Genomic DNA, 72089 nt, shown 5'->3' on the forward strand with positions numbered 1-72089 from the left:
CTCTGGCAAATGTCTGCATGCCAGTCTAAATGAAGTAGTCCATAGCCTTATAGTGTGTATACACTGAGCAGTATAATACGAGGCTGGTGGCAGCACTTGTGATGTGTGTAGTGTGTGTATATACAGGTAAAAGTCAGTAAATTAGAATATTTTGAAAAACTTGATTTATTTCAGTAATTGCATTCAAAAGGTGTAACTTGTACATTATATTTATTCATTGCACACAGACTGATGCATTCAAATGTTTATTTCATTTAATTTTGATGATTTGAAGTGGCAACAAATGAAAATCCAAAATTCCGTGTGTCACAAAATTAGAATATTACTTAAGGCTAATACAAAAAAGGGATTTTTTAGAAATGTTGGCCAACTGAAAAGTATGAAAATGAAAAATATGAGCATGTACAATACTCAATACTTGGTTGGAGCTCCTTTTGCCTCAATTACTGCATTAATGCGGCGTGGCATGGAGTCGATGAGTTTCTGGCACTGCTCAGGTGTTATGAGCCCAGGTTGCTCTGATAGTGGCCTTCAACTCTTCTGCGTTGTTGGGTCTGGCATTCTGCATCTTCCTTTTCACAATACCCCACAGATTTTCTATGGGGCTAAGGTCAGGGAGTTGGCTGGCCAATTTAGAACAGAAATACCATGGTCCGTAAACCAGGCACGGGTAGATTTTGCGCTGCTGTGCAGGCGCCAAGTCCTGTTGGAACCTGAAATCTCCATCTCCATAGAGCAGGTCAGCAGCAGGAAGCATGAAGCGCTCTAAAACTTGCTGGTAGACGGCTGCGTTGACCCTGGATCTCAGGAAACAGAGTGGACCGACACCAGCAGATGACATCGGCACCCCAAACCATCACTGATGGTGGAAACTTTACACTAGACTTCAGGCAACGTGGATCCTGTGCCTCTCTGTCTTCCTCCAGACTCTGGGACCTCGATTTCCAAAGGAAATGCAAAATTTGCTTTCGTCAGAAAACATGACTTTAGACCACTCAGCAGCAGTCCAGCTCTTTTTTTCCTTAGCCCAGGTGAGACGCTCCGCTGTTTCTTGGTCAACAGTGGCTTGACACGAGGTATGCGGCAGTTGAAACCCATGTCTTTCAAGCGTCTCTTGGTGGTGGATCTTGAAGCCCTGACTCCAGCAGCTGTCCACTCCTTGTGAATCTCCCCCACATTTTTGAATGGGTTTTTTTCACAATCTTGACTAGGGCGCGGTGATCCCTATCGCTTGTACACTTTTTCTGACCACAGTTTTTCCTTCCCTTTGCCTCTCTATTAATGTGTTTGGACACAGAGCTCTGAGAACAGCCAGCCTCTTCTGCAATAACCTTTTGTGTCTTTCCCTCCTTGTGCAATGTGTCGATGGTCGCCTTTTGGACAGCTGTCAAATCTGAAGTCTTCCCCATGTTTGTGTAGGCTTCAGAACTGGACTGAGAGACCATTTAAAGCCCTTTGCAGGTGTTTTGAGTTAATCAGCTGATTAGTTTGTGGCACCAGGTGTCTTCAAAATGTAACCCTTACACAATATTCTAATTTTGTGACACACAGAATTTTGGATTTTCATTTGTTGCCACTTCAAATCATCAAAATTAAATGAAATAAACATTTGAATGCATCAGTCTGTGTGCAATGAATAAATATAATGTACAAGTTACACCTTTTGAATGCAATTACTGAAATTAATCAAGTTTTTCAAAATATTCTAATTTACTGACTTTTACCTGTATATGTCTGTGGAGGTGTATGGGTGAGTGCATGTGTGCTAAGGTGCAGAGAATCAGAGCAGGTGGTCAGTCTGAAGCTGGAGACTCTTATCTCCCTCACTAACTTTAAGCGTCAGTTGTCAGAGCAGCTTACCGATCACTGCACCTGTACACAGCCCATCTGAAATTAGCCCACCCAACTACCTCATCCCCATATTGTTATTTACATTATTAATTTTTCTCATTTGCACCCCAGTATCTCTATTTGCACATCATCTTTTGCACATCTATCACGCCAGTGTTAATACTAAATTGTAATTATTTTGCACTATGGCCTATTTACTGCCTTACCTCAATAATTTACTACATTTGCACACACTGTATATAGATTTTCTATTGTGTTATTGACTGTACGTTTTGTTTATTCCATATGTAGCTGTGTTGTTGCTTTTAATCGCACTGCTTTGCTTTATCTTGGCCAGGTCGCAGTTGTAAATGAGAACTTGTTCTCAACTGGCTTACCTGGTTAAATAAAGGTGAAATAAATAAAAGTCCTGTTCAAGTTTATTTAATGAAAACCTTGACATACATTGTATAAATACAAATAATACAGTTGTCTGAATTATCTAAAATATACATTGTACAAATTATAAAACAGAACTAGTGATGTGTGAAAACTTGCAAGAAATGACTGGATTTGGGGTTGATTACATTTCACCGATACCAAACCGCATGCTTCAGTTTTCGAAATTAAAATGGAACATACTCCAACCCAGTTTTTTTTTTGTAACTCAACATTTTGATTTGCTCTTCCCGAACTGACTTGCATAACAGCCAATATTGAATGTTGGCCAATGTATGACACACAGATGGCACCCACATGGCTTTGTTTGTCTATGTATTGCAGTGTGTAACCGTAGGCTAGGTTGTTAGTTGGGAAAGTTGGTGTGTCTGCGTGTGCAGTCCTGATTCTCACTGGCCTCCCCTGATAGGTACTCAAGCTCATCACTCTCTTCTGGTCCTCGGCATTGTGGGTTCATCTCAGCATCTGAAAGATCAATATATATATATATTAAATAATAAATAATATTAAAGATATTTTATTGTCACATACACCGGATAGAAAAACAACAGCTATTGCGCATACTGACAATAATGTATAGTTTGACTTGTAGTCAAATAAAGTACTTGCATCATTACAAAACACCGTTAGGGAGTTGAATGTGGGGAAAGGTCAGATCATGGAATGAAAGAGCAGCTTACAAAGAGCCGAGGAAAAAAGCTCGCCGGTCTGTATTCTGCCGTCGTCATAGAGCGCCATCTTGTGGAGGAAACGCTCTTTGCATGCATTAACAACTACTCCATGGCAGGGCAAGCCTGGCAGAGAGAGAGACGTGTGTTTCCTGACAGGTAATACGTTAAATGGACAGTGTTGGGTAAGAGCAGAGGTCCACAACTCCAGGCCGTGAGGGATGCAGTCAGTGTTGTTTTTAGTTGCTGCCATTTAACCGGTACCCCATGTATATAGCCTCGCTATTGTTATTTTTACTGCTGCTCTTTAATTATTTGTAACTTTTATTTCGTATTATTTGATCTTGTATTTTTTTGTGCATTCTTTCTTAAAACTGCATTGTTGGTTAAGGGCTTGTAAGTAAGCATTTCACTGTAAGGTCTACACCTGTTGTATTCGGCGCATGTGACAAATAACATTTGATTTGAAGTCAGTGACTAGTTTAGACCTGGGAAACCAGGCATGTGTTACTTCAGAAGGGCACATCGTTTTGCAAAAGAAAACAAGATGTGAATGGACTAGTCTAGGTAGTCTCTCCCTGTTTCACTCCATTTTCTTCAATTTTGTGCCTAATAACCAATTACAAATACAATTACACCTTACCGTTACTGAGTAGCTTTCTGAGCACTTTTAGTATTTTTCAAACTGAGTAATTTTACTTGAGTAAAATGTCATTAAAGTAACAGTACTGCTACTTGAATAAAATGTCATTAAAGTAACAGTACTTCTACTTGAGTAGGATATTTGACTACACTTTCTCTCCCTGCTATTTGATTTGATGATGCTAATGAACATGACCCAGAGGTGTGTTTCTACGGGCAGTGATGGAGTGAAACTAAAATCCCCATGGCTGCAGCCCTCATGGAATTGAGCTGTACACCCTGACCCTGGACTCTGAGACGACTAATCCTCTTACCTGACGCTGAGCACGGTGAACTGGAGCGTAACCGTCCGGCTGGTGAAAACCAACCACAACTGTCCCCCTGCACTGTCCCAGAGGCCCCACCACACGGCAAGGAGGTCTGGGGGTCTGATCTGGTGTCACTATGGGGGAGCTGGGAGGGAGGAGCACAGTACTGAGAGTAACCTTGGCTCTCATCCGATTCACATGGACCAAGGAAGGAGGAGGGGTGAGGCAGGGTGGAGGAGGGGTGAGGCAGGGTGGAGGAGGGGTGAGGGGGGCAGTGGTACGTGTCTTCCAGTGGACCCATCTTTGACAGAACGTCTGTTAGGCAGTCTATACACGAGTCTATGGCTGATTGAGGAGGTTTGGGGAAGGGCTGGTGAGAAGGAGAGGAGGAGGATACGTTGAGAGTGGATGAGGCTCTGTCTGAGGCCTTCAGACGGGTGTGGATGTCTAGAAGCACCTGGAACACCTAGGAGTCATGGCACAATGGGACATGTCACAACACAGTTAAGGTCACAATTAGGGTTGGGGTCAAGTCCATTTCAATTCAGGAATTACAGAAATTCCAATTCTCTTCAATGCTTTTCAATAAGGGAATTGGAATTTGGTTTACTTTCTGAATTGACTGGAATTTAAATGTAATAGACCCTGGTCACAATACGTTCCACACTTGTTGGAATCACACGTTGACGAGTGCTACCTCAGTCATGGGGGGCCTTCTCTTCCGCTTGGCCTCCAGACAGCGACAGGCCAGAGCAGCCAGGTCCAGGGAGCCGTGTGGGGCCAGAGGAGGGGAGCCTCCCGTCCCTGTCGCCAGCAGTCTGGGGTCCAGGTGCTTCTGCCAGATGTGTGTAGCAGCTGGGTGAATACTAGGCTGTTCCTCGGTTACTCTCTCTGAACCCCTCTTTGACCTCCCTCTGGCCTGATGACCTCTGTCGTCTTCAACCTCCGTCACCAGGTCTTTCTGAAGTGGAAAATTATACAAGATGTTAGGTTTTGAAGTACCAGACATTACAGGTGCAGAACATCTGATGAGCGTGTCAGTGTGACTAGTGTCAGTGTGGCTAGTGACTAGTGTCAGTGTGGCTAGTGTCAGTGTGGCTAGTGTCATTGTGGCTAGTGTCAGTGTGGCTAGTGTCAGTGTGGCTAGTGTCATTGTCAGTGTGGCTAGTGTCATTGTCAGTGTGGCTAGTGTCAGTGTCAGTGTGGCTAGTGTCAGTGTGGCTAGTGTCAGTGTGGCTAGTGTACAGTGTGGCTAGTAACAGTGTGGCTAGTGTCAGTGTGGCTAGTGTCAGTGTGGCTAGTGTCAGTGTGGCTAGTGTCAGTGTGGCTAGTGTCAGTGTGGCTAGTGTCAGTGTGGCTAGTGTCAGTGTGGCTAGTGTCAGTGTGGCTAGTAACAGTGTGGCTAGCGTCAGTGTGGCTAGCGTCAGTGTCAGTGTGGCTAGCGTCAGTGTGGCTAGTGTCAGTGTGGCTAGTGTCAGTGTGGCTAGTGTCAGTGTCAGTGTGGCTAGTGTCAGTGTGGCTAGTGTCAGTGTGGCTAGTGTCAGTGTGGCTAGTGTCAGTGTGGCTAGTGTCAGTGTCAGTGTGGCTAGTGTCAGTGTGGCTAGTGTCAGTGTGGCTAGTGTCAGTGTCAGGGCTAGTGTCAGTGTCAGTGTGGCTAGTGTCAGTGTGGCTAGTGTCAGTGTGGCTAGTGTCAGTGTGGCTAGTGTCAGTGTGGCTAGTGTCAGTGTGGCTAGTGTCAGTGTGGCTAGCGTCAGTGTGGCTAGTGTCAGTGTGGCTAGTGTCAGTGTGGCTAGCGTCAGTGTGGCTAGCGTCAGTGTGGCTAGTGTCAGTGTGGCTAGCGTCAGTGTGGCTAGTGTCAGTGTGGCTAGCGTCAGTGTCAGTGTGGCTAGCGTCAGTGTGGCTAGCGTCAGTGTCAGTGTGGCTAGCGTCAGTGTGGCTAGCGTCAGTGTGGCTAGCGTCACATTTAAAAAAAAAATTTTGTGTATGGGTGGTCCCGGGGATCGAACCCACTACCTTGGCGTTACAAGCGCCGTGCTCTACCAGCTGAGCTACAGAGGAGCTATATAGCATCGCTATTGTTATTTTTACTGCTGCTCTTTAATTATTAGTAACTTTTATTTCGTATTATTTTATCTTGTATTTTTTTGTGTATTCTTTCTTAAAACTGCATTGTTGGTTAAGGGCTTGTAAGTAAGAATTTCACTGTAAGGTCTACACCGGTTGTATTCGGCGCATGTGACAAATAACATTTGATTTGATTTAAGTCAGTGACTAGTTTAGACCTGGGAAACCAGGCATGTGTTACTTCAGAAGGGCACATCGTTTTGCAAAAGAAAACAAGATGTGAATGGACTAGTCTAGGTAGTCTCTCCCTGTTTCACTCCATTTTCTTCCATTTTGTGCCTAATAACCAATTACAAATACAATTACACCTTACCGTTACTGAGTAGCTTTCTGAGCACTTTTAGTATTTTTCAAACTGAGTAATTTTACTTGAGTAAAATGTCATTAAAGTAACAGTACTGCTATTTGAGTAAAATGTCATTAAAGTAACAGTACTGCTACTTGAGTAAAATGTCATTAAAGTAACAGTACTGCTACTTGAGTAAAATGTCCTTAAAGTAACAGTACTGCTACTTGAGTAAAATGGTGGCTAGCGTCAGTGTGGCTAGTGGCTAGCGTCAGTGTGGCTAGTGTCAGTGTGGCTAGCCTCAGTGTGGCTAGTGTCAGTGTCAGTGTGGCTAGTGTCAGTGTGGCTAGTGTCAGTGTCAGTGTGGCTAGTGTCAGTGTGGCTAGTGTCAGTGTCAGTGTGGCTAGTGTCAGTGTGGCTAGTGTCAGTGTGGCTAGCGTCAGTGTGGCTAGCGTCAGTGTCAGTGTGGCTAGTGTCAGTGTGGCTAGTGTCAGTGTGGCTAGTGTCAGTGTGGCTAGCGTCAGTGTGGCTAGCGTCAGTGTCAGTGTGGCTAGTGTCAGTGTGGCTAGTGTCAGTGTGGCTAGTGTCAGTGTCAGTGTGGCTAGTGTCAGTGTGGCTAGTGTCAGTGTCAGTGTGGCTAGTGTCAGTGTGGCTAGTGTCAGTGTGGCTAGCGTCAGCGTGGCTAGTGTCAGTGTGGCTAGTGTCAGTGTGGCTAGTGTCAGTGTGGCTAGTGTCAGTGTGGCTAGTGTCAGTGTGGCTAGTGTCAGTGTGGCTAGTGTCAGTGTGGCTAGCGTCAGCGTGGCTAGCGTCAGCGTGGCTAGCGTCAGTGTGGCTAGTGTCAGTGTGGCTAGTGTCAGTGTGGCTAGTGTCAGTGTGGCTAGTGTCAGTGTGGCTAGTGTCAGTGTGGCTAGTGTCAGTGTGGCTAGCGGTTCATCAGTATTTATTTCTCTCTTCAGGACAGAGACTAGAATACCAACTGCATCACCCTCACCAAGTAGACAGCTTTGGATTGGCTGTCGTCAACTTCTAAAGCTCTACGGCCAGTCAGCACCTCCAACAGCACCTGAGGAAGAGAGGACAAGATGATTGTGTAACATCTACCCAGTCATCGGAACAGTTGTCTTGGTGTATAGTAGTCTATATACTATACTACAGTAGACTATATACTATACTACAGTAGTCTCCAGTAGTACAGTAGTACAGTAGTATAGTGTAGTACAGTAGTAGTATAGTACAGTAGTATAGTATAGTACTATACTACACTATTGTAGTACAGTAGTATATTAGTACAGTAGTATAGTATAATACAGTACAATAGTATAGTGTTGTACAGTAGTATATTATAGTAGTACAGTAGTATAGTATAGTACAGTAGTATAGTACAGTAGTGTAGTATAGTACATTAGTTTAGTACAGTAGTATAGTATATAGTATAGTAGTACATTAGTATACTATAGTAGTACAGTATAACAGTAGTATATTATAGTAGTACAGTAGTATAGTACAGTAGTATAGTATAGTAGTACAGTATAGTAGTACAGTAGTATAGTGTAGTAGTACAGTAGTGTAGTATAGTACAGTAGTTTAGTACAGTAGTATAGTATATAGTATAGTAGTACAGTAGTATACTATAGTAGTACAGTAGTATAGTATAACAGTAGTATAGTAGTATATTATAGTATAGTATAGTAGTACAGTATAGTAGTATAGTAGTACAGTAGTATATTATAGTAGTATAGTATAGTAGTACAGTAGTATAGTATAGTAGTACAGTAGTATAGTATAGTAGTACAGTAGTATACTATAGTAGTACAGTAGTATAGTATAACAGTAGTATAGTAGTATATTATAGTAGTACACAGTAGTACAGTAGTATAGTACAGTAGTACAGTAGTATATTATAGTAGTACAGTAGTATATTATATTAGTACAGTAGTATAGTATAACAGTAGTATAGTAGTATATTATAGTAGTACACAGTAGTACAGTAGTATAGTACAGTAGTATAGTAGTACAGTAGTATAGTAGTATAGTACAGTAGTACAGTAGTATATTATAGTAGTACACAGTAGTACAGTAGTATAGTACAGTAGTATAGTATAGTAGTACAGTATAGTAGTATAGTAGTACAGTAGTATATTATAGTAGTATAGTAGTACAGTAGTATATTATAGTAGTACAGTAGTATAGTATAGTAGTACAGTAGTATACTATATTAGTACAGTAGTATAGTATAACAGTAGTATAGTAGTATATTATAGTAGTACACAGTAGTACAGTAGTATAGTATAGTAGTATAGTGTGTGCTCTCCTCCTACCACTCCAAAGCTGAAGGTGTCAATGGCTACTCCCAACTCTCCTGTTTTGAGGTATTCGTCAGGTAAGTACGCCTGCGTTCCCCTCACTGTCCTGGTATAGGCTACCGTAGTGGTTCTACCAGCTGACCTGCTGCTGCTGGAGCAGAACCGGGCCAGGCCAAAGTCACCCAGCTTAGGCTCCAGGTGCTCGTCCAATAGGATGTTGGAGCTGGAGGAAGAAGACGACGGATGGTTTGAGTGGGATTTATCAAAAGAAAAAAACTGCCTCCTCACTTAGGATCAATGCAAAACCTATTTATTGTGCCTAGTTTTCGTACTAAAGTCAGCATCAGCTGTAGATCTGCCAGTTGTTCTTCTAGAGGCTAATTTCTCATTTCAAAGATGAGATGGAGGCTTAATATGGTCATCAAGTATCCTTGATCGTAAGAAATTAGTGTCGTTAAAAACACTATTCTTGAAATAAAGGAGTAATTGATCAGATTCAGTGAGTGAGCATCATACCTCTGGAAGATGGAGGGCTTAATATGGTCCTCAAGCATCCTTGATAGTAAGAAATGATGGGGACAAAATAATGATTCAGTGAACAGAGCAGCCTACCTCTTGCCTGGTGGCTCAGCCTGAATTTAACAGAGCAGCCTACCTCTTGCCTGGTGGCTCAGCCTGAATTTAATTCCACTCCTCTATCGATCGCTACATACATTCAGTCTGAAACTGCCATTCTAGAAGGGGGAGGCTATACGGACACGCATGGGGCCCAAATTTATGACGAATTTTGTACGTTTCTTTTACAAAAATGTAGACGTTAATGCTATAGTTGTACATGTTTTAGTGGAAATCACTATAATGTGCTTTAGCGGTCACCTTTGCCTGATATTGGCTACTATCTAGCTACTACCCTCTCCTTACTGTCCTGATATTGGCTACTATCTAGCTACTACCCTCTCCTTACTGTCCTGATATTGGCTACTATCTAGCTACTACCCTCTCCTTACTGTCCTGATATTGGCTACTATCTAGCTACTACCCTCTCCTTACTGTCCTGATATTGGCTACTATCTAGCTACTACCCTATCCTTACTGTCCTGATATTGGCTACTATCTAGCTACTACCCTCTCCTTACTGTCCTGATATTGGCTACTATCTAGCTACTACCCTATCCTTACTGTCCTGATATTGGCTACTATCTAGCTACTACCCTCTCCTTACTGTCCTGATATTGGCTACTATCTAGCTACTACCCTCTCCTTACTGTCCTGATATTGGCTACTATCTAGCTACTACCCTATCCTTACTGTCCTGATATTGGCTACTATCTAGCTACTACCCTATCCTTACTGTCCTGATATTGGCTACTATCTAGCTACTACCCTCTCCTTACTGTCCTGATATTGGCTACTATCTAGCTACTACCCTCTCCTTACTGTCCTGATATTGGCTACTATCTAGCTACTACCCTATCCTTACTGTCCTGATATTGGCTACTATCTAGCTACTACCCTCTCCTTACTGTCCTGATATTGGCTACTATCTAGCTACTACCCTCTCCTTACTGTCCTGATATTGGCTACTATCTAGCTACTACCCTCTCCTTACTGTCCTGATATTGGCTACTATCTAGCTACTACCCTATCCTTACTGTGGCAAGTGGGAGTGAAGGACACTTTGCCCCATGTTGTTGTGTGGTCGGCTACCAGTGCAAACTCTCCCCGACTATCACGGCGACATCCAGATGGCTACTAGTTCCAAATACTAATATTACAAGTTATTTCTCGTGTAGGCAACTATCCTCCTCTATCTAGTGGGATGGGGAAAAAAAAAACTGGCCACGTTAGCTTACGCCAGCAACGTAACACAGCTGCCTGGTGGGAAGCAACTCACGTCTGCAAGCACATGCCTCTTCGCCCAACCATATCGCTTCGCTCCGGCAGACCTGTCGCCCACAGCGAAAAGGCTAGCAAGCACCTTAGATACAAAACCGTCGCATTGGGGTCATTCACACCAGCTTGTCATTACGTTAGCTGATTGACATGTCACGGTGACATCCAGATGGTGACCAATACTACAAGTTGTGTCTCCCTCGCCCATCACAAAATAAAACACAACTTTATTTTACAAGTTTTAACTAGCTCCATGCTGCTGTTGTTGCCAGCTAGCCAGCACAAACTAGGTAGCTGGAAGGGCTCATCAGGACGACTGACTGAACCAAATCCATTCTTCTCCACTCGACTCTCAGCTGCACGACAAACAGTGCATTCGTAAAGTATTCAGACCCCTTGACTTTTTCCATATTTTGTTAAGTTACAGCCTTATTAAAAAACAGATCAAAGAAAAGAACAAAAATCCTCAATCTACACACAATACCCCATAATGAAAGCCAAAACAGATGTAGACATTTTTTGCAAATGTATTCAAAATAAATACCTTCTTTACATAAGTATTCAGACCCTTTGCTATGAGACTCGATATGGAGCTCAGGTGCATCCTGTTTCCATTGATCATCCTTGAGATGTTTCTACAACTTGATTTGAGTCCAACTGTGGTAAATTCAATTGATTAGACATGATTTCGTAAGGCACACACCTGTCTATATAAAGTCCCACAGTTGGCAGTGCACGTCAGAGCAAAAACCAAGCCCTGAGGTCGAAGGAATTGTCCGTAGAGCTCCGAGACAGGATTATGACGAGTCACAGATCTGGGGAAGGGTACCAAACAATTTGCTGCAGCATTGAAGGTCCCCAAGAACACAGTGGCCTCCATCATTCTTAAATGGAAGAAGTTTGGAACCACCAAGACTCTTCCTAGAGCTGGCCGCCCAGCCAAACTGAGCAATCGGGGGAGAAGGGCCTTGGTCAGGGAGGTGACCAAGAACCCGATGGTCACGCTGACAGAGCTCTAGAGTTCCTCTGTGGAGATGGGAGAACCTTCCAGAAGGACAACCATCTCTGCAGCACTCCACCGAATCAGGCCTTCATGGTAGTGGCCAGACAGAAGCCACTCCTCAGTAAAAGGCACATGACATCCCACTTGGAGTTTGCCAAAAGGCACCTAAAGGACTCTCAGACCATGAGAAACAAGATTCTCTGGTCTGATGAAACCAAGATTTAACTCTTTGGCTTGAATGCCAAGCGTCACATCTGGAGGAAACCTGGCACCATCCCTACGGTGAAGCATGGTGGTGGCAGCATCATGCTGTGGGGATGTTATTCAGCAAAGTACTGAGAGATCCTTGATGAGCGCACTCAGGACCTCAGACTGGGGTCAAGGTTCACCTTCCAACAGGACAACGACCCTAAGCACACAGCCAAGACAACGCAGGAGTGGCTTTGGAACAAGTCTCTGAATTTCCTTGAGTGGCCCAGCCAGAGCCCGGACTTGAAAACGATCGTACATCTCTGGAGAGACCTGAAAATTGCTGCGCAGTGACGCTCCCCAGCCAACCTGACAGAGCTTGAGAGGATCTGCAGAGAAGAATGGGAGAAACTCCCCAAATACAGGTGTGCCATGCTTGTAGCGTCACACCCAAGAAGACTCGAGGCTGTAATCGCTGCCAAAGGTGCTTCAACAAAGTACTGAGTAAAGGGTCTGAATACTTATGTAAATGTGACATTACAGTATTTTTGCAAAAATTTGCAAAAACCTGTTTTTGCTTTGTCATTATGGGGTATTGTGTGTAGATTGATGAGGGGAAAAAACCAATTTAAATCAATTTTAGAATAAGGCTGTAAGGTAACAAAATGTGGAAAAAGTCAAGGGGTCTGAATACTTTCCGACTGCGCTGTACGTCATCAATTTGGGCACCAGGCGTTTCCGTATAGCCTCTCCCTCCTAGAAGTTGTTTGTGCGACTTCAAAATGAGGGGAGTTGTACAAAAATTCATCAGCAACTGGATCGTCTCTTACAAATCTAACTTATCAGAATATCAAAGTTGATAAGACCATGTAGGCTGGCTCTGGCCCAACCCATCGGTTTCTAGGAACAATAAGAACATTCTAGAAATCATCGGGGAGGGAGGCAAATCCAGAAGAATGGTGGAAGAGAAACGTCAGTTGGCGGAGCGATGTGGATGGGTAGCCAGGAAAACCTACCTCTTGACGTCTCCGTGTATGAGCTGGGGAGAGGAAGAGTGGAGGAACTGGATGGCTCTGGCTGTGCCCAGCAACACACTGACACACTGTGGCCAGAAGAGGGCAGCACTAGCCTGAGGGAGGGACACACACGTAGACGGACAGTCAACACATTATATTCCAGGTTCAAACCTCGTGTCATGTCCTCCTTTCCCATTGTCTCAATAACAGTCCCCGTCCCCCCATATAGCTGTCCCCGTCTCCCCATATAGCTGTCCCCGTCTCCCCATATAGCTGTCCCCGTCTCCCCATATAGCTGTCCCCGTCTCCCCATATAGCTGTCCCCGTCTCCCCATATAGCTGTCCCCGTCTCCCCATATAGCTGTCCCCGTCTCCCCATATAGCTGTCCCCGTCTCCCCCTATAGCTGTCCCCGTTCTCCCCATATAGCTGTCCCCGTCCCCCCATATAGCTGTCCCCGTCTCCCCATATAGCTGTCCCCGTCTCCCCCATATAGCTGTCCCCCGTCTCCCCATATAGCTGTCCCCGTCTCTCCCCATATAGCTGTCCCCGTCTCCCCATATAGCTGTCCCCGTCTCCCCCATATAGCTGTCCCCGTCTCCCCATATAGCTGTCCCCGTCTCCCCATATAGCTGTCCCCGTCCCCCCATATAGCTGTCCCCGTCTCCCCATAGCTGTCCCCGTCTCTCCCCATATAGCTGTCCCCGTCCCCCCATATAGCTGTCCCCGTCTCCCCCATATAGCTGTCCCCGTCTCCCCATATAGCTGTCCCTGTCTCTCCCCATATAGCTGTCCCCGTCTCCCCCATATAGCTGTCCCCGTCCCCCCATATAGCTGTCCACGTTCCCCGTCTCCCCCATATAGCTGTCCCCGCTCTCCCCATATAGCTGTCCCCGTCTCCCCCATATAGCTGTCCCCGTCTCCCCCCATATAGCTGTCCCCGTCTCCCCATATAGCTGTCCCCGTCTCTCCCCATATAGCTGTCCCCGTCTCCCCATATAGCTGTCCCCGCTCTCCCCATATAGCTGTCCCCGTCTCCCCATATAGCTGTCCCCGCTCTCCCCATATAGCTGTCCCCGTCTCCCCCCATATAGCTGTCCCCGTCTCCCCATATAGCTGTCCCCGTCTCCCCATATAGCTGTCCCCGTCTCTCCCCATATAGCTGTCCCCGTCTCTCCCCATATAGCTGTCCCCGTCTCCCCATATAGCTGTCCCCGTCTCTCCCCATATAGCTGTCCCCGTCTCCCCCATATAGCTGTCCCCGTCTCCCCCATATAGCTGTCCCCGTCTCCCCATATAGCTGTCCCCGTCTCCCCCCATATAGCTGTCCCCGTCTCCCCCCATATAGCTGTCCCCGTCTCCCCCATATAGCTGTCCCCGTCTCCCCCTATAGCTGTCCCCGTCTCCCCCATATAGCTGTCCCCGTCTCTCCCCATATAGCTGTCCCCGTCTCCCCCATATAGCTGTCCCCGTCTCCCCCATATAGCTGTCCCCGTCTCCCCATATAGCTGTCCCCGTCTCTCCCCATATAGCTGTCCCCGTCTCCCCATATAGCTGTCCCCGTCTCCCCCATATAGCTGTCCCCGTCTCCCCATATAGCTGTCCCCGTCTCCCCATAGCTGTCCCCGTCTCCCCCATATAGCTGTCCCCGTCTCCCCATATAGCTGTCCCCGTCTCCCCCATATAGCTGTCCCCGTCTCCCCATATAGCTGTCCCCGTCTCCCCATATAGCTGTCCCCGTCTCCCCCATATAGCTGTCCCCGTCTCCCCATATAGCTGTCCCCGTCTCTCCCCATATAGCTGTCCCCGTCTCTCCATATAGCTGTCCCCGTCTCCCCATATAGCTGTCCCCGTCTCCCCCATATAGCTGTCCCCGTCTCCCCATATAGCTGTCCCCGTCTCCCCATATAGCTGTCCCCGTCTCCCCATATAGCTGTCCCCGTCTCCCCCATATAGCTGTCCCCGTCTCCCCCATATAGCTGTCCCCGTCTCCCCCATATAGCTGTCCCCGTCTCCCCATATAGCTGTCCCCGTCTCTCCCCATATAGCTGTCCCCGTCTCCCCATATAGCTGTCCCCGTCTCCCCATATAGCTGTCCCCGTCTCCCCATATAGCTGTCCCCGTCTCCCCATATAGCTGTCCCCGTCTCCCCCCATAGCTGTCCCCGTCTCCCCATATAGCTGTCCCCGTCTCCCCCATATAGCTGTCCCCGTCTCCCCATATAGCTGTCCCCGTCTCTCCCCATAGCTGTCCCCGTCTCTCCCCAATAGCTGTCCCCGTCTCTCCATATAGCTGTCCCCCGTCTCCCCCAATAGCTGTCCCCGTCTCCCCCATAGCTGTCCCCGTCTCCCCCATAGCTGTCCCCGTCTCCCCCTATAGCTGTCCCCGTCTCCCCCATATAGCTGTCCCCGTCTCCCCATATAGCTGTCCCCGTCTCCCCATAGCTGTCCCCGTCTCCCCATAGCTGTCCCCGTCTCCCCATAGCTGTCCCCGTCAACCCATATAGCTGTCCCCGTCCCCCCATATAGCTGTCCCCGTCCCCCATATAGCTGTCCCCGTCTCCCCATATAGCTGTCCCCGTCTCCCCATATAGCTGTCCCCGTCTCTCCCCATATAGCTGTCCCCGTCTCCCCATATAGCTGTCCCCGTCTCCCCATATAGCTGTCCCCGTCTCCCCCCATAACTGTCCCCGTCTCCCCATATAGCGGTTCCCGTCTCTCCCCATATAGCTGTCCCCGTCTCCCCATAGCTGTCCCCGTCTCCCCATATAGCTGTCCCCGTCTCCCCATAGCTGTCCCCGTCTCCCCCATATAGCTGTCCCCGTCTCCCCCCATATAGCTGTCCCCGTCTCCCCCATATAGCTGTCCCCGTCTCCCCCATAGCTGTCCCCGTCTCCCCCATATAGCTGTCCCCATCTCCCCATATAGCTGTCCCCGTCTCCCCATATAGCTGTCCCCGTCTCCCCCATATAGCTGTCCCCGTCTCCCCCATATAGCTGTCCCCGTCTCCCCATATAGCTGTCCCCGTCTCCCCATATAGCTGTCCCCGTCTCTCCCCATAGCTGTCCCCGTCTCTCCATATAGCTGTCCCCGTCCCCCCATATAGCTGTCCCCGTCTCCCCCATATAGCTGTCCCCGTCTCCCCATATAGCTGTCCCCGTCTCCCCATATAGCTGTCCCCGTCTCTCCCCATATAGCTGTCCCCGTCTCCCCATATAGCTGTCCCCGTCTCTCCCCATATAGCTGTCCCCGTCTCCCTCCCATATAGCTGTCCCCGTCTCCCCATATAGCTGTCCCCGTCTCCCCATATAGCTGTCCCCGTCTCTCCCCATATAGCTGTCCCCGTCTCCCCATATAGCTGTCCCCGTCTCTCCCCATATAGCTGTCCCCGCTCTCCCCATATAGCTGTCCCCGTCTCTCCCCATATAGCTGTCCCCGTCTCTCCATATAGCTGTCCCCGTCTCCCCATATAGCTGTCCCCGTCTCTCCCCATATAGCTGTCCCCGTCTCCCCCATATAGCTGTCCCCGTCTCCCCATATAGCTGTCCCCGTCTCTCCCCATATAGCTGTCCCCGTCTTCCCCATATAGCTGTCCCCGTCTCTCCCCATATAGCTGTCCCCGTCTCCCCATATAGCTGTCCCCGTCTCTCCCCATATAGCTGTCCCCGTCTCCCCATATAGCTGTCCCCGTCTCCCCATATAGCTGTCCCCGTCTCTCCCCATATAGCTGTCCCCGTCTCTCCCCATATAGCTGTCCCCGTCTCTCCCCATATAGCTGTCCCCGTCTCTCCCCATATAGCTGTCCCCGTCTCTCCCCATATAGCTGTCCCCGTCTCCCCCATATAGCTGTCCCCGTCTCCCCATATAGCTGTCCCCGTCTCCCCATATAGCTGTCCCCGTCTCTCCATATAGCTGTCCCCGTCTCCCCATATAGCTGTCCCCGTCTCTCCCCGTCTAGCTGTCCCCGTCTCCCCATAGCTGTCCCCGTCTCCCCATAGCTGTCCCCGTCTCCCCATATAGCTGTCCCCGTCTCCCCATATAGCTGTCCCCGTCTCCCCCATAGCTGTCCCCGTCTCCCCATATAGCTGTCCCCGTCTCCCCATATAGCTGTCCCCGTCTAGCTGTCCCCGTCTCCCCCATAGCTGTCCCCGTCTCCCCCATAGCTGTCCCCGTCTCCCCATAGCTGTCCCCGTCTCCCCCATATAGCTGTCCCCGTCTCCCCATATAGCTATCCCCCGTCTCCCCCATAGCTGTCCCCGTCTCCCCCATATAGCTGTCCCCGTCTCTCCATATAGCTGTCCCCGTCTCCCCCATATAGCTGTCCCCGTCTCCCCATAGCTGTCCCCGTCTCCCCATATAGCTGTCCCCGTCTCTCCATATAGCTGTCCCCGTCTCCCCCATATAGCTGTCCCCGTCTCCCCTATAGCTGTCCCCGTCTCCCCATATAGCTGTCCCCGTCTCTCCATATAGCTGTCCCCGTCTCCCCATATAGCTGTCCCCGTCTCTCCATATAGCTGTCCCCGTCTCCCCATATAGCTGTCCCCGTCTCTCCATATAGCTGTCCCCGTCTCCCCATATAGCTGTCCCCGTCTCCCCATATACAGTTGAAGTCAGAAGTTTACATACACCTTTTTACAAACACCTAAAAACTCAGTTTAACAATTCCTGACATTTAATCCTAGTAAAAATTCCCTGTCTTAGGTCAGTTAGGATCACCACTTTATTTTAAGAAGTGTAATGTGTAATGTCAGAATAATAGTAGAGAGAATTATTTATTTCAGCTTTTATTTCTGTCATCACATTCCCAGTGGGTCAGAAGTTTACATACACTCAATTAGTATTTGGTAGCATTGCCTTTAAATTGTTTAACTTGGGTCAAACGTTTCAGGTAGCCTTCCACAAGCTTCCCACAATAAGTTGGGTGAATTTTGGCCCATTCCTCCTGACAGAGCTGGTGTAACTGAGTCAGGTTTGTAGGCCTCCTTGCTCGCACAAGCTTTTTCAGTTCTGCCCACAAATGTTCTATAAGATTGAGGTCAGGGCTTTGTGATGGCGACTCCAATACCTTGACTTTGTTGTCCTTAAGCCATTTTGCCACAACTTTGGAAGTACACTTGGGGTCATTGTCCATTTGGAAGACCCATTTGCGACCAAGCTTTAACTTCCTGACTGATGTCTTGAGATGTTGCTTAAATATATCCACATAATTTTCCTTCCTCATGATGCTATCTATTTTGTGAAGTACACCAGTCCCTCCTGCAGCAAAGCACCCCCACAGCGTGATGCTGCCACCCCCGTGCTTCACGGTTGGGATGGTGTTCTTGGGCTTGCAAGCGACCCCCTTTTTCCTCCAAACATAACAATGGTCATTATGGCCAAACAGTTCTATTTTTGTTTCATCAGACCAGAGGACATTTCTCCAAAAAGTACAATCTTTGTCCCCATGTGCAGTTGCAAACCATAGTCTGGCTTTTTTATGGCGGTTTTGGAGCAGTGGCTTCTTCCTTGCTGAGCGGCCTTTCAGGTTATGTCGATATAGGACTCGTTTTACTGTGGATATAGATACTTTTGTACCCGTTTCCTCCAGCATCTTCACAAGGTCCTTTGCTGTTGTTCTGGGATTGATTTGCACTTTTCGCACCAAAGTACGTTCATCTCTAAGAGACAGAACTCGTCTCCTTCCTGAGCGGTATGACGGCTGCATGGTCCCATGGTGTTTATACTTGCGTACTATTGTTTGTACAGATGAACGTGGTGCCTTCAGGCGTTTGGAAATTGCTCCCAAGGATGAACCAGACTTGTGGAGGTCTACAATTTTTTTTCTGAGGTCTTGGCTGATTTCTTTTGATTTTCCCATGATGTCAAGCAAAGAGGCACTGAGTTTGAAGGTAGGCCTTGAAATACATCCGCAGGTACACCTTCAATTGACTAAAATTATGTCAAATTAGCCTATCAGAAGCTTCTAAAGCCCTGACATCATTTTCTGGAATTTTCCAAGCTGTTTAAAAGCACAGTCAACTTAGTGTATGTAAACTTCTGACCCACTGGAATTGTGATACAGTGAATTATAAGTTAAATAATCTGTCTGTAAACAATTGTTGGAAAAATGACTTGTGTCATGCACAAAAGTAGATGTCCTAACCGACTTGCCAAAACTATAGTTTGTTAACAAGAAATTTGTAGAGTGGTTGAAAAACAAGTTTTAATGACTCCAACCGAAGTGTATGTAAACTTCCCACTGTAGCTGTCCCCATCAATGTTCTTTAGTTTTAAAAGATAAAAATAGAGACTGACCTGGTTGTGCAGCTGGTCTTCCAGAGAGCCGTTGGGCATGAAGACATAGAGCAGACAGTGGGTTCCTCGTCCGATACTGTAGCCCACAAGGTCCACTATATTGGGATGTCTGTATCTGGGAGTGGAAAGGCACAGTTATTTTTCTGCCTATTGTCCGTGTCTTACAATGAAGAAGACACTTTTGACATGTAATTTCTTGGGGGGGTGGGGGGGTCGTACAGTCTCCTGAGTGGCGCAGTGGTCTAAGGCACTGCAACTGCATCGCAGTGCTAGCTGTGCCACTAGAGATCCTGGTTCGAATCCAGGCTCTGTCGTAGCCGGCCGTGACTGGGAGACCCATGGGGCGGCGCGCAATTGGCCCAGCGTCGTCCAGGGTAGGGGAGGGAATGGCCGGCAGGGATGTAGTTCAGTTGATAGAGCATGGTGTTTGCAACGCCAGGGTTGTGGGTTCGATTCCCACAGGGGGTATGAAAAAAATTAAATAATGTAAGTCGCTCTGGATAAGAGCGTCTGCTAAATGACGTAAAATGTAAAATGTCAAATGTACAGATGGAGCAGCGCTTTATTCAACAATAGGAGGAAGATGACCTTCTTGGCCGAAGAGACACTCACCACAGCAGACCAGCAGAAGAGAGAGAGAGACTCACCACAGCAGACCAGCAGAAGAGAGAGAGAGACTCACCACAGCAGACCAGCAGAAGAGAGAGAGACTCACCACAGCAGACCAGCAGAAGAGAGAGAGAGACTCACCACAGCAGACCAGCAGAAGAGAGAGAGAGACTCACCACAGCAGACCAGCAGAAGAGAGAGAGACTCACCACAGCAGACCAGCAGAAGAGAGAGAGAGAGAGAGAGACTCACCACAGCAGACCAGCAGAAGAGAGAGAGAGACTCACCACAGCAGACCAGCAGAAGAGAGAGACTCCCCACAGCAGACCAGCAGAAGAGAGAGAGACTCACCACAGCAGACCAGCAGAAGAGAGAGACTCCCCACAGCAGACCAGCAGGAGAGAGAGAGACTCACCACAGCAGACCAGCAGAAGAGAGAGAGACTCCCCACAGCAGAAGAGAGAGAGACTCCCCACAGCAGACCAGCAGAAGAGAGACTCCCCACAGCAGACCAGCAGAAGAGAGAGAGACTCCCCACAGCAGACCAGCAGAAGAGAGAGAGAGACTCACCACAGCAGACCAGCAGAAGAGAGAGAGACTCACCACAGCAGACCAGCAGAAGAGAGAGAGACTCACCACAGCAGACCAGCAGAAGAGAGAGAGACTCCCCACAGCAGACCAGCAGAAAAGAGAGAGACTCCCCACAGCAGACCAGCAGAAGAGAGAGACTCCCCACAGCAGACCAGCAGAAGAGAGAGACTCACCACAGCAGACCAGCAGAAGAGAGAGAGACTCACCACAGCAGACCAGCAGAAGAGAGAGACTCACCACAGCAGACCAGCAGAAGAGAGAGACTCACCACAGCAGACCAGCAGAAGAGAGAGACTCCCCACAGCAGACCAGCAGAAGAGAGAGACTCACCACAGCAGACCAGCAGAAGAGAGAGAGACTCGCCACAGCAGACCAGCAGAAGAGAGAGACTCCCCACAGCAGACCAGCAGAAGAGAGAGAGAGAGACTCACCACAGCAGACCAGCAGAAGAGAGAGACTCCCCACAGCAGACCAGCAGAAGAGAGACTCACCACAGCAGACCAGCAGAAGAGAGAGAGACTCACCACAGCAGACCAGCAGAAGCAACAGAAGGCTGAAGAGGACAGTATATAGGGAACTTCTGATTCTCCACCTGGGCTTTTCTTGGTCAGGCTTCTGTATGATGGTATGGCACACAATATGATGTATGTGGAGTAGGGCAGACCGGTACTTTCCTACTAGAGCTGACCCCATTTAGTCGACCGGTACTTTCCTACTAGAGCTGACCCCATTTAGTCGACTGGTCGATTGTTTGGTCGATAGGCTGTTGGTCGACCGAGAATGTTTTAGTCGAGCAGTTAAAAAAAAAAAGGTTTTATGGCACGTCTTGATTGACGCACGTCTGAGTGGACTAATCCACTGCGGAGGCTCACCAGTACCACCTGTAGTATATTTACCATTAATTACCATAATTTATCATCTACAATGTTCGTTTGGTTACCGTAATTTCTGTTAATGCATTCAATATATTATTATTATTCCAGTCTTTTACAACTCTCGTTGTCGGAGTGGACACGTTGTTTGCAGAGCGCACAACCTAGGCTACAGAACCTCGGCTACAGAACCTCGGCTACACTTGTGAGAAACAAGTTTTGGTTTATTTAATTCCATTTACGAGTTCTGTCAATTTAGTCGTTGTCTTTTGTTTGTAGCGCTCCTGTCAACGTTGAGTAAGGACGCGCACCTGATTACGCATAGAACTAGACCACTAAATGACCTGTGGAGCTTCTCAAAGTAATTTTTTCTTCGCCTCAAAACAGCAAGTAAACAAAAGTCTGTTTTTACATCCATTGAAAAATGACAATAGTTCCTCAATTTAGCCTATTTGCAAAATCTTTCTAGCCATCTCCCTTTCGATAGCCATTCAGCGTGAAAGGAGAAAAAAAATATGTCGTCACGCTCTGATCCGGTGGAAACCTGGTTTACTTCATCTCTTGCACAAATACAGCTGTGTCTGTCCGGGGCTCACTGGCACAGGAAACTGAGGGTCCAGAATATTTTATACAACGTTGCAAGTTCGTTAGCCCTTGGGCTGGACCAGGTTGATAGTTGATACAATGTTTCAAGTTCATTGCAGACAGGCCATGCGTAGCCAATGTGATTTATTTTTTATCACCAATATTTTCTACCTGCAGGTGCAATGTTATTATTGGTTCGCTTTATTTAGTTTATTATTTTATAGTTTTTATATACTTTTAGATTTCTACAATCTTCGTTTAGATAGAATTTACATTAAATCACATGACAATCATTTTAAGATACAAAGACTTTTTATAAAATAAATTTAACTGTTCCACGAAAATGTGCATATGAAAATTATAACAGATCGGTAGAATTGGTAAGATAAATTGGCAAAATGGAAAAGGTGGCCGGTCCCAGGTGTATTCTATTACAGGCAACTTCGGAAAAGTAATGGCAGAATCTGCAAAGGCCAGCAGCAAAGGGAGGGTGGTGGTTCGGGAACAGCTTTTTTTTCTTCTGGTTATGCCATCTTGATCTCTCGCTCCCTCTTGAGTCATTTGTGTCTTCATTATTTAAAAAATCGCAGTGCTTAAAGCATCAAACAAGCTCAGTAGCCTACATATAGTTGATTTTACTAAAACACATAGGGTGTGTCTATATAAAGGAAAAAAATCTATGTTAAAAAATTTCGACCAGTCGATTGGTCGAAAGAACACACGACTCTTGGTTGACCAAGATTTTTTATTTTTTTGTAGGGGCCAGGCCTATTTCCTACACAGATAACTTCTTAGAAAAGAGAGACAACCAAGAAGAATTGAAAGCAGAACGATGTTACAGTGAGATGTCAGAGATAAAGAAGGAGAGGTTCTAAGACAAGAGTTTAAGAATGGACTGTCAGCTTACTGTGATAGTTTCTCCACTTCGGTCTTGAAGCTCTCCTTCACCACGCTCCAGTCTAGCAGAGAGTTCTACAAAGAGACACGAACAAGATCCCATTTAACAAACAGCATTTTACTGGCTTTCTTTTATTTAAAAATCATTCAAAATGACATTTACTGACCAGTTTAAAAACAGAAATAATAAAAGTAAATCATCAGTCGACATTTATACCGAGCAGTGTCTGAGGAAGGCCCGGAAAAATTGCCAAAAGACTTCAGCCGCAGACTATTCTCTCCATTACCGTCTGGCAAGCGGTACCGGTGCATCAGGTCTTGGACCAACATGCGCAGAGACAGCTTCTATCTCCACGGACTACCCGCACTGACTCATACTCTCAGGTCTCTATTCACAAGCACAATGTCACTCTCACGCTGCTGTTCCTGTTATTATTTATCCTGCTAACCAGTCACTTTTACCCCTGCCTACGTATACATACACTATACAGTGCATTGGGAAAGTATTCAGACCCCTTCCCCTTTTCCCACATTGTTACGTTACAGCCTTATTTTTAAAAAAATGGATTTTAAAAAGGTTTCCTCAAATCTACACACAATACCCCATACTGACGAAGTGAAAACAGATAAAGAAATGTTGGCATAAAAATAAAATGTGGGGATGTTTTTCCAGCGACAGGGACTGGGAGACTAGTCAGGATCGAGGGAAAGATGAACGGAGCAAAGTACTGAGAGATTCTTGATGAAAACCTGCTCCAGAGCGCTCAGGACCTCAGACTGGGGCGAAGGTTCACCTTCCAACAGGACAACGACCCTAAGCACACAGCCAAGACAAAGCAGGAGTGGCTTCAGGACAAGTCTCTGAATGTCCTTGAGTGGCACAGCCAGAGCACGGACTTGAACCCGATCGTAAATCTCTGGAGAGACCTGAAAATAGCTGTATACTTTCTGAATGCACTGTATATACAAAAATATGTGGACACCCCTTCAAATTAGTGAATTCGGCTATTTCAGCCACACCCGTTGCTGACAGGTGTATAAAATCGAGCACACTGCCATGCAATCTCCATAGACAAACATTGGCAGTAGAATGGCCCGTACTAAAGAGCTCAGTGACTTTCAACGTGGCACCGTCATAGGATGCCACCTTTCCAACAAGTCAGTTCGTCACATTTCTGCCCTGCTAGAGCTGCCCCGGTCAACTGTAAGTGCTGTTATTGTGAAGTGGAAACGTCTAGGAGCAACACCGGCTCAGCCGTGAAGTGGTAGGCCACACAAGCTCATAGAACGGGACCGTCGAGTGCTGAAGCGCGTAAAAATCGTCTGTCTTCAGTTGCAACACTCACTACCGAGTTCCAAACTGCCTTTGGAAGCAACGTCAACACAATAACTGTTTGAAGGGAGCTTCATGAAATGGGTTTCCATGGCCGAGCAGCTGCACACAAGCCTAAGATCACCATGCGCAATGCCAAGCGTCGGCAGGAGTGGTGTAAAGCTTGCCGCCATTGGACTCTGGAGCAGTGGAAACGCGTTCTCTGGAGTGATGAATCATGCTTCACCATCTGGCAGTCCGACGGACAAATCTGGGTTTGGCGGATGCCAGGAGAACGCTACCTGCCCGAATTCATAGTGCCAACTGTAATGTTTGGTGGAGGAGGAATAATGGTCTGGGGCAGTTTTTCATGGTTTGGGATAGGCCCCTTAGTTCCAGTGAAGGGAAATCTTAATGCTACAGCATACAATTAATTACATTCTAGATAATTCTGTGCTTCCAACTTTGTGGCAACAGTTTGGGGAAGGCCCTTTCCTGTTTCAGCATGACAATGCCCCCGTGCACAAAGCGAGGTCCATACAGAAATGGTTTGTCAAGATCGGTGTGGAAGAACTTGACTGGCCTGCACAAAGCCCTGGCCTCAACCACATCGAACACCTTTGGGATGAATTGGAACGCCAGGCCTAAATCGCCCGACATCAGTGCCCAACCTCACTAATGCTTGTGACTGAATGGCAGCGATGTTCCAACATCTAGTGGAAAGCCTTCCCAGAAGAATGGAGGCTATTATAGCAGCAAAGGTGGGACCAACTCCATATTAATGTCCATGATTTTGGAATGGGATGTTCGACAAGCAGGTGTCCACATACACTACATTAACAAAAGTATCTAACCCCTACTACCATTGTATCCCTGCACATTGATAACATACTATAAAAGGTACTGACCTTGTATAGTGTACATTCTCCTGTGTTTTACTTTGTGTTTTTATTCTTAGATGTTGTACATTTTTAGATATCTGACCTAGTATTGATTCAGTGCTCTTTAACCCTTTACACTGGTTCTCGTATACGGGTTGTGACTGACAGTCATTCTGAACCTGAGCAGCACACGCAACAAGAAGTTGCCCACATCCCTGCCGCTAATTGGGCAACTTCTGTAAATGTTTTGTTGTCTTGAGTGATTTAGAAATTAAAATATATACACAGGTTAAAAGTAATGACTAAAATGTTCCACCCTTAAATATAGTTGTGAAATGTTCTTGTTTTAAGTATGATTAGTACTTTCTTAGTAGTGACTAATTATTACACTCCGAAACCGTGCGAGATGTGTTAGAATCAACTACCTGGAAATGTGTGAGTGTAGGGCAAGTTGAGATTACATTGTGTTACTATTTAGCAATGTGAGTAGGAGTTAGGCCAGACAACAAAGGACAAGGAGAGCTGGCTACAGACAACTGAGAAACCAAGATAACTGAGGAATTTAGGGAGGAGAGACTGTTAGGCTTGGAAGAGTGCATGTATGTATGTATGTGTGTATGTATGTGTGTGTGTGTGTGTGTGTGTGTGAACTGATGGTCAGGGGAGCAGTTTTAAAGTGGAAAACTACAGCCCGCCTACAGAGGGGAGGGATTTTTTGTATGACGTGTGAGTATATAAAAGATGGACTCTGAAAATTGTGATGGCAGAATTCTCAATGAATAAACATCCCTGACTACGCAGACCGGGACTCTGTCCGTTTCTTTAAACATCCCTGACTACGCAGACCGGGACTCTGTCCGTTTCTTTAAACATCTCTGACTACGCAGACCGGGACTCTGTCCGTTTCTTTAAACATCTCTGACTACGCAGACCGGGACTCTGTCCGTTTCTTTAAACATCTCTGACTACGCAGACCGGGACTCTGTCCGTTTCTTTAAACATCTCTGACTACGCAGACCGGGACTCTGTCCGTTTCTTTAAACATCTCTGACTACGCAGACCGGGACTCTGTCCGTTTCTTTAAACATCTCTGACTACGCAGACCGGGACTCTGTCCGTTTCTTTAAACATCTCTGACTACGCAGACCGGGACTCTGTCCGTTTCTTTAAACATCTCTGACTACGCAGACCGGGACTCTGTCCGTTTCTTTAAACATCTCTGACTACGCAGACCGGGACTCTGTCCGTTTCTTTAAACATCTCTGACTACGCAGACCGGGACTCTGTCCGTTTCTTTAAACATCTCTGACTACGCAGACCCGGGACTCTGTCCGTTTCTTTAAACATCTCTGACTACGCAGACCGGGACTCTGTCCGTTTCTTTAAACATCTCTGACTACGCGGGACCGGGACTCTGTCCGTTTCTTTAAACATCTCTGACTACGCAGACCGGGACTCTGTCCGTTTCTTTAAACATCTCTGACTACGCAGACCGGGACTCTGTCCGTTTCTTTAAACATCTCTGACTACGCGGACCGGGACTCTGTCCGTTTCTTTAAACATCTCTGACTACGCAGACCGGGACTCTGTCCGTTTCTTTAAACATCTCTGACTACGCAGACCGGGACTCTGTCCGTTTCTTTAAACATCTCTGACTACGCAGACCGGGACTCTGTCCGTTTCTTTAAACATCTCTGACTACGCAGACCGGGACTCTGTCCGTTTCTTTAAACATCTCTGACTACGCAGACCGGGACTCTGTCCGTTTCTTTAAACATCTCTGACTACGCAGACCGGGACTCTGTCCGTTTCTTTAAACATCTCTGACTACGCAGACCGGGACTCTGTCCGTTTCTTTAAACATCTCTGACTACGCAGACCGGGACTCTGTCCGTTTCTTTAAACATCTCTGACTACGCAGACCGGGACTCTGTCCGTTTCTTTAAACATCTCTGACTACGCAGACCCGGGACTCTGTCCGTTTCTTTAAACATCTCTGACTACGCAGACCGGGACTCTGTCCGTTTCTTTAAACATCTCTGACTACGCAGACCGGGACTCTGTCCGTTTCTTTAAACATCTCTGACTACGCAGACCGGGACTCTGTCCGTTTCTTTAAACATCTCTGACTACGCAGACCGGGACTCTGTCCGTTTCTTTAAACATCTCTGACTACGCAGACCGGGACTCTGTCCGTTTCTTTAAACATCTCTGACTACGCAGACCGGGACTCTGTCCGTTTCTTTAAACATCTCTGACTACGCAGACCGGGACTCTGTCCGTTTCTTTAAACATCTCTGACTACGCAGACCGGGACTCTGTCCGTTTCTTTAAACATCTCTGACTACGCAGACCGGGACTCTGTCCGTTTCTTTAAACATCTCTGACTACGCAGACCGGGACTCTGTCCGTTTCTTTAAACATCTCTGACTACGCAGACCGGGACTCTGTCCGTTTCTTTAAACATCTCTGACTACGCAGACCGGGACTCTGTCCGTTTCTTTAAACATCTCTGACTACGCAGACCGGGACTCTGTCCGTTTCTTTAAACATCTCTGACTACGCAGACCCGGGACTCTGTCCGTTTCTTTAAACATCTCTGACTACGCAGACCCGGGACTCTGTCCGTTTCTTTAAACATCTCTGACTACGCAGACCGGGACTCTGTCCGTTTCTTTAAACATCTCTGACTACGCAGACCGGGACTCTGTCCGTTTCTTTAAACATCTCTGACTACGCAGACCGGGACTCTGTCCGTTTCTTTAAACATCTCTGACTACGCAGACCGGGACTCTGTCCGTTTCTTTAAACATCTCTGACTACGCAGACCGGGACTCTGTCCGTTTCTTTAAACATCTCTGACTACGCAGACCGGGACTCTGTCCGTTTCTTTAAACATCTCTGACTACGCAGACCGGGACTCTGTCCGTTTCTTTAAACATCTCTGACTACGCAGACCGGGACTCTGTCCGTTTCTTTAAACATCTCTGACTACGCAGACCGGGACTCTGTCCGTTTCTTTAAACATCTCTGACTACGCAGACCGGGACTCTGTCCGTTTCTTTAAACATCTCTGACTACGCAGACCGGGACTCTGTCCGTTTCTTTAAACATCTCTGACTACGCAGACCGGGACTCTGTCCGTTTCTTTAAACATCTCTGACTACGCAGACCGGGACTCTGTCCGTTTCTTTAAACATCTCTGACTACGCAGACCGGGACTCTGTCCGTTTCTTGATCCTTTTGGGAGACGCACAGAGACACTGAAATAGTTTGTTGAATAATTCACATAACACTGAGTGAGGGAAATGCTGTCCATTAATGAGTACTTGATGTATTCTGAAAGATGAGAAATTGAGGATTAGACTAAATACCACTTTGATGTCATACAAGCAACAAATGTGCACTTCACATTTCCATATCATAATACTCATATCATATACAGTGTCAACGTTTATGATCACCAGGTCTGATTTACAGTTACAAGGTGACATGGCGTCATACCCTGGGTTGTTCTGAACAGAATGAGCCCATGTTTGTCTATTGTGAAGGAAATATACCGCAGCACCTGAATGCACTCATGTCTCCTTTCTATGACAACAAAATCTGTTTCTCTTAAAAATATATATATTTTTTTTATGAGCATGCTTTGTAAATGTTTCTAAAACAATAAATGTATTACTAGTAAGAAGTAAAATGTGGTATATTGCTTAATATTTTTTTTGTGACCTGAGTCTTTTAACCAAAATATCACAGATGAGACAAACATTTTCACCTGCCCCAGTAAGGGCGTTACTATGGTAACGTGACTCAAGTCAAGTGAGATCGAGTCTGACTAGTAGAAGTATTGTCTTCTTTCCTCTAACAATTGAAACTCAAACACTGGAAAAACAACCTGGCTTGTGAACAAAAACTATGTAAATAGCCAAGAAACATGAGGACAAAGTCTCACTTCAGACCTTCGTTTGAAGTAAAGTAGACCATATTTTAATAATAATAATAATATATATTTAATTGTAATTTTATGAGAAGCTCTTCTAAAAATGCATCTTTCACTCAGCCCTTCATGTGCACAAAGCCCCCCGGCAGCGTTGAAGAGCGAGGTGGGATGTACAGGATTCATAAAATCGTACTTTGCGCGCCATTATTTGACCAGCTATGAAACAAAAACGACAGAAATACTTTGCAAACAGCTACTACTGCAGCATATCACTTATAAATGTGATCAAACTTGACTATTTTATTCACAAACGCGAATGAAATGCTCGCACCGTGGAGCCCTGACCACCCCCCGCCAACGTGGACAGTGAAATAGACCTCTTACCCGCCCAATGCCAAAATCTACCCGCATTTGTCAGGTGGCGGGTGTTAATTTTAGGCCCGGATCACGTAAACAAACAAACAAAACGTATTAAAAAAAAAAAAACGTATATACACTGAACAAAAATATAAACGCGACATGTAAAAGTGTTGGTCCCATGTTTCATGAGATGAAATAGAAGATCCCAGAAATTTTCCATACGCACAAAAAGCTCATTTATGTCAAATTGAGGACAAACTTGTTTACAGCCCCGTTTGTGAGCATTTTCTCCTTTGCCAAGATAATCCATCCACCTGACAGGTGTGGCACATCAAGAAGCTGATTAAAAACAGCATGATCATTACACAGGTGCACCTTGTGCTGGGGACAACAAAAGGCCACTCTAAAATGTGCAGTTTTGTCACACAACGCAATGCCACAGATGTCTGAAGTTGAGGGAGCGTGTAATTGGCATGATGACTGCAGGAATGTCCACCAGAGCTGTTGCTGGAGAATTTAATGTTCATTTCTCTACCATAAGCCGCCTCCAATGTCATTTTAGAGAATTCTGCAGGACGTCCAACCAGCCTCACAACCGCAGACCACGTGTATGGCGTCGTGTGGGTGAGTGGTGGCGGTGGGGTTACGGTATGGGCAGGCATAAGCTACGGACAACGAACACAATCGTATTTTATTGATGAAACGGCCGGCCTCCTGGGCTTTTCACGCACTACAGTGTCTACGGTTTTACGAGAACGGTGCGACAAAAAAAAAAAATACATCCAGTCAGCAGCAGTCCTGTGGGCGAAAACAGCTCGTTGTTGAGAGGTCAAAGGAGAATGGCAAGAATGGTGCAAGCTAACAGGCGGGCCACAAACAGGCAAATAACGGCGCAGTACAACAGTGGTGTGCAGAACGGCATCTCAGAACACACAACCCGTTGGTCCTTGTCACGGATGGGTTACTGCAGCAGACGACGACCACACCGGGTTCCACACCAATCAGCTAAAAACAAGAAGAAGCGGCTCCAACGGTCACGTGATCACCAACACTGGACAATTGAGTAGAAAAAAACGTCACCCGGAACCTGACAGCAAGTTCAGTTTCCTTGAGTGGCCTGCACAGTCCCCAGACCTCACCCCAATAGAGCATCTTTGGGATGAGATGAAACGGGACGCTCGCAGCGTGAATGTACAGCCGTCCAATCTGCAGCAACTGCGTAATGCGATAGCGTCAGCATTGACCAAAATCCCTATGGAACGTTTCCCGACACCTTGTAGGACGCCCAGAAGAATCCAGGCTGTACCACATGGGGTGTAACTAATCAACTGTTCGGTGAGTGTAAAATGCACATAAAAATCACCAGTGTAATGTTTGGATTCAGTCTTTTGGCAGGTGAACGTTTGTGTCCTCACCCTGGGTCTATTACATTTTCCCATCATCTACAAACTGTTCAAAATGTCAATTAATACATGGTTATGCTTTTCATATTTCAGTAAGAAACATTTGAATGTAGCCCCATCCATATAAGCCAATTCCCACGATTGTAAAAAGGGTTAAGATCCATTCTGTTTTTTTCTACTTTCTTACCTTTGATATTGAACACTGCATTGTTGAGAAAGAGCTCGTAAGTAAGTATTTCGCTGGACAGTTTTACACCTGTTGTATCCTGTTTACACAACACATACTTTGATTTGATTGAAACGGTTACATCACAAGATATCTTCACATCAACCATCTTCCTCCATGATACCACTGAAGAGGACTGAGCAGTCCCATGTCGCATACCTCTTTCAGCCTCTTGACAGCGTAGTCAGTACTCCTCATGGTAGCCCGGTACACATGTCCAAAACCCCCCTCTCCTATCTGCCTGGTCTGGGAGAAGTCCTCTGTTCCCCTCTGGACTTCCTCAAACGGCCAACACATAGCACTGGACAGCAGGGGGCCTCTGGAGTCAGACCACTAATGAAGAAGAACAAGACTTTATTGATAAATTTTCCTCTGCTTTGATCCCAACCCTCCAAAAAGACACAACCACCCACAGACTAATGAGAAAGACCCAACCACCCACAAACTAATGAGAAAGACCCAACCACCCACAGACTAATGAGAAAGACCCAACCACCCACAGACTAATGAGAAAGACCCAACCACCCACAAACTAATGAGAAAGACCCAACCACCCACAGACTAATGAGAAAGACCCAACCACCCACAGACTAATGAGAAAGACCCAACCACCCACAGACTAATGAGAAAGACCCAACCACCCACAGACTAATGAGAAAGACCCAACCACCCACAGACTAATGAGACAGACACAACCACCCACAGACTAATGAGACAGACACAACCACCCACAGACTAATGAGACAGACACAACCACCCACAGACTAATGAGACAGACACAACCACCCACAGACTAATGAGAGAGATACTTTGGTATAGAACATAAATTACAACTACTACCGGTATTAGTAACCATGAATGAGTAGTCATTGTCGAGACCGACTGCCTACCAGAGAAATCAAACCGTTCTAAATATGTGTTAGTTCTGTTTTATTGTTTCGGTCTACTTTACAACCATTTCCTGAAGTCAACTATTTCATTCTGCTTTTTACATCTGAATCTAACAATAGCGACTATAGTTCCTCTCTCACACCGCTTTTCTTTCAAAGGCTGCGTTTACACAAGCAGGCCACTTTTGATGTATTGCCCAATTATTGGCAAAAGATCCGATCTGATCTGTCAAGACTGTAAAAAAGGGTTTTATAAAAATACACACGAGTATACAAAACATTAAGAACACCTCTTTCAACGATAAGACTGACCAGGTGAATCCAAGCTATGATCCCTTATTAATGTCACCGGTTAAATCCACTTCAAATCAGTGTAGATGAAGGGGAGGAGACAGGTTAAAGAAGGATTTGAGACATGGATTATGTATGTGTGCCATTCAGAGGGTGAAAGGCCAAGACAAAAGATTGAAGAAATGTAGGTTGTTCTGAGGGCAAAGGGGGGTGGGGGAGTTCAACTCAATTTTAGGAAGGTGTTCCTAATGTTTGGTAAACTCGGAGCACATTTGATTGATTGATGGATTGCTACTGAATGGCTTCCGTCACCTGTTGGTCTATAGACGCCCCTCTGTGGTCCTGTGATTTCAGCCATGTGGGTGGAGGGCCAGGTTTGGGCAGAGCCCTCAGTCCTGGAGGGAGAGACAGTCTGAGTGAAGGTGGAGCATAGACCGATCTGATAGCACAGCACTTTAAAACTGGGTCAAATGGACCAACGATAGCAGTGAATTTAAACTGGGTAAAATGGATCAACGATTGCAGTGAATTTAAACTGGGTAAAATGGATCAACGATAGCAGTGAATTTAAACTGGGTAAAATGGATCAACGATAGCAGTGAATTTAAACTGGGTAAAATGGATCAACGATAGCAGTGAATTTAAACTGGGTAAAATGGATCAACGATAGCAGTGAATTTAAACTGGGTAAAATGGATCAACGATAGCAGTGAATTTAAACTGGGTAAAATGGATCAACGATAGCAGTGAATTTAAACTGGGTAAAATGGATCAACGATAGCAGTGAATTTAAACTGGGTAAAATGGATCAACGATAGCAGTGAATTTAAACTGGGTAAAATGGATCAACGATAGCAGTGAATTTAAACTGGGTAAAATGGATCAACGATTGCAGTGAATTTAAACTGGGTAAAATGGATCAACGATTGCAGTGAATTTAAACTGGGTAAAATGGATCAACGATAGCAGTGAATTTAAACTGGGTTACATGGATCAACGATAGCAGTGAATTTAAACTGGGTTACATGGATCAACGATAGCAGTGAATTTAAACTGGGTTACATGGATCAACGATAGCAGTGAATTTAAACTGGGTTACATGGATCAACGATAGCAGTGAATTTAAACTGGGTTACATGGATCAACGATAGCAGTGAATTTAAACTGGGTTACATGGATCAACGATAGCAGTGAATAATATGATAAAATACCTTACAGCCGTGTTATGAACATATTAAAAACAGTATAAAACACAGAGATCCTATAAACACAGAGATCCTATAAACACAGAGATCCTATAAACACAGAGATCCTATAAACACAGAGATCCTATAAACACAGAGATCCTATAAACACAGAGATCCTATATGTAATTCTATGGTGTAAAATATGATAAGACTTTATAAGCCTTTGTTAGAATCATATTACAAGCAGTGTGGAATTTTTGTATTTTATTTATTTAAAAAAAAATTTTTGCAGACGCTCTTATCCAGAGCGACTTACATGAGCAATTAGGGTTAAGTGACACAGACAGATTTTTCACCTAGTCGGCTCGGGGATTAGAACCAGCAACCTTTCGGTTACTGGCACAACGCTCTTACCCACTAAGCTACCTGCCTAAATCTTGTAAGAAGTGTTATAATAATCAGTGTTGTAAGCATAGTATGCGCAGTGTATAGTGAGAAGAGACGTTACCAGGTGGAGAGAGTCTCTTCGTGGTCAGAGTGCTGGCAGGATGGGCTTTAGGAGGGGGGTTGAAGAAGTGAGAGGGGGGAACGGGAGGCTCCAGTTTAACCTGCGACGGGGCAGCAAGTGGAGTGGAAGAGGGCCGCTGTCCACTGGGCTTCCCTATATTAACAAAACAGAAGCCTTTACACAGTCATCTTCCAGAAGCATCCATTATAAAGAACAATGATTCTTCCCGGTCGGTCGGTCGTCCGTCCGTCCGTCCTGTCCGTCCGTCCTGTCCGTCCGTCCTGTCCGTCTGCGCGCGCACGCGTCCGTCCGTCTGTCTCTGTCTGTCTGTCTGTCTGTGCGCGCACGCGTCCGTCCGTCCGTCCTTCTGCCCAGGTCTGTGTCAAACTCACAGTCCAGGATGATGTCTCTGGCTCTGAACAGCTGCAGCTTCTCCAACACGTTCAGTAGTTCTCCCACTGTTCCATTCCTCTGAGCCCAGTGGTTCATCACCCAGTCTGTCCGTCGCTCTCTCCTCTCAGCCAGACGCCTGTCAGTCTGGTCCGTCAACACATGGGACGCTGCCATGGAGGACCAATAACAAAATGGTATAGAAATCAATAATTGTTTAGAGATCAAATCACACCATAATACACCTCAGTTACAGTCACAGCAGCACTACTGTTGTTCGCTCTGCTCTTCCTGATCGGGAAAAACTCTGGGCCCTACAGGGTCATACTTAGGGCCCCAGAGGTCATTCCTTATTAGGTAATGTGGCCAGGAAAAACTTTGGGTCCTGCTCATAATGTATCCAGCTAGTTAACTGTCTCATCTGTATAATGGCTTTTTTACTGAGCTAGCTAGCTAGCTAGCTAGCTAGCTAGCAAGCAATACCGTTCATAGCAAAGATACTTACAACTTTATTTGGTGTTCATAGTCAATGGAAATCAACTTTAAGCAAATATTATCTATACTGAAAGATACTGGCTTCACCTCTTCCTCTCTGCTTTAGCTTGGCTATCCCCAACGGCGCATGCATGACTACTAGCTAGCTAGCGAGAGGCTATACCTGAGAGGAAGAGGCGAAGCGAGAGGGTTTCGGCAAGCAACTCATTAATTATTTAGCAAGTGAGGAGTTATTTTATGGGGGGCAACGAGAGTGTCAAATTTAGAATTGCTATTTTGATACGTTCGGCTGGACAAGTGTGCTGCATACCAGCGGTGCAAAGTACTTAAGTAGTAGTTTAAAGTATTTTTTACTTAAGTAGTTTGAGGGTATCTGTACTTTATTTATATTTGACAACTTTTATTTCACTACATTTTAAAACGACATTTATGTACTTTTTACTACATACATTTTCCCTGACACCCTAAAGTACTCGTTACATTTTGAATGATTAGCAGGACAGGAAAATCGTCAAATTCATGCACTTATCAAGAGAACATCCCTGGTCATCCCTACTGCCTCTGATCTGACGGACTCACGAAACACAAATACTTAATTTGTAAAGATGTCTGAATGTTCGCGTGTGCCCCTGGCTATCCGTAAAATAAAACAAAACAAGAAAATGTGCCGTCTGGTTTGCTTAATATAAGGAATTTGAAATTATTTATACTTTTAGTTTTGATACTAAAGTATATTAAAAACCAAATATTTTCAGACTTTTACTCAAGTAATATTTTACTGGGTGACTTTCACTTGAGTCATTTTCTACTAAGGTATCTTTACTTTTACTCAAGTATGACAATTGGGTAGTTTTCCCACAACTGCTGCATAATCCCTTAAGGCCAGGCACCACAGGCAAAAAATTGTGATTTTGCTTCCATCTACAACTTCTATAATTTCACAAAATGTACAAATAAATCAGAATGTATATAAATACTTGATTTGTATCATTTTTTCCCATCGCCGTCAACTACACCTAGCATACATTGTGCTCCTCTGCATACGTTGTGGTCCTCTGTAGCTCAGCTGGTAGAGCACGGCGCTTGTAACGCCAAGGTAGTGGGTTCGATCCCCGGGACCACCCATACACAAAAAAAAAAATGTATGCAGGCATGACTATAAGTCGCTTTGGATAAAAGCGTCTGCTAAATGGCAGATTATATTATTATTTATACATTTTGTTCTTGTTAGCATGTTTCATGATGAACTTAAACCGCTATTTTTAAAAATCTTCACGTTGAATCATATCATTCAAAAGCTTGTTTTCCGGAGCATATCGTTAGTTAGTCCATACATGGCTATATTCTTTGTAGATGTAGTGCTTCGTGCTGAAAAATGAGTAATTTCCTGACATCCGATTGGTTACCGGCATTTAAAAGGCCCTTTCCGGCAACCTGATTGGTTAAAATGCCTCAGCATTTCCTTGTTTGAAAATATCTCCCGCGAAGAATCCACGTAAAGAGAGACAAAATTAGAAATTCTCAAAGAAAATACCTACTGTATGTGAATCAAAATAGGCGATCTCAGTTGGCCAATGCGAGAAAAGCAGTGAATGATAGAAAACATGAGCCTGATCAGCCGATCCAGGAAGTGGCAGTACAGGTAGAGGAGGGAAAGGAGGAGGCCGGCAGCAGCGCGCCGAGACGCACATTAGTTGAGATGAAGATGACAGCTAGCAGCTAGCAGCGATCAACCAGACAGCAGCGATCAACCAGAAGGCAGCCAGCTAGCAGCGATCAACCAGAAGGCAGCCAGCTAGCAGCGATCAACCAGACGGCAGCCAGCTAGCAGCGATCAACCAGACGGCAGCCAGCTAGCAGCGATCAACCAGACGGCAGCCAGCTAGCAGCGATCAACCAGACGGCAGCCAGCTAGCAGCGATCAACCAGACGGCAGCCAGCTAGCAGCGATCAACCAGACGGCAGCCAGCTAGCAGCGATCAACCAGACGGCAGCCAGCTAGCAGCGATCAACCAGACGGCAGCCAGCTAGCAGCGATCAACCAGACGGCAGCCAGCTAGCAGCGATCAACCAGACGGCAGCCAGCTAGCAGCGATCAACCAGACGGCAGCCAGCTAGCAGCGATCAACCAGACGGCAGCCAGCTAGCAGCGATCAACCAGACGGCAGCCAGCTAGCAGCGATCAACCAGACAGCAGCCAGCTAGCAGCAATCAACCAGACAGCAGCCAGCTAGCAGACAGCAGCAATCAACCAGACAGCAGCCAGCTAGCAGACAGCAGCAATCAACCAGACAGCAGCAATCAACCAGACAGCAGCCAGCTAGAGGCAATCAACCAGACAGCAGCCAGCCAACAGTCTCTTTTATTCCACATGTCACAAATAAACCAACATGTACATGATTTGATTTGCCCTTAGTGTCTAAACACTGGACTGAAAATCACTATAGACCTCCACCAACCAGGGATTCTGTCATGATAGAATGTGCACACTGAAGGTGATCGTGATGCATTTAGGAGGAGTGTTTCCACTTCCTCCAGGCTGCAGGAGGGCTCCAGGGGAGATGTGGCATTCGATATAAATGTGAGGATGGTTCTTCTAGCCCACGAACTTGGACTTGGTTATGCAGCTCTAAAGAAAATCAACAAAGGGATTCCTTCCCTGAGTCTCAGCTCATATCAGAGACGTGACAGGAGAGTGACAGGTCAATAAAAAGGGAGAGTAGCCCATTATTGTCAGGTGACTTGCTGTGTATAAATAATATTTATTTCCTTGCTCCAGCAAATGTAATCAAAGTAAATAGACAGAGCGATAGGAAAACATACCCATACAACGAGACTATCACATAGGCCTACGGTGTCATAGGGCTGTAGCCTTCTGTCATTACTGAGTAAATACATGCTGATATGCTAATATTTACATAGGGTAACATGCTAATATTTACATAGGGTAACATGCTGATATTTACATAGGGTAACATGCTGATATTTACATAGGGTAACATTTACATCAGGGGTGTCAAACGTACGGCCCGCGGGCCGGATCAGGCCCGCAAACGGGTTTAATCCGGCCCGCGAGATGATTTTGAGAGAAAAAAAAAAAAAAAAATTTTTTTTTTTTTTGTAAAGTATAAAAATGCGCTGCCATTTTTCTATAAAATAAACTGCTGTTCCAATTGCGTCCACTGGATGGCGCAATAGCAATTGTGTTAAGCAAGCAAACTGTTTATACCGGGGCAGAGCAAGTAGGTCAAGCACGTGCAGCCAATGAGCTACTTTGTTTTGCCCGCGATATTTATTACGGCTTCTACTTTTAACATTATGTGCTTTGGCACCCTCATTGCCCCAATATGTCTCTGTCAAAAAAGAGAAAAGTGGACACAGAGTGCAGAGTGTTCCAAGAAAAATTGTCATCCTATTTATTCACGGAATTGAATGGGAAAGCTGTATGTTTGGTGTGTTCAGAGCATGTTGCAGTGCTGAAAGAATATAACCTTCGTCGCCACTATGTGAGTCTTCATGCCGACAAATATGACAACTTTCAAGGACAGCGGAGATGAGAGAAGGTGAATGAACTGTTGGCGGGTCTGAAGAAACAGCAGTCTGTGTTTACTCACAGCCGAGACATCAGTGACACTGCAGTGAAAGCTAGCTACCTCATTGCTAATGAAATCGCAGTGGCTTCAAAACCATTTAGTGAGGGTGAATTTGTAAAAACATGCATGATGAAGGCAGCGGAGATTGTGTGCCCTGAAAAGCGGCAGGATTTTGCAAATATCAGCCTGACAAGAAACACAGTTGCAGACAGGATTTCCGATCTTTCAGTGGATTTGGACAGCCAGTTGAAGCCAAAAGTAAAGTCATTTATTGCGTTTTCGGTTGCAATTGATGAAAGCACGGACATTACAGATGTTGCACAACTGGCCATTTTCATCCGCGGAGTTGATGACACATTGACCGTCACCGAGGAGTTTGTGGAGTTGGTGCCGATGACAGATACAACGACAGCAGCTGATATTTTTACCGCACTCGTTGGCGCGCTGGACAGGGTCGGAGTGGACTGGTCCCGCGCTGTCAGCCTGGCTACAGATGGTGCGCCTTCAATGATCGGGAAAAAAAGCAGGCGTTGTGACAAAGTTCAGAGAGAAAGTGCAATCTGCAAATGGAGGACGTGATTTTTTGACTTTTCACTGTATTTTGCACCAGGAGGCTTTTTTTTGTTGCAAGTCATTAAAGATGGATAACGTCATGAAGGTGGTCATCCAAACTGTTAATTTCATCCGATCCAGAAGCCTGAATCACCGTCAGTTTGACAGCCTTCTCAGAGAGAAAGACCACATCTATGGCCTGCCATACCACACTGAGGTAAGATGGTTAAGCCGAGGTGCTGTGCTGAGGCGTTTCTTTGATTTATGAGAAGAAATTGAACAGTTCATGGAAGAAAAGGGCAAACCAGTGTTAGAATTTCATTCCGCAGAATGGATGCAGGACCTTGCATTTATGGTGGATGTTACAGAGCACCTGAATAACTTGAACAAACAGCTGCAAGGGCGCAACAAAGTTGTCACGCAGTATTATGACAGCATACGTTCTTTCAAGTTGAAGCTGTCATTGTGGGAGACGCAACTTGCCGGTGGTGATGCAGCTCACATCCCCTGTCTGAAAAATGTGTGCGCGACCCAACATGTGGCAGACATGAAGCGGTTCAAAGATAAAATAACGGGACCGTTACGGGAGTTTGAGCAACGCTTTCAGATTTATGTTGATGTTTTTATGTTGATGTGCTATTGTTTTTAATTGTTTTTATTTGTATATTTAACCTATTCTTGACTCTGTGGTTCTTGCACTTGTTTGGGGAACAGGATTTCATTATTTTTATCTACATTTCTGCCTGAGAAATGACACCCTGATATAGTTCTGTGATCTGTGATATACTTCTGTGAATCACTGAGGCATTGTGTGTTTGTGTGTTCTTTGTCCTCAGAACTTTCAAATAACTTGAGGTGTTTTATGATTAATAGTGATGTCGTGCTTTTGGACACTGTCCTCAGGCTCCAGCTTTATGTTTATATGTTTTTATGTTGATGTGCTATTGTTTTTAATTGATTTTATTTTATTTGTATATTTAACCTATTCTTGACTCTGTGGTTCTTGCACTTGTTTGGGGAACAGGATTTCATTATTTTTATCTACATTTCTGCCTGAGAAATTACACCCTGATATAGTTCTGTGATCTGTGAAACAGTTCTGTTAATCACTGAGGCATTGTGTGTTTGTGTGTTCTTTTTCTTTAGAATTTTCAAATAAACTTGACGTGTTTTATGATTAATAGTGATGTTGTGCTTGTACTATTTTGGACACACTGTCCTCAGGCTCCAGCTTTATGTTGATCGTATTAAAACAAAGAAAACAATCTGAAGTTGTTGTTTTTAAGTTATATATACCATGATTTTTCCGGTCCGGCCCACTTGGGAATAGATTTTCCTCCATGTGGCCCCTGAGCTAAAATGAGTTTGACACCCCTGATTTACATACATTTACATTTTAGTCATTTAGCAGACGCTCTTATCCAGAGCGACTTACAGTTAGCGCATACATTATTTTATCGAACCCACAACCCTGGCGTTGCAAACGCCATGCTCTACCAACTGAGCTACATCCCCTGCCGGCCATTCCCTCCCCTACCCTGGACGACGCTGGGCCAATTGTGCGCCGCCCCACGGGTCTCCCGGTCGCGGCCGGCTACAACAGAGCCTAACATGCTAATATTTACATAGGGTAACATGCTGATATTTACATAGGGTAACATGCTGATATTTAGTCCTGCAGTTATGACTGTAATGTCGACAGACATAAGTACTTCCCCCGCCCCCACACTTTAGTTGCAGAGATTCAGAGAGGGCTACAGTCAATGGGGATGCTAATGGAAGAGCATACACAGATATAGTCCCAGACATAGCAGAGTTAAATAATAATAATACTTTTTTTTTACGAGAATCCGTTTGGGGTATATATATACCCCATGTAATACTACATTATCTTGTATTTATGTATACTTTAAAACTGGTAAAGTTTCAGTCTGATGAGAGTAAAGAAACAAAAAATCCCTATTAGCCTGTGGTGCCTGGCCTTAAAAGACCTTGGCTTGAAAAACGACAAAAAAGGGGCAATAGTGTGTTTGTCCATTTTGAGTTTACGTAGGCCGGTATATACTTCCTCGAAATAGTCATAAATGATCGAAGATCACGCAATAAATCTGTCAGATTTGCAATTTGTAATGCAATTTAGCATCTGACTGGCATGATTGATGTAATATTCAAGTGAATCCCTACTGTTGCTCAACCCCGGACGAGGGGCCGTCTGCATGCTTCCCAACCGCAACTATTCCGAACAGTTTCCGCATATATTCTGACGACATTTTGTGACGTTTTTGTTTCGTCTTGGACTTCGGGTTTATTCGGCTGTTCGGACGAGATACGTCATCAACTTGGACACCATAGCTTATCCTACATTTTAGTCATTTAGTAGACGCTCTTATCCAGAGCGATTTACAGGAGCAATTAGGGTTAAGTGCCTTGCTTAAGGGCACATCGACAGATTTTTCACCTAGTCGGCTCGGGGATTAGAACCAGCGACCTTTCGGTTATTGGCACAACGCTCTTAACCACTAAACTACCTGCCGCCCAACAGCACCTGCTCCTACTAGCACAGAGTTTTTTAAACATTTACATTTTTTGGCATTTTAGCAGACCCTCTTATCCAGAGACTACATTTCCCCCCCATACTGGTCCCCCGTGGGAAACGAACCCACAACCCTGGCGTTGCAAACGCCATGCTCTACCAACTGAGCTAAATTTTTTAAAAACTATATTTCCTACTAACTAGCATGTCGGTCAGTGCCATTTCTTACCGAATCTGTCCCAGTCCACGTCGGAGATACTGTCCATAACACCGGAGAACTCGCACAGGACAACTGGTGGTAACTTGTACAAGTACACCTTTCTGATATCCCAGGACGACATCTTTAGACCTTGCTAGCCAACGCGTTACGTAGCTAGCAAGCTAGCTGTAACATTTTTTGGCATTTCAAATTTACTACGGTAAGAATTATGACGCTAGAAAGCGAACGTTACTCAATCAAGCCGATGACGATAGCGTGGTTGTCCGTGATAAAAAATAAATAAAAGTCTAATAAAAACCGTTAGTTTTTGCGATTCAATAAGTTATTTCCCAGCTTCAAGTATGCCTAGAAACTTCCGCTGTCGCCAACAATCAGAATTTAAACGTGGGTGCCACGCCCCCTAGCCCACCACATGATGGCCTACTTCTCCCTTCAAATCAAATCAAATGAAATTGTATTTGTCACATACACGTGTTTAGCAGATGTTATTGCAGGGCGGGGTAGCGAAATGCTTGTGCTTCTAGCTCCGACAGTGTAGTAATATCTAACAAGTAATATCTAACTATTTCACAACATATACATTTTTACATTTACATTTTTTGTCATTTAGCAGACGCTCTTATCCTGAGCGACTTACAGGGGCAATTAGGGTTAAGTGCCTTGCTCAAGGGCACATCGACAGATTTTTCACCTAGTCGGCTCTGGGATTAGAACCAGCGACCTTTCGGTTACTGGCACAACGCTCTTAACCACTAAGCTACCTGCCATATACCCTATACACACAATCTAAGTAAGGAATGGAATTAAGAATATTTCATTTTTCATTTTAGTCATTTAGCAGACGCTCTTATCCAGAGCGACTTACAGGAGCAATTAGGGTTAAGTGCCTTGCTCAAGGGCACATCGACAGATTTTTCACCTAGTCGGCTCAGGGATTAGAACCAGCGACCTTTCGGTTACTGGCACAACGCTCTTACCCACTAAGCTACCTGCCGCCCCAATATATACCTGCCGCCCCAATATATACAAGCAATGGCAGAGCAGCATGAACTAAGATACAGTAGAATATTATAGAATACAGGATATACATATGAGATGAGTAGTGCAAGATATGTAAACATTATTAAAGTGACTTCATGGAAAATAATCAATGTTCAGTGTGCCTTGAATTCTAAATAAATCACAGACAGTGTCACCAGCAAAGCACCCCCACACCATAACACCTCCTCCTCCATGCTTTACGGTGGGAAATACACATGCAGAGATCATCCGTTCACCCACACCGCGTCTCACAAAGACATGGCGGTTGGAACCAAAAATCTCAAATTTGGACCAAAGGACACATTTCCACTGGTCTAATGTCCATTGCTCGTGTTTCTTGGCCCAAGCAAGTCTCTACTTCTTATTGGTGTCATTTTGTAGTGGTTTCTTTGCAGCAATTCCACCATGAAGGCCTGATTCACACAGTCTCCTCTGAACAGTTGATGTTGAGATGTGTCTGTTACTTCAACTCTGTGAAGCATTTACTTGGGTTGCAATTTCTGAGGCTGGTAACTCTAATAAACTTATTTACATTTACATTTTAGTCATTTAGCAGACGCTCTTATCCAGAGCGACTTACAGTTAGTGAATACATATTTTTTTATACTGGCCCCCCGTGGGAATCGAACCCACAACCCGGCGTTGCAAACGCCATGCTCTATCAACTGAGCTACATCCCTGCCGGCCATTCCCTCCCCTACCCTGGACGACGCTGGGCCAATTGTGCGCCGCCCATGAGTCTCCCGGTCGCGGCCGGCTGCGACAGAGCCTGGATTCGAACCAGGATCTCTAGTGGCACAGTTAGCACCACTATGCAGTGCCTTAGACCACTGCAGCAGAGGTAACTCTGGATCTTCCATGCCTATGGTGGTCCTCATGAGAGCCAATTTCATCATAGCGCTTGATGGTTTTTGCGACTGCACTTGAAGAAACGTTCAAAGTTCTTGAAATGTTCCATATTGACCTTTGTGTCTTAAAGTAATGATGGACTGTTGTTTCTCTTTGCTTATTTAAGCTGTTCTTGCCATAATATTGACTTGGTCTTTTACCAAATAGGGCTATCTTCTGTATACACCCCCTCCCTTGTCACAACACAACTGATTGTCTTAAATGCATTAAGAAGGAAAGAAATTCCACAAATTAACTTTTAAGAAGGCACACCCGTTAATTGAAATGCATTGCAGGTGACTACCTCATCAAATCAAAATCAAATCAAACCAAATGTATTTGTCACATACACATTTTTTTTTTTTTTTTGTCATTTAGCAGACGCTGGCGTTTGCAACGCCAGGGTTGTGGGTTCGATTCCCACGGGGGGCCAGTATAAAAATATATATATATATATGTATTCACTAACTGTAAGTCGCTCTGGATAAGAGCGTCTGCTAAATGACTTAAATGTATATACATATGAGATGGGCAATGCAAGATATGTACACCTAATTAAAGTGACCAGTGATTTTCAAGTCTGTATGTAGGCAGCAGCCTCTCTGTGCTAGTGATGGCTGTTTAACAGTCTGATGGCCTTGAGATAGAAGCTGTTTTTCAGTCTCTCGGTCCCAGCTTTGATGCACCTGTACTGTCCTCGCCTTCTGGATGATAGCGGGGTGAACAGGCAGTGGCTCGGCTGGTAGTTGTCCTTGATGATCTTTTTGGCCTTCCTGTGACATCGGGTGCTGTAGGTGTCCTGGAGGGCAGGTAGTTTGCCCCCGATGATGCATTGTGCAAACCGCACCATCCTCTGGAGAGCCCTGTGGTTGTGGGCAGTGCAGTTGCCGTACAAGGCGGTGATACAGCCCGACAGGATGCTCTCAATTGTGCATCTGTAAAAGTTTTTGAGGGTTTTAGGTGACAGGCCAAATTTCTTCAGCCTCCTGAGGTTGAAAAGACGCTGTCATGAAGCTGGTTGAGAGAATGCCAAGAGTGTGCAAAGCTGTCATCAAGGCAAAGGGTGGCTATTTGAAGAATCTCAAATATAAAATATATTTTGATTTGTTTAACACTTTTTTGGTTACTACATCATTCCATATGTGTTATTTCATAGTTTTGATGTCTTCACTATTATTCTACAATGTAGAAAGTAGTAAAAATAAAGAAAAACCCTGGAATGAGTAGGTGTGTCCAAACTTTTGACCGGTACTGTACGTTAGCCTAATATGATCCACTATTGCTAGCGATCCTCAGGAACACCTACACAAACGTGACATAGGAAAGAAAAGTAAACTAACTATGTAATGGAATGATGCAAAATGTAAGGAAACTAAACACTAAAGTGACAGTTATACATTTATGTGGGTATAACTGATGGTTGCTACCGATCGTGGCTAATATTTAAAACAATACACATTTTTAACAAAATACAGTGAAAAGTCTGGGCATATAATTCAAACATTCTAGAAATCATAAATCAACTCTGTAGGTTTGGCGCTATACTGCCATTTGCGCATGGCTACAGAATAATATACCTTGGGTCTCCAAATGTCATCATTGCAAGTTACAAGGCCAGCATTTCATAAACTTCCCTGTGGAAAAGTTGATACGTTGATACGCTTCAGTTTGCTGCCATGTGACTTTTTTTCACGTGTCCAGCGGTCATAAGGTAAAATTGATCTAAAATAATTGTCATTTATATTTACAATCCCCTTATTAAAACGACTTACTCAGTTAGCTAACTCTTATCAATAGCTCGTATCAATTTGTAAATTACAGTCATAGAGAATGATGTTATTTCAATCTGAAAAAATAAAAGTAGATGTTGTTCCACTTGGAACCGATAGGTTGCTCGACCTTATTGCTCGACCTTATTCACTCCTGAGTGGCGCAGTGGTCTAAGGCACTGCATCTCAGTGCTAACTGTGCCACTACAGATCCTGGTTCGAATCCAGGCTCTGTCGCAGCCGGCCGCGACCGGGAGACTCATGGGCGGCGCACAATTGGCCCAGCGTCGTCCAGGGTAGGGGAGGGAATGGCCGGCAGGGATGTAGCTCAGTTGATAGAGCATGGCGTTTGCAACGCCAGGGTTGTGGGTTTGATTCCCACGGGGGGCCAGTATAAAAAAAATAATATATGTATTCACTAACTGTAAGTCGCTCTGGATAAGAGCGTCTGCTAAATGACTAAAATGTAATGTAAATGTTTCATTCCGCGTTAAGGTGGTGGAATTATGAGGGAATTAAGTCCAGGTCAGAACAGGGGGTATCAATAGACACACCTCCGCCGATGACATGGACGTCGATTAAGGCAGCCCCCAGCACCTCTCTGATTCAGAGGTTAAATGCAGAAGACACATTTCGGTTGAACGCGTTCAGTTGTGCAACTGACTAGGTATCCCCTTTGCTTTCCCCTTAATTTATTTGATCGCCACTCAAAACGAATAGTGGGTGAATAGCTATTCTCAAGTTTAAGTTAAAGGTCGGAATTCCCGCGTAGAGAGAACAGTACATGAAAAGGGAATTCTGTTGCTTAACTCGGGTCGGAAGTGTCTCAGGTTAGCATTGCTGATCTACGATCACTGATCAGGTCCCTCTATGTAGTCAGCAGATGCAGCTTCTGTTTCAGCACTGATGACCGGACACCTGATCAACTTCCCATTATAGTAAAAGTCACATGTGATAAGTCCTTGTGGAGATGACACAATTGTCTTAATATTGAATTGTGTCTATTGATTACATTTTATTATAGGATATATCATTCTGATTCAGACTCATCCCACCTGTTTCTTGGGCCAAAAAGCACAACATGATTCAAAAAAATGTATTTTTTCATGACCTCGCCTATGCAGACCTAAAACTAATCAGTATTGATAACCCCAAAAAAGTTGTACTTTCATGGGACAAAGATTTTGGGCAAATTATCAACATTTCAGAAAAAGTCTTATTTAATAAGTTCAATTACATGTAGTAGCATTTAAAGTCCTCTCGGTGGCAGTAGTGAGCAGGAGTTCACCCTGGAGTCCATTTGAGACCTGAATGTAGAACCTTGAAATGACAGATGACAAGCGTATTAAACACAGACACACTGCATTAAAAAGAGGCAGTCAGACTTGTATATCAGAATTTTTACTTTGTTTGAAAAAAGATGATCAGAAAACAGTGTTATTGAAATATGACAACAGGAGAAATTCCAGCCAAACAATTGAGATAAAAAAAAAAAAAAGGGTTAGCTAACATGAGTATTTTTATATTCGTATCTTCCTGTCACACTCACACGGTCTAATCCTACCCAGGCTGTGACTGAGGTCGTTGCTAATATACAAAACGATACACATTTCTTAATTAAATACAGTGAAAAGTCTGGGCATATAATTAAAACGTTATAGAAATCATAAATCAACTCTGTAGGTTTGGCGCGCTATACTGCCATTTGCGCATGGCCACAGAAGAATATACCTTGGGTCTCCAAATGTCATCATTTCAAGTTACAAGGCCAGCATTTCATAAACTTCCCTGTGGAAAAGTTGATACGTTGATACGCTTCAGTTTGCTGCCATGTGACTTTTTTTCACGTGTCCAGCGGTCATAAGGTAAAATTGATCTAAAATAATTGTCATTTATATTTAGAATCCCCTTATTAAAACGACTTACTCAGTTAGCTAACTCTTATCAATAGCTCTTATCAATTTGTAAATTACAGTCATAGAGAATGGTGTTATTTCTATCGGGAAAAAAATAAAGTAGACGTTGTTCCACTTGGAAGCGACAGGTTGCTCGACCTTATTCATCGTTTCAGAATGTTATAAGGTCAGAAAACAGTGTTATTGAAATATTACAACAGGATAAATTCTAGCCCAACAACTGATCCCCAAAAAAAAGGGGTTAGCTAACATGAGTATTTTTATCTTCCTGTCACACACTCACACAGTCTAATCCTACCCAGGCTGTAACCCCACCCCAATCTCTGTGAATATTCGATCAGGGGGCGTGTACTTCCCACTATGAACAAAACAAAAAACTGAAATCAAAAAATGTAATAGATAGTTTATTTTAAATTTTTATTCCATGTCACATTTTGACACAATAAATGAGAAAATAAGTTGATTTCCGATTTTGGTTTTGCAAATTCAGAAACGAAAAAACGAGACGTTTTCCGTTTTCCACTCTCCAGTTTGGCTCAAATGAACTAAATGTACACAGACCCTACACAGGGACCGGCCTTACATATTCTGTTTAAAGGGCGAATTTGCTCTGGAAGCCAAAGCAGCCAAATACTCCATCTCCACGTGAATCGATTCTCAATTGCGGTACGGTTCTATGAACATAAATCCCTCTACTTTCGGATCACATCAAAAATAATTTCACAAAATGCAAAATACACACTCACTGTACACTTTCAACCGGGTTTAAAAAGTTACAGTGGCAATATGTCCGTTTACACACAGGAGACGCAGATAGCTAGTTAGCACAGGTAGCCAGTCCACTCTGTCTTCCGTCTGTTTTCGTAAACAAGAGCTATAACATAAAAATACGTCCAATGTGGGAACCCTAATGTTCAGACCGGGCGTCGCGGCTCTTAACAAAACTCCCCCCCCCCTACAGAAGACGCCTTCGTCCAATGACTTTTATGTGTAATGTAATGGAACTGAGACAAATCAAGAGCTAGCTGAGGGCCTCTTCTCACATAGGGGCCAACATAAGCAACCGATTGTAACACCAGATAATGTAATTTAAACAAAAAATGTGGTTTTCATTATACTGGGAGTTACAGGTTAGGTACTGTTTGGTGTAGCACCTTAGCGATACTGTCTTAATCCTCAATTTGTGGAAACAGGAGTCTCATAAATTTCATTGTCCAGTTGCAGGGGGTCCGTTTTAATTTAGAAAATGCTCCATTATTAAAATAAATCATTTTTTATCCTCCATGAGGTAATCCATCAATCCGCCGCCATCTTGCCTACTTTAAGTCTTCTCTCATTGATCGAGACAGGTGTCTGTCATCATGACATGCGGAACTTTGGGGTGGACCCACCTGTCTCAAATCAATGAGAGAAGACTTGAAATAGACAAGATGGTGGCGGACACATTGTTGGATTACTTCATGGAGCAAAACAAGTATTTTTAATAACGGAGCATTTTCTAAATTCAAACAGACCCCCCCTGCAACTGTGTGTGTGGTTGTGTAATTTGGTCAACGTCCTTTCACCTTTAGTTCAGGAGAGAGAGAGAGAGAGAGAGAGAGAGAGAGAGAGAGAGAGAGACAGAGAGAGGGACAGAGAGAGAGAGAGAGAGAGAGAGGGACAGAGAGAGAGAGAGAGAGAGAGAGAGAGGGACAGAGAGAGAGAGAGAGAGAGAGAGAGAGAGACAGAGAGAGAGAGAGAGAGAGAGAGACAGAGAGAGATAGAGGGGAGAGAGAGAGAGAGAGAGAGAGAGAGAGAGAGAGAGCAGAGAGAGAGAGAGAGAGAGAGACAGAGAGAGACAGAGAGAGACAGAGAGAGAGAGAGAGGGACAGAAGAGAGAGAGAGAGAGAGAGAGAGAGAGAGAGAGAGAGAGGGACAGAGAGAGAGAGAGAGAGAGAGAGAGAGAGAGAGAGAGAGAGAGAGAGAGAGAGAGAGAGAGAGAGAGAGAGAGAGAGAGAGAGAGAGAGAGAGAGAGAGAGAGAGAGAGAGGGACAGAGAGAGAGAGAGAGAGAGAGAGAGAGAGAGAGAGAGAGAGAGAGAGAGAGAGAGAGAGAGAGAGAGAGAGAGAGAGAGAGAGAGAGAGAGAGAGAGAGAGAGAGACTGGTTCAGGGGGTTCAGCTCAGACAGAAAACCCTGGCAGTAACCATACAGTTGCTGTGACAGAAAAGTAGCCTGCCTCAAGTCAGGTTACAAATTACACATTGGGGGCCACTCCAATAATAACTCCTTCCTCCTGAAGTGTTCACTCGTTGACAACTTCCCACAGATCTAAAAGCGTTGGATTGGTGGAGGTATGGGCTAGCCAGAGGGAGTTTCCACCATATTTCTTATACCAGTCATTTCTCTTCAAATCAGTGAAGGGAAGTGAACAAGGTGCACACTTTTTTTGGGAGGAAGGTGAGATAATTGGGACACACAGCCCATTGACTCTTGGAGGTACCCAACATATTTGACACCTACGAGTGATCCGTGCCCACATGGATATAATGATTATACACGGACGATGACATCACACATAAGTGTTTCCGTTTCCTGTATGGAAACACAGAACGTGGTATTGGCTCCAGTCGGGGTTTGGATATGAATTACACACTCCGGGGGATATAAAGTGATTCTTGGGGGTCACCCAAATGAATGTCACCCAAATGAATGAATGAATGAATGAAAAAATAATGTTTACACACAAGACGACGTAGGTATATGTTGTTTACTAGTATGTTTGTTACATAGGCTAAAATCAAACAAACGGATACATTACTGTAAAAGTTCACACAGACTATGCTTTTCAGTTTTCAGGAAAGCAGAGACATGGCTTGGATATGGCAATAACAATAATACAGTATATCCCTTGACACCATGAACGTGTGATTGTTTCATTAAAATAGTTTCGCTATCATTTAGGACTACCCATCCCTTTGCATTACTAGTTGAAACGAAATAAAAAATAAAATATCAAAATAAAAATGACTAATTCAGACAAAGGTAAAAAAAAAAAAAATACATAGAAAAAGGGTGATGAGTGTCCTGTCAGGCAATGAACTTCATAAAGTGCAGACCTTAAATTTGTTTATTTCATTACACTGGCCATGATTGAAATATTATCTCATAAAAAATCGTGGTTGGAAGGAATAAGGCAGGCTAATGATGACCAATTATTTAAGATTAATAATAATAATAATAATAGTAATAATAATGTTAACCAACAACAACAATTTTCCAAAGTGCTAAAACAAGAAACGAAAAAAATAAAAATAATCTTTAAAATTGTCACAAGGTCTTATGACATATTCGTTATTGCCCGTTATAGTCCTCGGTTCCTCTAAATACATTTTGTTTAAATGAAAAATGAAAGCAGGCAAATTATCATCAAACTGAGAAAATACTTTTTGTATCTATTATACACTCCAAGCACAGAATAGCAACAAGAGGCAAATACAGAATTAAAAAAAAACAAATATATTTGACCACAGTATAAATTCTAGTACTTCAAGGCACAAGACTATGTTAAATAGACAGTTAACTTCTCCAACAGTGGATTTTTGAATTTGTATCAAAGTTGACTATTATATTTATTTTTGACCTGAATTGGTATTGAATAAATAACTCTGGATAGGTTAGCTTAATCCTATACATCAATGTGGAGAAATTAAAAGCGAATTGAATAATGACGTAAAATGTAAATTCACTGTTGGCTTGATGTACTATTGCTTTTTAAAAAGCAGTGATTTGGCGAAAGAGCATTGTCAAAGCTACCTTGTCTGAAATAGTTCAATATAATATCTGAAGCAGGGACAATGACGAATACATATCTCTAGAAAAGTATACTGACAACTCTCCCTCACCGAAAGAAACACATTAATTTATTTCCATAAATAAAAAAAATGAATAGTTCTTTAGTTATTCTTAACCACATGCTAACACATCAAACACCTCTAGAAGTGTCCATGAAATTACATTCTACATCACTGAATATTTCTTTAATCAAATCCAATAGAAAAATTTGGGACTTATTACTTAAGACACAGGCAAACATCACAATCATCTACAGGTTACATACTGAATGAGGGTCGAGTCCAAACAGACACAATCTGATTGAAGTGTAATAACCACCTGTTATTAATGTGTTATTCACGCTATAACCTGTTATATTAACCTGTTATTAACCTTAACCTCTCACTTAAGGAATGCAAGATCCTCGTTGTGACACTGTAGCCTGGTCCCAGATCCGTTTGTGCTGTCTTGCCCATTCCTAGGGTCATTACGTTGGCAAGACAGCACAAACAGATCTGGGACCAGGCTAGTGAATTGCCCACCCACTTACTTCCTTAGACCATAGTTTGAATTTTACTGGAATATAATATCATTGTTTTAATCAAAGGCCACATCTGTTACATAATACAGTGTATGTAATGTAAATCCGCAAAGCAAGGCACTGGCCCTTCGATTGCAGCTCAGTTAGCCAGACCGGCGGTGTTGTTCACTTGAACCCGATTCTACTGCAGGGCCAAACTGATCCAAGTCATGCCTACCTGTACCGGGTTGCCCTGGTTCCAGAGCCAGCAGAGTCCGGGTCAGTACAGCCCTACGGTGTGAACCAGGTAATGGAGACATACAGTAGAGCTTCGATGCTGTCCTTCAAGTCCACACTGATCACAGTGACAGAATTTCAGGACATACAGTGCATTTGGAAAGTATTCAGACCCCTTGACTTTTCCCACATTTTTGTTACGTTACAGCCTTATTCTAAAATGGATTAAATATTTACACACAATACCCCATAATGACAAAGTGAAAACAGGTTTTTATCAACAGAAATACCTTATTTACATAAGTATTCAGACCCTTTGCTATGAGACTCGAAATTGAGCTCAGGTGCATCTTGATTCCATTGATCATCCTTGAGATGTTTCTACAACTTGATTGGAGTCCACCTGTGGTAAATCCAATTGATTGGACATGATTTGGAAAGGCACACACCTGTCTATATAAGGTCCCACACTTGACAGTGCATGTCAAGGCAAAAACCAAGCTATGACGTCGAAGGAATTGTCCGTAGAGCTCCGAGACAGGATTGTGTCGAGGCACAGATCTGCGGAAGGGTAACAAAAAATTTCTGCAGCATTGAAGTTCCCCAAGAACACAGTGGCCTCCATCATTCTTAAATGGAAGACGTTTGGAACCCCCAAGACTCTTCCTAGAGCTGGCCGCCCAGCCAAACTGAGCAATCGGGGGAGAAGGGCCTTGGTCAGGGAAGTGACCAAGAACCCGATGGTCACTCTGACAGAGCTCCAGAGTTCCTCTGTGGAGATGGGAGAACCTTCCAGAAGGACAACCATCTCTACAGCACTCCACCAATCAGGCCTTTATGGTAGAGTGGCCAGACGGAAGCCACTCCTCAGTAAAAGGCACATGACAGCCCGCTTGGAGTTTGCCAAAAGGCACCTAAAGGACTCTCAGACCATGAGAAACAAGATTCTCTGGTCTGATCAAACCAAGATTGAACTCTTTGGCCTGAATGCCAAGCGTCACGTCTGGAGGAAATCTGGTCTACAGAGAAGAATGGGAGAAACTCCCCAAATACAGGTGTGCCAACCTTGTAGCGTCACACCCAAGAAATAATCACTACCAAAGATGCTTCAACAAAGTACTGAGTAAAGGGTCTGAATACATTTACAATGGTCATATTTCAACAAAAAAATTACATTGCAGAAATTTCTAGAAGACTGTTTTTGCATTGTCATTATGGGGTATTGTGTGTAGATTGATGAGGAAAAAAAACAATTTAATCAATTTTAGAATAAGGCTGTAACGTAACAAAATGTCGTCAAAGTCAAGGGGTCTGAATACTTCCCGAAAGCAAGTAACCAATTAGTTTTTCATCCTCCTTTTGATATTTACTATTTCCAATTTCTGCTTCATTAAATGGCAAATGAAAAGTGCCGATTTTGCCTTCAAACTGGTGTAACGGACTGACCCACCTCCTCCTCTAGCCTCCAACTCCAGGTTTCTGGACCAGGAGAGACATATTACTGAAGACTGAGTCAGACCCTGGGACTGTTGAACCCCTTTCACACGACTGAGCCGAGCTGAGCCAAGCCGCACCGCACCGCACTGCACTGCCCTAGTTATGCATCCACCATAGTTGCTGGAACTGTGCTGGAAATAACAATATCCGAGACAGCACAGTACAGCTCAGCTTGGCTCAGTAGGGTGGAGGGCATTTGTGTAGAGTGAGAGCTTCCTGTGATGATCTGCAGAGAGGGAGAGAGAGAGAGAAAAAGAGAGAGGGGGAAGAGAGAGGTGGGGGAGAAAGAGAGAAAGGGGGTGGGGGGAGAAAGAGAGAAGGGGGGGGAGCCAGTGGTGCTTGGAGTCACTGGGGGTTCACTCAGTCAACTTGTACCAAAACTTCCAAGATACTCACAACTGCAACGATGCAGACGGTGTGATCATGTCAGGTTTTTAGATACACTAGACTTTAACAGTTCTTTCTCCCCGCACTGTTGTGAATTTGAAGATATTACACAGCCCTTTGTGAGCTAGATAGCTTGTATTGTCCATTTTGCCCCTCCCTAGTCACTAAGGCAAGGGAAGAGGGTAAGCAAGAGGAGGAGAGATATGAGCCACATCCAAACCACTTTGCATTTTATTGAGGAGGACAAAGCCTCCTCTGGCAGATATAGGACATATTGTCAATACAAGGTGGAGACAGGGGTCTGAATCTCTGGTAGATATAGGACATTCTCAATGCAAGGTGGAGACAGGGGTTTGAACTTTCACAGTTCTTATATCCGATCTACAGAAGGCGAAAATTCTAGTGCAGATAGAAAAAAATGTGTCTTCTGGTGTTGTGCCAAAACGGAGTACTACTGTTTACTGTAACAGATCTGCACAACATCCTCATACTGTCATCAACATGTCCATTACAGATAATTCCAAGGTTTAACATATTGGCGCATTAAAGTAATAATAATCTATACTATCATAGTATGTTACACTGTAAGAAGTCACTAACAAATAGATCTCCGGAGTTCTGACATGCAAGAATACGTTTTTTCAGATTCAAGACTGAGTACAGATTAGAAACAATGTTTTTCTAGTCAGGGTCATTACAGTACATTTATGGAATTGCTTCTGCGTGAGTGAGTGAGTGAGTGAGTGAGTGAGTGAGTGAGTGAGTGAGTGAGTGAGTGAGTGAGTGAGTGAGTGAGTGTAGGGTAAAATTCATTCAAACATTTGTTATTGAGCCAGAAGAAAAATGCATGTTTTAACTAATGTAATTAGCGAGACATTGTTAAAATGGGGTGAAACAAAACAGATTACATTTTTGCTTGTTATCAACACAACACATTGTAGACTATTGTCTGCGCAGGGATGCCGATTTCTGCTCACTGCAGATTTGATTGAATTCCAACCATACGTTTTTAAATCTGACCGACTACGATGCAACTGTTCACATGATTTCTCATCTAAAAACACCGGCAACACATGAGGTGACCATGGAGCAAGTTCTAGCTTCCACCTCTAGCATGCGTTACATTTAGTTTTTTGTTCGTTTTTTTTGTGCCACATCTTTTGACTTCCTACCTGTGAGTTTAAACTAAAGGAAACCAACTAGTCTAACGCAGCAAGTTTCACAAGCCGTGAGTAAAGAGTCTAGTTCAGTTGCACGCAGAAAGGAGTCCTGTGTTGACATCCATAGCCCTACGTCAAAACTGGAGACGGAAATATTCCCGGTCAAAATAATAAAATCTTCTATTTTTAAATAAACGTTTAGAGCATTTGAATACATTAAAAAGGTAGACTCGGCTAAATGATGTTGCCGCGAGCAGTACCGGAGATATTGAGATGAGCGAGATGCAACACTTCGCTCTCACACAGTATCTGCACGTTCGATTCACGCCGTGTACAGCGTGGTAGCCACGGGACCAAAAACAGTGGAGAAGTTGAGCCTCGCGCTTCAACGCTCTTAGTTGTTGCGGAAATTGACCCACTGTGCTGTTTACGTTTAATTATTGACAGATTTTTTTATTTTTTTACACACAACAGAGAACAAAATAACTTACTCCAGTGGGTTTGGTTATTTATAATGTCTTTGGGATGTAATTTCAGTATTAAAAAAACGTATGATACTTTAGGTATTGACAAAATACAGGTGACGAATCTATGGAGCATTCGCTATCATAATTCCTGGGTCCAGTTGTGCTTTTAACTTCCTTTCTGACTGTGGGGAAACAGTTCAATTTAGGAGAAACTGGGTAAAATTTCCATTTACTATCTAATTTGCATTACTAGTAAAAAAATAAAATACAGTTTTAAATGATTGGTATCCTATTATTTGCTTCTGTGTGGGACTACAGTCAGCATCCGTTATATACGTAAACGGCGAGAGGAAAGGCATCAGTAGAATTCTAATGCGTTTAAATGAAATTAAACCTGTTTTCAGTAGCCAAACATTCATCAACCACACGTCATTGGTGTATCCAAGGGGGGGGGGGTTCATCACCTCAACCATCAGATAGGAAGTTATCTGTCAGCATCAAGAGTGTTTCGTTTCAAATGGAACCCTATTCCCTACGTAGTGCACTACTTTTGACAGGGGCTCATAGGTCTCTGGTCGAAGTAGTGCACTACATAGGGAATAGGGTACCATTTGGGACACACAGGCCGACATTATATAGGTTAGAGGGAAACACGTGTCACCTAAATGAATAGGCCTGGTCTGTAGAGCTGGAAACAGAGGCTTGCATCCAAAATGCCACCCCTATTCCCTATATAGTGCACTACGTTTGACCAGGGGCCCTATAAAGCAGTGCATTAAATGGGGAAATGTTGCCATTTGGGACTCAGCCTGAGCGTACTGCGGTAAAAAAAAGAATACGCTACAACAGAAGCAGTGGCAGCTTGCATGGCATATGTGTATTGTGATGCGTTTTATCCACACAGTACTGCACAACAACACTGGCGAGCCCACTTCTAAGGGCCCGACAGGACATGAGGCCTGGCTTTAGGCAAATCCAAACCCCTTTTTTCAGTCCAATTTTCATAACGGTATCTTAAACCATGGATTCCATAGTTTCCGGCTGATGATGTAACAGGAAGTGTAGGTCCTCCGCGTCCTGTAAGCTTTGAGCAAAGGATCATGGGTCGCAGTGGATGACTAACAGGTTTAAAGCAGAAACAAAAGAGCAAAACAATGACCAAATAATAAATAAAAGAAAATGTATCAGGAAGCAATCTGTTGTGGGTTGTCCTTTAAGCTGCACTATTTGTTTGTCAATAAACAGATAAACAGCCCAACCCACAGAAAGAACATCAACCAACAGCTGCCTTGTGTTTTCTTATAAAACCCACTGCTCCACTACACGGTTCCTCTCTCCTAACAGACATGGGTCCTGCAACGCAGTCAACTAACCCTTTCAGTGGCCGGCGTCCGAGACTCCACTGTCTCCTCTCGGCTAGGTCTGGGTACGGCTGAGACTGTCTCCTCCCGGCTGGGCCTGGGTACGGCTGAGACTGTCTCCTCCCGGCTGGGCCTGGGTACGGCTGAGACTGTCTCCTCCCGGCTGGGCCTGGGTACGGCTGAGACTGTCTCCTCTCGGCTGGGTCTGGGTACAGCTGAGACTGTCTCCTCCCGGCTGGGCCTGGGTACGGCTGAGACTGTCTCCTCCCGGCTGGGTCTGGGTACGGCTGAGACTGTCTCCTCCCGGCTGGATCTGGGTACGGCTGAGACTGTCTCCTCCCGGCTAGGTCTGGGTACGGCTGAGACTGTCTCCTCTCGGCTGGGTCTGGGGACGGCTGAGACTGTCTCCTCCCGGCTAGGTCTGGGTACGGCTGAGACTGTCTCCTCCCGGCTGGGTCTGGGTACGGCTGAGACTGTCTCCTCCCGGCTGGGCCTGGGGACGACTGAGACTGTCTCCTCCCGGCTGGGTCTGGGTACAGCTGAGACTGTCTCCTCCCGGCTGGGCCTGGGTACAGCTGAGACTGTCTCCTCCCGGCTGGGCCTGGGTACAGCTGAGACTGTCTCCTCCCGGCTGGGTCTGGGTACAGCCGAGCCTGTCTCCTCCCGGCTGGGCCTGGGTACAGCTGAGACTGTCTCCTCCCGGCTGGGCCTGGGTACAGCTGAGACTGTCTCCTCCCGGCTGGGTCTGGGTACAGCTGAGACTGTCTCCTCCCGGCTAGGTCTGGGTACAGCTGAGACTGTCTCCTCCCGGCTGGGCCTGGGTACGGCTGAGACTGTCTCCTCCCGGCTGGGCCTGGGTACAGCTGAGACTGTCTCCTCCCGGCTGGGTCTGAGTACAGCTGAGACTGTCTCCTCCCGGCTGGGTCTGGGTACGGCTGAGACTGTCTCCTCCCGGCTGGGTCTGGGTATGGCTGAGACTGTCTCCTCCCGGCTGGGCCTGGGTACGACTGAGACTGTCTCCTCCCGGCTTGGCCTGGGTACGACTGAGCAGAGCACAATGTCTCTCAAATCCCTCCCTTCCACAGTCCCCGCTGCCTCGTCCACTTGATGCTTGTTGGCCCTGGTGTCACCAGTTCCCACCACTGCAGTGGCCGGAGGCTTTGGACACCTGTCCTGTCTGACCTGCCTGACCTCCTCTCTCTCTCCTCTGGCTGTGGTGGTGCTGGTCCGGCAGGGCACCCTGGAGGTGCTCAGGTCCTGGGGCTCATTCTGCCGGAGGGCCCCTGGCCCCACCGAGGCCCTGGCTGTATGGGAGACCAGGCCCATAGTCAGGCCGGGGAAGTGGTGGTGAGGGGGCCGCTGGGAGGGAGGAGGAGGAGGATCCTCCCCTACAGAGGAGTGTGTGTGGTGGTGGTGGTGGTGGTGGAGGCGGTGGTGAGGCGTACGCTCTTTTCTCTTGTGGCTGTGGCTCTTTGGGGTAGTGATGCTACTGCTGCTGCCACCTCTGCTGGCCCCGCTGTTAGACCCAACACTGGCCCCACCACTGTCCTCTCCAGTCACCCCGGCAGTAAGGGGACTATACTTGTGCTTCCTCCCTGGACTCTTTGGCAGCTTCTGTCCCTGATCCTTCTGTCCCTGGTCTGTCCTCTCTGCTGCTGCCACCACCACAGCACTCCCTGTCCCTGTCCCCGTTCCACCACCACCTGTCCCCAGCTCTGGCGTGGCTATAGCTGGAATGTCTTTCGACTCCTCAACAGTTTCTCTGGTCTTGCGTTTCTTGATGGGCAGAGCGGTCTGCTGCACCGGCTTAGTGGAAGACTCCTTCTGAGCTTTCTTCTTGGCTTCTGCGGCGAGGATAGCGGCCACTGCGTAGGGGGAAGTACTGGAACCCGCCGCCCCAACTGCCGCTGACACAAACCCTGGCTTACGCCCCCGCTTTTTCGGAGCAGTCTGCGGTGGTGTCTCTGCCTTCCTTTTCCGTCCTGGGCGCATCTTGGCGACTACGACCGATGCTGACGGCTGCCCCGCCGCTTCGGATGCCTTGGATGCTCCGAAAGGCATCTTGACCAAGAGCCTCCCAGGACTCTCCTCCACCACACGCTTCATTGCCACGCCCTCCAAGACCTTCCCACTCCCCTTCGGCCGACCCCGGCCCCTCCCTGACGGTTTCACCACATTGGGTTTCTTTGGGGGTCTCTTCTCGCGGCGGGAGGGACTGCCACGCCCCGTCACGGTGAAGTCGAAGTCGTTGGGGTCGGTGGCGGTGTCCCCTACCTTCTGGAAGAAGGTGATCAGCTCCACCTTGGAACGGAAGGCTTTCCCCTCGGGGCTGAAATACAGATCACACCGAATGTCCTAACTGTAAACGGGTTTGTAAACATCCTAACTGTAAACGGATTGGTAAATGTCCTAACTGTAAACTGATCTGTAAATGTCCTAACTGTAAACTGATCTGTAAATGTCCTAACTGTAAACAGATCTGTAAATGTCCTAACTGTAAACGGATCTGTAAATGTCCTAACTGTAAACGGATCTGTAAATGTCCTTTCTTTAAATGTCCTAACTGTAAACATGTCTGTAAACTCTTCCCCCACACCCCCAAAAAAAAGTTTAATGCACCAATTTGTAAGTCACTCTGGATAAGAGCGTCTGCTAAATGATGTAAATGTAAATGTAAATGTCATTTCTGTAAACAGATCTGTAAACATCCTAACTGTAAACAGATCTGTAAAAGTCCTAACTGTAAAGGGGTCTGTAAACATACTTTCTATAAACTAATCTGTAAACGGATCACCAAAAGTCCTTTCTGTAAACGGATCTATAAACTTCCTTTCTGTAAACAGATCTGTAAACGTCCTTTCTGTAAAAGTAAGTGTGGTGAAATACCAGGTGGGCAGGTACGAGCACCAATAGAAACTTATCAAATATCTCCAGATTCAGATAAATATATAAACAGTTCCTTCGGAAAGTATTCAGACCCCTTGACTTTTTCCACATTTTGTTACGTTACAGCCTCATTCTAAAATTGATTAAAATTGTTTTTTTTTCCCCTCATCAAGCTACACACAATACCCCATAATGACAAAGCAAAAACTGGTTTTTAGAATTATTTGCTAATTTATAAACAAATAAATAAAATACTGTAATATCACATTTACATAAGTATTAAGACCCTTTACTTAGTACTTTGTCAAAGCACCTTTGGCAGCGATTACAGCCTGGAGTCTTCTAGGGTATGACGTTACAAGCTTGGCACACCTGTATTTGGGGAGTTTCTCCCATTCTTCTCTGCAGATCCTCTCAAGCTCTGTCAGGTTGGATGGGGAGCGTCGCTGCCAGCTATTTTCAGTTCTCCCCAGAGATGTTAGATCGGGTTCAAGTCCGGGCTCTGTCTGGGCCACTCAAGGACATTCAGAGACTTGTCCCAAAGCCATTCCTGCGTTGTCTTGGCTGTGTGCTTAGGGTCGTTGTCCTGTTGGAAGGTGAACCTTCGCCCCAGTCTAAGGTCCTGAGCGCTCTGGAGCAGGTTTACATCAAGGATCTCTCTGTACTTTGCGCTGTTCATCTTTGCCTCAATCCTGACTAGTCTCCCAGTCCCTGATGCTGAAAAACATCCCCACAGCATGATGCTGCCAGCACCATGCTTCACCGTAGGGATGGTGCCAAGTTTCCTCCAGACGTGACGCTTGGCATTCAGGCCAGAGTTCAATCTTGGTTTCATCAGACCAGAGAATCTTGTTTCTCATGGTCTGAGAGTCTTTACATGCCTTTTGGCAAACTCCAAGTGGGCTGTCATGTGCCTTTTACTGAGGAGTGGCTTCCATCTGGTCACTCTACCATAAAGGCCTGATTGGTGGAGTGCTGCAGAGATGGTTGTCCTTTTGGAGGGCTCTCCAGAGGGTGGTGCGGTCTTCCGAACGCATTACCGGGGGCAAACTACCCGCCTTCCAAGACACCTACAGCACCCGATGTCACAGGAAGGCCAAAAATATCATAATGGACATCAACCACCCGACATGATCAGTCTATAATTTTAATGGTAGGTTTATTTGAACAGTGAGAGACAGAATAACAACAAAAAAATCCAGAAAAACGCCTGTAAACATTTTTATAAATTGATTTGCATTTTAATGAGGGAAATAAGTATTTGACCCCTCTGCAAAACATGACTTAGTACTTGGTGGCAAAACCCTTGTTGGCAATCACAGAGGTCAGACGTTTCTTGTAGTTGGCCACCAGGTTTGCACACATCTCAGGAGGGATTTTGTCCCACTCCTCTTTGCAGATCTTCTCCAAGTCATTAAGGTTGAGGCTGACGTTTGGCAACTCGAACCTTCAGCTCCCTCCACAGATTTTCTATGGGATTAAGGTCTGGAGACTGGCTAGGCCACTCCAGGACCTTAATGTGCTTCTTCTTAAGCCACTCCTTTGTTGCCTTGACCGTGTGTTTTGGGTCAGTGTCATGCTGGAATACCCATCCACAACCCATTTTCAATGCCCTGGCTGAGGGAAGGAGGTTCTCACCCAAGATTTGACGGTACATGGCCCCGTCCATCATCCCTTTGATGCAGTGAAGTTGTCCTGTCCCCTTAGCAGAAAAACACCCCCAATGAATAATATTTCCACCTGCATGTTTGACGGTGGGGATGTTGTTCTTGGGGTCATAGGCAGCATTCCTCCTCCTGCCAAAGAGCTCGATTTTGGTCTCATCTGACCACAACACTTTCACCCAGTTCTCCTCTGAATCATTCAGATGTTCATTGGCAAACTTCAGACGGGCCTGTATATGTGCTTTCTTGAGCAGGGGGACCTTGCGGGCGCTGCAGGATTTCAGTCCTTCACGGCATAGTGTGTTACCAATTGTTTTCTTGGTGACTATGGTCCCAGCTACCTTGAGATCATTGACAAGATCCTCCTGTGTAGTTCTGGGCTGATTCCTCACCATTATCATTGCAACTCCACGAGGTGAGATCTTGCATGGAGCCCCAGGCTGAGGGAGATTTACAGTTATTTTGTGTTTCTTCCATTTGCGAATAATCGCACCAACTGTTGTCACCTTCTCACCAAGCTGCTTGGCGATGGTCTTGTAGCCCATTCCAGCCTTGTGTAGGTCTACAATCTTGTCCCTGACATCCTTGGAGAGCTCTTTGGTCTTGGCCATGGTGGAGAGTTTGGAATCTGATTGATTGATTGCTTCTGTGGACAGGTGTCTTTTATACAGGTAACAAGATGAGATTAGGAGCACTCCCTTTAAGAGTGTGTTCCTAATCTTAGCTCGTTACCTTTATAAAAGACACCTGGGAGCCAGAAATCTTTCTGATTGAGAGGGGGTCAAATACTTATTTCCCTAATTAAAATGCAAATCAATTTATAACATTTTTGACATGCGTTTTCTGGATTTTTTTGTTGTTATTCTGTCTCTCACTGTTCAAATAAACCTACCATTAAAATTATAGACTGATAATTTCTTTGTCAGTGGGCAAATGTACAAAATCAGCAGGGGATCAAATACTTTTTTCCCTCACTGTATATACTGTATTCTATTCTATAATATTCTACTGTATCTTAGTCCATACCTCTCTGTCATTGCTTGTCCATATATGTATATATTCTTAAATTCCATTCCTTACTAGATTTGTGTGTATTGGGTATATGTTGTGAAATTGTTAGATCTTACTTGTTAGATATTACTGCACTGTCGGAGCTAGAAGCACAAGCATTTCGCTACACCCGCAATAACATCTGCTAAACACGTATGTGACAAATAAAATTTGCATTTGATTTGATTTTGATTCTGGAAGGTTCTCCCATCTCCACAGAGGAACTCTGGAGCTCTGTCAGAGTGACCATTGGGTTCTTGGTCACCTCCCTGACCAAGGCCCTTCTCCCCTGATTGCTCAGTTTGGCCGGGCGGCCAGCTCTAGGAAGAGTCTCGGTGGTTCCAAACTTCTTCCATTTAAGAATGATGGAGGCCACTGTGTTCTTGGGGATCTTCAATGCTTCAGAAATGTTTTGGTACCCTTCCCCAGATCTGTGCCGCGATTCAATCCTGTCTCGGAGCTCTACGAACAATTCCTTCGACCTCATGGCTTGGTTTTTGCTTTGACATGCACTGTCAACTGTGGGACTTTATATAGACAGGTGTGTGCCTTTCCATAATCATGTCTAATCAATTGAATTTACCACAGGTGGACTCCAATCAAGTTGTACAAACATATCAAGGATGATCAGTGAAAACAGGATGCACCTGAGCTCCATTTAGAGTCTCATAGCAAAGGGTCTGAATTCTTATGTAAATAAGGTATTTCTGTTTTTTATTTGTAATATATTTGCTAAACTTTCTAAAAACCAGTTTTCCCTTTGTCATTATGGGGTATTGTGTGTAGATTACTAAGGATTTTTATTTTATTTTGTCCATTTTATAATGAGGCATAACGAAACAAAATGTGGGAAAAGTCAAGGGGTCTGAATACTTTCTGAAGGCTCTGTATATAAAAATAAAAAAACACGATTCAGATTATTATTTTTTTTACATTGTATCCATCTTTGAAGTATTTCCATCAACCTCAAACCAGTCCTGTAAATCACTTTCTATGCGGTTCAGTCACATAACAATATCAATGAGGGACGAATCAGACACGAGTTCGTTAGCTACTTCCAGCGAAGGATTTCATATCACACCTAGAGGATATCAGGCTGTATCCTATCTCTGTGTCATATTTAATACGATCATATCACGACATCATTTCAGATATGCTTTTGAGAGAAAATACTTGATATGGCTCTCTCTCATAGCCTACTCACTTCATCAAGTAGACGTCAAACTTTCCGGCGGAACGCCCAGACTTGCGTTGTTTGAGTTTACGTGTCCAGCCCTGGGGCAGAGAGGGGTCGTCGTAGAGCGGACCACGGTCTCTGATGATGGACCTCCTCTGTTTGGGCGAAGCAGGGGACTCGGAGAAACCCGAGGCTTCACCGGCTGCAGTGACCGTGGGCTCAGAGGGCCCCGCCTCGGCCTCGGCAAGCTGGGGCTGGTCCTGGTCCACACAGGGCTGTTGGGCTGGAGGACGAGGAGGGGAGGACATGGTGGTGGTGGATGAAGACTTCAGCCTCTCCTTCTCCACATCCCTCCGCTCCCGCCTCACCTTCTTGGGCTTGCTGTGTGTCTCAGGGTCCTTGTCGTTGGAGCTCTGATTCTGGTTGGCGTCCTCACTCTTCTCCTCACCGCTGTGGAAGACAACGTTAGTCATGAGGGGGCGAGAGGCAGAGCAGAGGCACGGTCTCAGCTCATCAGACCAGAGAATATGGAGAATGGCTATCCTTAGCTGGGGTTGCAAAAAAAAATTATCCTGTAACTTTCAATAAATTCCCTGGTTTTCCCAAAATACCAGTTGGAGGATTCCCGGAATCAGGAGGGAACAAGCAGGAAATCCGGGATCCTCCAACCAAGACTTTTGGAAAACCAGGGAATTTATTGAAAGTTCCAGGAACTTTGCAACTATATCTTCGGCCGATAAGGGTACAACATGTTTTAAACAAAATGTCAAAGTCACAGACAAGTTACAAACCTCAGCTTGCTCCCAACCTACATTAATTCACAAACGTCATAAAAACACATTTTGGGGAAAAAATATTTTGTTGTGCTGTTTCTTCACATAGTGAAAACTATATGGCATTACTGGAAGTTTGGCAAAAGCATTTAAGGACAAAACCTTCAGTCCGCTTGGACTGGACTGAACCATTTTCTACTCACTGTGGAAATAAGCACCATCCCTATAGCAGACATTTCGAATGACGCAGCCAGCCAGAGAAGCCACTAGGCAAGAGATGTGAATGGTTGAAATATTTTTGAACTGCACATGGGTCCACATACACACAAGCATCTCAAAGCTTATCATTATCATGATCTACACAACGGTACCATTAGATGTAGCCTACAGCGGCAACTACGTCACGACATGCTATTCACTTCATCCTAACGGACTAATTGTAATGCACACACATAATATTTACGATCTATTTTGGGATAAATTGTCCTATGTAGGATATCTCCACACCAGATGCCAGTGTAGGAGAAATACAGGGCATTATTTTTACGGTACATCAATGTACTTTTCTACCACTGCCACATCATACTCAGTCCTTCATGCAATTAAAGCAATTATTTGATCGCTTCATAACATTATTAGTTATTCTAGAAAATGGGCCAACTCATGTCAGCTAGCTCTAGCATTTAGCTAGATGATAACAGTCGTCATAACCAGCAACCCATTAGCTCTGCAAAGAAAATAAATAAAAGCTCCATCATAACAACGCAGTAACGATATGAGGTTACTCCGTCGCAAAATGACCAAATGGCCACATATATAACCAGCTGGCCACATATATAACCAGCTGGCCACATATATAACCAGCTGACGCTACATCCTATCCAGCTATTTAGCCAACAAGCCAAATTGGTTATGAGGGTGGAGGATGTGGACAAATAGAGTGCAAACACAACTGGATATCTTTTTTTGAGAGTAACTGTATTTACAAATCTACAGGCTCTGTTTTCAGAGGTCAGAAAATGACACACACACACACACACACACACATACACACACACACGACAGCTAATTTCCTTGCTCATCCATGATCTGCTAAAGTAGGGGAAATACTTCTTTATGTATAATTTGGTGACGTATTCAGAACGCCTCTTTCAGTAAGCTTGCCTGCTGACCAGTTCATAACAGAAATACAACGCATTACTTTAGCTAAATACAGCGATACATTTTAAACGACTTGAACATTCATCTAACTCGACATTGAAATGGTGAATACATGTAATTCACACTTACAGTCTCTCCTCTCCGCTCTCTACGGCGGCCATTTTTATTTAAATAAATAATTTTATAAAAATTCTCCAAACATCTCACGGGTACCTCTCACCCCCGCCCCCTGCCCCTGCCTCAATATCACTGCCGTCAGTGGCGTATTCACGCGAGATCCATGAAACAATTTCTTAAGACCCATTGCATGAGCCCCTTGGATCTCGCGAGAGCAGTTGTCTCACTCTGTAAATGGTTGTGAACTCTTGAGATGAGGCCACAAATCTCCATCTGCAGCAAATACACACGACACACACCATCAAAACACATCAAGGCTTGGAGTGTAGGCTATGCACTGGGGTAAAATTTAGAATTGTGTGGGTGTTGGAGGTTTAACTGTCCCCACTATTACTTTCCTTGACAATCTGTCTTCAATACAAAGGTGCACTTGTCTTTCCACTTAGGTCAGTCATAGTGATACATACATCTGGTACAATAGTCCTCAGCACTAACTCCAAAAAGTTTTGGGACACTCGTGGTCCTCTGTAGCTCAATTGGTAGAGCATGGCGCTTGTAACGCCAGGGGTAGTGGGTTCGATCCCAGGGACCACCCATACGTAAAAATGTATGCGCACGTGACTGTAAGTCGCTTTGGATAAAAGCGTCTGCTAAATGGGATATTATTACTGTAAAGACCATGGAGAATAAAAGCACCTCCTCCCAGCTACCCACTGCACTGAGGCTAGGAAACACTGTCACCACTGATAAATCTACAATAATCGAGAATTTCAGCAAGCATTTTGCTACGGCTGGCCATGCTTTCCACCTGGCTACCACTACCCCGGCCACCAACTCTGCACACTCCGCTGCAACTTGCCCATGCCCCCCCCGCTTCTCCTTCACACAAATTCAGACAGCTGATGTTCTGAAAGAGCTGCAAAATCTGGACCCCTAAAAATCATCTGGGCTAGACAATCTGGACCCTTTCTTTCTAAAATTAGCAGCCGAAATTGTCGCAACCCCTATTACTAGCCTGTTCAACCTCTCTTTCGTAACGTCTGAGATCCCCAGAGATTGGAAAGCTGCCACGGTCATTCCCCATTTCAAAGGGGGTGACACTCTAGATCCAAACTGTTACAGACCTATATCCATCCTGCCCTGCCGTTCGAAAGTTTTTGAAAGCCAAGTTAACAAACAGATCACCGACCATTTCAAATCCCACCGTACCTTCTCCGCTATGCAATCCGGTTTCCGAGCTGGTCATGGGTGCACCTCAGCCACGCTCAAGGTCCTAAACGATATTATAACCGTGATCGATAATAGACAGTACTGTGCAGCCGTCTTCATCGACCTGGCCAAGGCTTTCGACTCTGTCAACCACCGCATTCTTATTGGCAGACTAAATAGCCTTGGTTTCTCAAATGACTGCCTCGCCTGGTTCACCAACTACTTCTCAGATAGAGTTCAATGTGTCAAATGGGAGGGCCTGTTGTCTGGACCTATGGCAGTCTCTATGGGGGTGCCACAGGGTTCAATTCTTGGGCCGACTCTTTTCTCTGTGTGTATCAATGATGTCGCTCTTGCTGCTGGTGACTCTCAGATCCACCTCTACGCAGACGACACCATTTTGTATACATCTGGCCCTTCATTGGACACTGTTTTAACAAACCTCCAAACGAGCTTCAACGCCATACAACACTCCTTCAGTAGCCTTCAACTGCTCTTGAACACTAGTAAAACTAAATGCATGCTCTTCAATCGAACGCTGCTGGCACCCGCCCACCCGACTAGAATCACTACTCTCGGCGGGTCTGACCTAGAGTATGTGGACAACTACAAATACCTAGGTGTCTGGTTAGACTGTAAACTATCCTTCCAGACTCACATTAAGCATCTCCAATCCAAAGATAAATCTAGAATCGGCTTCCTATTTTGCAACAAAGCCTCCTTCACTCATGCTGCCAAACATGCCCTCGTAAAACTGACTATCCTACCGATCCTTGACTTCGGCGATGTCATTTACAAAATAGCCTCTAACACTCTACTCAGCAAATTGGATGTAGTCTATCACAGTGCCATCCGTTTTGTCACCAAAGTCCCATATACTACCCACCACTGTGACCTGTACGCTGTTGTTGGCTGGCCCTCACTACATATTCGTTGCCAAACCCACTGGCTCCAGGTCATCTATAAATCACTGCTAGGCCCCGCCTTATCTTAGCTCATTGGTCACCATAGCAACACCCACCCGTAGTATGCGCTCCAGCAGGTATATCTCACTGGTCATCCCCAAAGCCAACACCTCCTTTGGCCGCCATTCCTTCCAGTTCTCTGCTGCCAATGACTGGAACGAACTGTAAAAATCTCTGAAGCTGGAGACTCTTATCTCCCTCACTAACTTTAAGCATCAGTGGTCAGATCACCTTACCGATCACTGCACCTGTACACAGCCCATCTGAAATTAGCCCACCCAACTACCTCATCCCCACATTGTTATTTATTTTGCTCATTTGCACCCCAGTATCTCTATTTGCACATAATCTCTGTAGATCTTCTGTGGTCCTCTGTAGCTCAGCTGGTAGAGCACGGTGCTTGTAACGCCAAGGTAGTGGGTTCGATCCCTGGGACCACCCATACACAAACATTTCTGCAGGCATGACTGTAAATCGCTTTGGATAAAAGTGTCTGCTAAATGACATATTATTTTTATTTATCTCTTGCACATCTATCATTCCAGTGTTAATACTAATTGTAATTATTTTGCACTATAGCCTATTTATTGCCTTACCTCAATAACTTGCTACATTTTCACACACTGTATATATATTTTCTGTTGTATTTTTGACTTTATGTTTTGTTTTACCCCATATGTAACTCTGTGTTGTTGTTTTTATCGCACTGCTTTGCTTTATCTTGGCCAGGTCGCAGTTGTAAATGAGAACTTGTTCTCAACTGGTTTATCTGGTTTACGCTTGCGGTACGGTTTTGGAAACATACAGAACGCATCTTCGATATCAGTAGGCCGTCATTGTGAATAAGAATTTGTTCTTAACTGACTTGCCAAGTTAAATAAAGGTTAAATAGCTATCTAGCATGCTCCGAACACCTGTGCATAATGGAAGAAGGCCGCCAGAAACATGTTGTAACTGAAAAATACTGTCAGCTGCAACTGTGATGAAGCCGGTTAACACAGTGTACAGTAAGTGTATATTTTGCATTAGTGAAATTATTTTTTATGTGATATGAAAGTAAAGGGCTTTATGTTTCTAGAACCATATTGCAATTGAGAATCGATTCACGTTTAGATGGAGTATTTGGCTGTTTTGTCTAACAGAGCCAGTCTACCTCTTGAAATAACATAATTTATAAGGGGACTTTGAGCAGTGATGGACCGGTTCCAACCGATATTTCTGTGTACAGCGCTCTCTGTGAAAGCCGCAAATATCAATTGCTTTACACTCCCTACAAGTGCTGGTGGTCCCGATTCATATGCGCTATTGCAAGCGCAGCTGTGAGGTTCACAGACACAGGAAATATATTTGCATAGGGAGTAAGACGTCACATTTTCTGGCCTATCCAGACAAGGGAACGATTTCCTGTGCCTATGAACCTCAACGCTGCGCTTGCAATAGCGCATATAAAACCTGAGCACTCTTATTATAGCTCAGTGAACGGGAGTCTAGCGGATGCAACAATAGCGGTTTCATCACAGACAGACGGGGAAACCCAGACACGTCACAGGGGCTATAAAGCTGAAGCATCCGTTCAGAACGTTTTCTTCAAATATGGTAGTGAGAGGAAGTCCTGTCGCCGGTAGTGGGAGAGGATGGAACTTGGTGAAACTGGGCCGACAGACATTCTGCTAATTTTCTCAACGATGAAACATCTGATCTCAATCCATTGTTCGGTTCCCAAAAGTAAAATATGTTACCAATACCTCCTTGCTTGTTCTGCCCACTATGCTCAGTGTTGCCAATGTTCGCGGTTTTCCAGTAAAATAGGGTTACTTTGAAAACGATGTCATGGGTGAAAATGTTTTGCGCAGGTTGCGGGTTTTTGGACTATTTCTAAATTGCACCGCGGCCGCCAAGGTATTTCTTTTAAAAATATATATATTTCACTGAGACCTGCTCCTGACTGGCAGGCTGTTGCTGCGTGAGTGAGTGGTGGGGAGGAGGAGAGACAAAGCACTGGAAAACCACTTTGGGCGCACTAGAGCGCATCACATTCATCAGCTCGGAGGTGGTTTAAACTGCATTCTAATGTTGACTGCTTAAAGAAAACGTATCGTGCTTTATGCATTATCAGTTCTTGGGTCTTGGGGGCTGCCCGAGTGTAAATTTGAAATGGAAGTTATGGAACCCCCGTCGCGTCGTTCTTTTTATGGGGAAATGTCCTCAATGATACTGACATTAGGCTAAATGTGGAGAATTATACATTTGCCACAGTTGGCCATCAAGTTGCATATTAATGTATATGCCATTGTAGGCTACCATTTGATACAATAAATATGTTAAAATTACGATATCGCTGGAGTCATTGCAAATCGATTTGTGTCACTTGTGTAGCCTACCTGGAGCTGGAAAACCAATTTAATAAATAGCCTATAACTTCAGTTTATTGTATGTTGTAGCCTTGTGTTATTATGAATGCATTAGATTGACGGTAACAGTAGTCAGATTACGCTACAGGTAAAACAAATTCAAAACAATAAACACTGGCTGTTGTTGACAAGCGTATTCAGTTCATAAACATATGATTATGTTTCAAGCAGACCACCATGTTTCAAGCAGACCACCATAGTCCCTTTGCCCAAGAACACTAAGATAACCTGCCTAAATGACAACCGACCCGTAGCACTCACGTCTGTAGCCATGAAGTGCTTTGAAAGGCTGGTCATGGCTCACATCAACACCATTATCCCAGAAACCCTAGACCCACTCCAATTTGCATACCGCTCCAACAGATCCACAGATGATGCAATCTCTATTATAATAATATGCCATTTAGCAGACGCTTTTATCCAAAGCGACTTACAGTCATGCTTGCATACATTTATTTGTGTATGGGTGGTCCCTGGGATCGAACCCACTACCTTGGCGTTCCAAGCGCCGTGCTCTACCAGCTGAGCTACAGAGGACCACAGCGCCGTGCTCTACCAGCTGAGCTACAGAGGACCACAGCGCCGTGCTCTACCAGCTGAGCTACAGAGGACCAAGCGCCGTGCTCTACCAGCTGAGCTACAGAGGACCAAGCGCCGTGCTCTACCAGCTGAGCTACAGAGGACCAAGCGCCGTGCTCTAACCAGCTGAGCTACAGAGGACCAAGCGCCGTGCTCTACCAGCTGAGCTACAGAGGACCACAGCGCCGTGCTCTACCAGCTGAGCTACAGAGGACCACAGCGCCGTGCTCTACCAGCCGAGCTACAGAGGACCACAGCGCCGTGCTCTACCAGCTGAGCTACAGAGGACCACAGCGCCGTGCTCTACCAGCTGAGCTACAGAGGACCAAGCGCCGTGCTCTACCAGCTGAGCTACAGAGGACCAAGCGCCGTGCTCTACCAGCTGAGCTACAAGAGGACCAAGCGCCGTGCTCTACCAGCTGAGCTACAGAGGACCAAGCGCCGTGCTCTACCAGCTGAGCTACAGAGGACCAAGCGCCGTGCTCTACCAGCTGAGCTACAGAGGACCACAGCGCCGTGCTCTACCAGCTGAGCTACAGAGGACCAAGCGCCGTGCTCTACCAGCTGAGCTACAGAGGACCAAGCGCCGTGCTCTACCAGCTGAGCTACAGAGGACCAAGCGCCGTGCTCTACCAGCTGAGCTACAGAGGACCACAGCGCCGTGCTCTACCAGCTGAGCTACAGAGGACCACAGCGCCGTGCTCTACCAGCCGAGCTACAGAGGACCACTCAACACTGCCCTTTCCCTCCTGGACAAGAGGAACACCTACGTGAGAATGCCATAGTGCCCTCAAAGCTCATCACTAAGCTAAGGATCCTGGGACTAAACACCTCCCTCTGCAACTGGATCCTGGACTTCCTGACGGGCCGCCCCCAGGTGGTAAGGGTAGGTAACAGCACATCCGCCACGCTGATCCTCAACACGGGGGCCCCTCAGCGGTGCGTGCTCAGTCCCCTCCTGTACTCTCTGTTCACCCATGACTGCATGGCCAGGCACGACTCCAACACCATCATTAAGTTTGCAGACGACACAACAGTTGTAGGCCTGATCACCGACAATGATGAGACAGTCTATAGGGAGGAGGTCAGAGACCTGGCCATGTGGTGCCAGGATAACAACCTCTCCCTCAACGTGATCAAGACAAAGGAGATTTGTGGACTACAGGAAAGAAAAGAGGACTGAGCACACCCCCATTCTCATCGACAGGGCTGTAGTGGAACAGGTTGAGAGCTTCAAGTTCCTTGGTGTCCACATCCCCAACAAACTATTATGGTCCAAACACACCAAGACAGTCGTGAAGAGGGCACAACAAAGCCTATTCCCCCTCAGGAGACTGAAAAGATTTGGCATGGGTCCTCAGATCCTCAAAAGGTTCTACAGCTGCACCATTGAGAGCATCCTGACTGGTTGCATCACTGCTTGGTATGGCAACTGCTCGGCCTCCGACCGCAAGGCACTACAGAGGGTAGTGTGTATGGCCCAGTACATCACTGGGGCCAAACTTCCTGCAATCCAGGACCTCTATACCAGGCGGTGTCAGAGGAAGGCCCTAAAAATTGTCAAAGACTCCAGCCACCCTAGTCATAGACTGTTCTCTCTGCTACCGCAGTCTAGGTCTAAAGGGCTTCTTAAAAGCTTCTACCCCCAAGCCATAAGACTCCTGAACAGCTAATCATGGCTACCCGGACTATTTGC

The 72089-nt window shown here is 45.2% G+C and overlaps 3 protein-coding genes across 4 annotated transcripts in view; all 3 read right to left on the bottom strand.

Annotated features, from left to right (window-relative positions):
- LOC121546176 (host cell factor 1) overlaps positions 1 to 91 on the bottom strand; it is a 68713-nt gene extending 68622 nt beyond the window's left edge. The window contains exon 1 of the mRNA XM_045209573.1: positions 1 to 91. This exon is cut by the window's left edge and continues 312 nt beyond it. The gene's annotated coding sequence lies outside the window, so the exon portion shown is untranslated.
- A 2161-nt stretch (positions 92 to 2252) lies between these two features.
- Positions 2253 to 41716, bottom strand: irak1 (interleukin-1 receptor-associated kinase 1). 2 transcript variants are annotated; one of them, XM_041857244.2, is made up of 14 exons: positions 41358 to 41716; positions 33958 to 34125; positions 33566 to 33718; positions 32183 to 32265; positions 30849 to 31022; positions 22578 to 22642; positions 19014 to 19128; positions 12722 to 12834; positions 8636 to 8843; positions 7309 to 7380; positions 4605 to 4868; positions 3914 to 4373; positions 2970 to 3083; positions 2253 to 2754 (listed from the first exon to the last, which is right to left on the bottom strand). In XM_041857244.2, the coding sequence occupies exons 1-14, from the start codon at positions 41467 to 41469 to the stop codon at positions 2636 to 2638; spliced, it is 2220 nt and encodes a 739-aa protein (XP_041713178.2). In that variant the 5' UTR covers positions 41470 to 41716; the 3' UTR covers positions 2253 to 2635. The 2 variants fall into 2 exon arrangements, with proteins under 2 accessions (XP_041713178.2, XP_041713179.2); XM_041857245.2 differs by lacking the exon at positions 2970 to 3083.
- An 11912-nt stretch (positions 41717 to 53628) lies between these two features.
- LOC121546178 (nucleolar and coiled-body phosphoprotein 1-like) lies at positions 53629 to 65328 on the bottom strand. The gene is made up of 3 exons (XM_041857246.2): positions 65242 to 65328; positions 63206 to 63628; positions 53629 to 58730 (listed from the first exon to the last, which is right to left on the bottom strand). The coding sequence occupies exons 1-3, from the start codon at positions 65271 to 65273 to the stop codon at positions 56405 to 56407; spliced, it is 2781 nt and encodes a 926-aa protein (XP_041713180.1). The 5' UTR covers positions 65274 to 65328; the 3' UTR covers positions 53629 to 56404.
- Positions 65329 to 72089: the final 6761 nt, after the last annotated feature.

Source organism: Coregonus clupeaformis, chromosome 30, assembly GCF_020615455.1.
Source record: "Coregonus clupeaformis isolate EN_2021a chromosome 30, ASM2061545v1, whole genome shotgun sequence".
NCBI lineage: Eukaryota > Metazoa > Chordata > Actinopteri > Salmoniformes > Salmonidae > Coregonus > Coregonus clupeaformis.

What these genes read in the sequence shown, in the direction of transcription:
- irak1 (XM_041857244.2), bottom strand. Translation starts at nt 41,469, where the DNA reads ATGTCGTCCTGGGATATCAGAAAGGTGTACTTGTACAAGTTACCACCA. An exon ending in CAGAGACATCATCCTGGACT is followed by an intron (nt 33,719 to 33,957) that starts GTGAGTTTGACA and finishes TTGTTAATATAG; the next exon opens with GGAAGCCCAGTGGACAGCGG. An exon ending in TTCACCGTGCTCAGCGTCAG is followed by an intron (nt 3,084 to 3,913) that starts GTAAGAGGATTA and finishes TCTCTCTGCCAG; the next exon opens with GCTTGCCCTGCCATGGAGTA.
- LOC121546178 (XM_041857246.2), bottom strand. Translation starts at nt 65,273, where the DNA reads ATGGCCGCCGTAGAGAGCGGAGAGGAGAGACT. An exon ending in GAGAGCGGAGAGGAGAGACT is followed by an intron (nt 63,629 to 65,241) that starts GTAAGTGTGAAT and finishes TGTCTTCCACAG; the next exon opens with CGGTGAGGAGAAGAGTGAGG. An exon ending in TTTGACGTCTACTTGATGAA is followed by an intron (nt 58,731 to 63,205) that starts GTGAGTAGGCTA and finishes TCTGTATTTCAG; the next exon opens with CCCCGAGGGGAAAGCCTTCC.